Source organism: Manis pentadactyla, chromosome 13 (assembly GCF_030020395.1).
Source record: "Manis pentadactyla isolate mManPen7 chromosome 13, mManPen7.hap1, whole genome shotgun sequence".
Lineage (NCBI taxonomy): Eukaryota > Metazoa > Chordata > Mammalia > Pholidota > Manidae > Manis > Manis pentadactyla.
In genome coordinates this window covers 57,949,910-58,021,998 of record NC_080031.1, presented here as the reverse complement: position 1 = coordinate 58,021,998, position 72,089 = coordinate 57,949,910, and the positions used below count along the sequence as shown (strand labels likewise).

The following is a 72,089-nucleotide window of genomic DNA, read 5'->3' as shown; positions in this document are numbered from 1 at the left end:
ATCGCAATCACTATTTGCCTTTGAATGGGCCACTCCAGAAAACCCCTCCAGACAATGAAGTTGGATTGTCCTTCCCCAGGGATTCAGGACAGTCCTCATTTATTCAGATAAGCCTTATCCCTAGACCCAGCCCATGTGCATGTGAAGATGGGGGTACACTCATATAATATGTACATGTTTTTCAAAGAATTTGGTTTCTTCCTGTCTTTAACTGACCAGAAGACAAGCCTCTATAGCCAGGTACCCAGGTTCTCACCTGGGAGCCCAGCTATACCTGTGAACCATACAAGATTTAAGACTTCTTTTCAAAAGACAGCCACCCAGATAAGATAAGTCACTCATGACTGAGCTCACAAATTGATAGTTAACTTTCTATGCTTTGGGCATTTTCCTTCCCTTGGGCTTTTCTGTCTCATGTCTGCAGAGAAATAGCCTGGTCCCTATGCTTCTTAACTAAATGTATTTCTTCCAGACTACAGTCCATCAAGACTAAAGTCCTTTTGTCATGAGGGTTCAAACCCTTACTGCCTGAGGAAAACCCTCCTATCTTCATGAGACCTCTTGATGGACATCTGTATGGTAGCCCAGAACATCCTCCATCCCAAAAGATAGCAAGAAACTGAGACCAAATGACTGAAACACCCCAGTACAGCTGGAAGTAGCCAGAGCAGCCATCAACCTCATCCCCCCAAATTGGGTCCCCACTGCTTGAGGGGAGAATGTTATGCAGGAAGCTAGACATAAGCAGGAGGAGGCATTGGATGACCACAGGCATCTTCAACTGTTAGGACATTAGCCGGAGGTGGGTCAGATGACCACAGGAGTCTCCAACCAGTAAGACATAACTAGTGAGCTATCAATTGGCATCTGTTAGAGTGGATTGTCCTGACTAAAACCCCTTGCAAACCACATAAAAAGAAGCCCTCCCCGAACACTGGGGGCCTGTCAGACATTAGGTTGGGGGCTGCACTGCTACAGAGTGTAGTAAACCTGCTTTCTCTCTCCCTTGACTTTAGTTTCACTCTGTCCAGCTTCCCTGCAATACCGAATCTAACTCTCCCCAACACAAGTACTTGTTTGGTATATGCCTGAGAGTGACAATACTCAATTATAGACTGTGAACATTCAGTTTTACAGAATGTCAAATTGTTTGTTGGTACTTACCTTGACTCACTAATTTTGGAAATAAAAGTAACTTATCTATACAGAGATTTGCAGAAGAGAATCAGAAACGTAAGTGATTTAAAATTAAAGGACTACCATTAAAATGTAAGGATGTGTGGGAAAAGTACATACTGTAGAAATTAATCTGAAATATTTAACATTTTCAAAATTATGGAAAATAGTTTAAAAGGCCACCACTTGCTTCATTATTTAACTTAGAATATGAAACTGGTATGAAGGCAAATGGAGTGTCCAGTGTGCCTCTCTGGGTCACACCCTGCCACTATTTCACCAAAAGGAACTACTATCTTTAATTCAGTGTTTATCACTCCCAGGTGTTCAGTTATTTTATCTTATTGTTATATTTCTCAAAGAAAATATGTTAACATGATTTTAAATATCTTAAGTATTATATATAGTGCAATACTGCAATTAATATGTAGGATCATACTGTTGCTCTGAAACTTGTTTTTAATGCCTTAAGTGAATTTCATAAATTGCTAGTAAATTATTGATCACTTATCAGAATTTTAATTTTGTGCAATATGGTTAGAAACAGCACTAAATTTTTCCGATAATATGCTCCTTTATTCCCAAATAAATTACTACAAAGATTCCTGAGTCAGCAGAAACCATAGGTCCTCAGCTAATCATTGAACTCATTGTCAGAATGAAAAATTCTCAACCTTGAAAAGATGTGGGTCATTTGGAAATTATACTCTCAGTATTGATCAACAAGGAAGCCCAGATGACTGGATAGCAAAATGAAAGAACACAAAGGGTCTTCTTCATCCTTGGAATTTCCACGTATACATGTGCTAAACACATGGAAATGCACATTTAGTCGTTCCAAAGAAAACAAGACAGGTCACCAGTGCAAGCGTCACACAGATGACCGTGGTTTCAGGGGAGGTTGTGGACACAGGCTGGTCCTGTGGACAAGCCGGACTGACTCACGATGTCCCTCGAGGAGAATCACCATGTGGACACAGGTCCAAGTCCAGGGGGACACAGGAAGCCTCATTAAAACATGACACTTAGGGATGTTGATGGACGATGATAATCACACATAATGAGGCCCAAACACTTCAGCCAAAACTTGCTCTAAACCACATTATTCTGTTCAGGACATCATTACAGCACTTCTGTCCCCTCTCCTCTCATGGTTTCTCTCTCTACTGCATTTTTTGCATGTATTTACAAAGATGATATTCTTTATTTCATTTTTTTATACAAAGTACTCCTTTGATTCCCATCATCTCCAGATGCAACCCCACATTCTTCTTCCCTTTACAGACACAGAAAAGCCCCTCTTCCCTTACAGACACAAAATAGCCCCTACTCCTCACTATTCCCTGTTATGAGCCGATCGCAGCAGGATGACGGCAGCATCACAAACTGCCCTGCGGTAACCTCTCTACCTCCTTTTCGCTAAACCCCATGTTACTATCATCTCATATTTTTTCATACGTTTATATCATGTACTGTTTCTCATTTCCTCCTTTGGAAAAACACAGCTCACTTGGTCACCAGGATTGACGTGTCTCTTCATTTCCCTCCAACTTCCTGGCCACTCCTCCTCAGGCCGCCACGCTGGGTCCTGCCCTGCTGCTGCCCTCTGCACCCTGCTCGCCTTGTCTGCTCTGCCCCCAGTCACTCCTTGGTGCTTTATTCCAGCAACTTGGTTTCCAGCAGCAAGTGCGAACTATGTGCAAACACTTCCTCCATCTCCAGCATCATATGTCAGCCGCCTGTGTGACCTCCCACTTGGGTCTGTAGTAGAAACTTCACAGAACACGTGCGCACTGCTCTCCTGGTCTCCCCCGGAACCTGCTCTTCTCAGTGTGTCGTGTGCGAAAGCGGCAATTCCTTCCTTGAACTCACTCGGGCCAAACCCCGGAGCCAGCCTGATTCCTCTCGTTCACCCACACCCACATCTAAGCCACTAGGAAAACCTGACGCCTGCATTTAAAAAATAATCCAGAGTCGTAACAATTGTTTCACCACCAGTCTTGCTGTCCTGCTAAAACCCATCATCACTCATGTGCATTATTCCAACTGCCTCTTAAATGAGTCCCTTGCATACATCTTTGCAACCTACACTCTAAAACCAGCACAGCAGCCAGAGTAATTCTGTGACAATAGCGAGTACAACAAGTTACAATAGGAAAGAATAACATAATGTCCAGCAATATGTCTCAGAACAAAACCCAAAAACCTTTTAAAGGCTTACTAAACTGGCCGTGAGCTGGCCTGATGACATCCTACCACCCTCTATCTCTCCCTTTGCCCAGACCGGCTAATGCACCCCTTCTCACTGTCTGGAATGCTCCTGTCCCCCTTTCCCTGATGGCCATTCCCTCATCTCCTTCAGACTCTGCTCAGATCTCACCTTTGAACAGGGACCATCCTGACCACTCCTTTCCAAGCCCTCCAGCCTCCAGCAATAATCCGTTTTTTCCTACAGTTATTTTCCAACATGCTAAATATTACACTCATTTTACCGAAAAATATGAGCTCAGTGAAAGCGTCATTTGTGTCTCTGTACACCCATGCATGACCAAAAGCTGAGGGTGACAGTTTAGAGATGATTCTTACCCATGAGGATTATCAGTGATTTTTAAAACCTCGGACATTGAAAACTAGACCCTGGGTAAATAGTTGTCAAATGACTAAGTGCACCAAGAGATAGTCCCGTCAGCCCTGCCATATTGGGCTGGGAGCCTGTGTGTATTCAGGAAGGGGGTGCTGGTGGGATATGAGCAGGAAGAACCTCTCCCTTCCCCAGATGTCATAGCGTGGGACCCAAGTCTGCCAACCCAAGTCCTGAAGAGGAGCCTAGACTCAGCACGTACCTCACTGGCCTGGGCACTACAGGAATATCAGCTTCACTTTTTCTTCAGACTGACTGCTTTATTACAAAATGTAGTATTTGCACAACTGCCCAAAATTGCATTAAAAAAATAATACTGATAGAATAAATTGCTGAAATTATGCAGTTGGATTGCTTATAGACCTCTGTATTAAGCAGTCAACTAAAAATTCAGTTTTGGTTAATGAACCCCAGATGCGAGCATTTATATTTCTATTTGGAAGTCAATAGAGAGTTGGATGCTCCAACATAATTTATGTATCAAGAGAAGCTTCAGAGGAAAGAAATTACTCTCTAGACGTCTGTACTTTGACTGAAGCCCTAAAAAACACTTTTGTTTTCTAGCAACTGAAAACAATTAGCACTCTAAGTTTACTTTCTCCTCTACTGCGGTAGAACTCTGTGTAATCACTTCTCACCAGATGTAGGAAGAGATGTTTGTGACCTCAGGTGGTGACTTTAATTCAAAACACTTGTAAACTTATCAAGAGAACCCTCTGAAGCTAAGAGAGTAATTTGTTCTTCCTCTGGACAAATCAGAAAGTTCACTGCGTGCAAACCGGGATGCAGTCCGTGGGGAGGGAGTAACCCGCTCCTCGGCTCCTCTTATAACCTGGATCCAGGCTCCCGGATCCGGCCGCGGCCACCAGAGGTGTCCCCTGACCTGGCTTGCGGAGCTCAGATCGGTAAGTGCCCCCACACTCGCCCAGTCTGCAGCACCAGGTTGAAGGGGGCGATCTGGGCATCTTTGCAGGAATGTACTTCCCATCCTCCTTTCTTTCTAATTCTCCTGTGCTCCCTGCTTTGCCTCTGCTCCGTGTCAGCCTCCTGCCCACCTGTTCCCACACCCATGCTCCTCTGTCCCTGTTTCCTGGCTGCTGTTTTCTATTCCATTTCTCTCATCTCTCTGTTCTGTTGTTCCTTTGATTTTGCTATCTCCTGCCCTTATATACCTTCATCTCTTATTCTCACTCCTCTGAGTAAAATTATTCAATTTGAATTTAAATTAAGGGGAATTTCCAGTAAAATTTTGCTTCTATGACTCTTATCTATACAAGTTTGTGTAAGTTTATATTGTGATCATCAGTTGTGTGCTACAAACAATATTATTGAGGAGTCATTTCAGATGCAATTATTTAATTCAGTGTCATATACAAATAAAAATAACATATTTTACCAAAAATTACATATATATAAAATAGCATGATCAATAATGACTTGCAGTGTAATGTATGCTACATTTTGTCATCCTTTTAGTGGATATATGGAATGGAAGTATGTTAAACAAATAAAGGGAATGGTGTAAAATATTTATTTCATCTTCCAATAGTTTTGATTATGCAGGACATGAAAATAGTTTATGTAACAGGTCAATAATTACACCATGCCAGAATTAACATTCTTTAAAACTAAGTAACACTAAAGTACTTATGTCAACCTAATAACCTGTGAGGGTTCATATCTTTCAGTGCATTACACACACTGGTACCTGGAATGGTCTCAGGACAGCACCTTAGGGATGGGGAAACTGATCTGGAACTGGATGGACAAGAGGGGCCAGGAGAAAACACCCCCAGCTCCAAGCCACATTGTGAGGTGGGGGAAGAGTGCCCGCTGCCCCCCAGGGGGCTGTGCACACAGAGTCCCAGAGGGTAGAGGGATGGGGAGAACTGGGGTCCTGGTCGTTCCAGAAGGTTCTGGGGCAGCAGGAAAGCTTGAGGACCCCGGGGCTCGGTTGGTGACTGATACCAGCCCAGGAGCTCTAGCTGTGCCAGTGGGCGATTGTTTCCCCATGTGTTTTATATACTTTGTTTCCCCTCGTGTCAGCCTTCCCTTGTCCTTTCCAGCGCCTTCTGCTCAGCGCCTCCTTCTACCCACACCTGTGAAATCCTCACTTGTGTCCTATTTCACATATTGCGTGTCCATCATTGTCGGTGTCCTGCTGCGCACCCCACTCCCCTTAGTGCTGGGAGGTCGTTCCCTCCGTCAGTGTCCCCTCCCCTGCCCCCCCTGCTCCCAGGCTCGGCCTCTCATGTGATGCGCTGCGTCTCAGGGAGATTTTCAGTTCCTGTTTCCCTCTTCCCCTTTCCATCTCTGATGCGTGTGCTTTGTCCCCTCTATCGTCTTAACTTTTATTGCCTTATATTTCTTATTCAATTACTCAGTTTTTCAGTTTGCCACGTCCCAGTATTTACATCCTTGTGCCCCTCTTTAGAAAGTTACTTTTTTTAGTCAACTGTTAAGTTTTTCAGTCTAAAATATTTTGAATTTTTCTCTATTTAAACAATATTCAAGTACATTCTTCTTTTGTCCTCTCGGTGTCCTCTTTTTCTATCCCACCCAGCCTCCTTTCATCCTCTCTTTCTCTATTTTCACGACCCCCTTTGTTGGTTGAAATTTTGATTTTTAATTCATTTCTCAGTTTGTTTCCAATATGGTAATGAATTCATCATGTTTTCGTCCTACTTTCTTCTTTTTTTCCTGATTTTGTTGTTATTTCTCTTTCTACTGCTTTCTCATCTATTCCTCTTATTTGTGTCTTTTGATATTTATATTATACAAATTTATATCCTTTTTGATCTTCAAGATTTCTTATTGACCTTGTTGAGGAGGAAAAACTTTTCTACCACCCTCTTAAATTATATATGGAGGCATGCAGATTAACAGGAGCTCACGCAGGAAGTTACCCCTAAATGGCTAAAATTAGGAGTTTCGGAAAAGAAGGGGTAGAAGAGGCTTCCATGGGAAAAACAAATGGTTTTCTAAGGGACCAAACATGAGATAAGACACTTTGTGATAATTATTATTTATGCAGGTGTAAGTGGTATTTTCTGTCTTTTTCATGGCTATAAAGCTCCCCCAGAGAATGACATTTCTGACAGTTTATTCCCAGAAGTTCCTGCTTTTAGTGTTATAATGAAAGCTCCTAGAAGGCTCCTTTCTGTATCTGTTGAATCTCAAATGTCTTTAGTTTAAAATAATCCTCATATTAATTCTGGGGGTCCTAGTAGGTCATCACAATCCTAGCTAAATGTTCTCATAGAAACTTCTTCCTCAGTTTGGAAAATTATTCTTTTTTTTTTTTTTTGCTTTCCTAAACTCCCCCATTTCATGCCTTTAATTTATTCTGACAGACATATATGCTAATTTTTTTCTTTTTTTTTTTTAGGCTTCCTTTTTCCCATAGTCCTTTCTTTGCTTCTGTGCCTCTTGCATTCGCACGAATTTCTTCTCTTCTTGCCTGCCCCAATTTGTACTTGGTCTCTTTGCTCCCTCACTCTCTTTGGCTGATTTCCCTACTGGAACGGCACTGCCTTCATCCTCCTTGTCTACTTCTAGTGTCACTTTGCTATCATATTTTTTGTTCCTCTCTTTAGCTTTCCACTTTGATTAAACATTGCTTAATTCTCCGGATTTTCTGTTCCTCATTTATCTTCTTTCACCTCTTCCCCCTATTTTTCTTGTTTATTTTCGATGGTTTCTCCATATGCCGCCTGGTCCTTCTTGTTCATGTGTCTTGGCTCCTCGCCATTCTCTGATCTAACAAAGAAAATTTTAGAAACAACTTTTCAAGTTCAAAGTAACAAAAGGGTTTATATTTGTTGGAAATTGCATTATATTTTAAATACTGGTGAGAAGTAATATTCTGTATTGGATGCTCTGACTTATAAATGTTCCACATACTACTGTCTATTCTTTATTAATATCTTTTCATTGATTTATATAATATTACCCAAGAAATTGTTGCACAAATTTTAGGGTTATCCCATAGTATTTTTGTTGTTATAATTCCTATATTTCATAAAATTATATTGTCTAACTGAGGAAATACATTATAAATTAATGACCTGTGTTACCTGTTACAATACTTTCTCTAGAGCTTTCAGTATAGACTATCTTAGTGAAAATGGCAATCACATTATTTATTCTAGAATGCTTGCCTTTCTTTTCATTCTTTAACACATGTTAGGAACCTAAATGGGACATATGAGTGGGTATGTTATATTTCTGAGTTAAAAGACAATCATATGGAGTTTTTAAATTTATGTTTGTTCTATGTTCTATGTTTATGCTCATAATGTTACGTTTATATGTTTATATTAGCTGCCGCCTCACAGAAAGTTAGTAATCTCCCTTATATTTATAATATACTTTAAGGGGTTTTATTTTTTTGTCATAAATGGGTGCTAAGTGTATATGAATGTACTTTTCAGATCACTGAGATGGTCACGCACCTTCCTTCTTCCTGGTGTTAGTATGGAGAGTTATATTAATAGATTTCCTAAAGCTAAGACATCTTTGCATTTCCAAGGAAATGCAAACTGTGCATGATATATTATTCTCATTTATTCCTTGGTGCATGTAGTTTGAAATTATTTACATGCACATTTATCTATTTTATCAAGATGAAATTTAGAAAACAAAATTATCCATTTAAAAGTGGGCCATTCAGTGGAAATTACATTATTTGCAATTTTGTACAACCACAACCTTCTATTGAGGTTCAAAACATCCCATCAAACCCCCAAAATAAACCCAGATTCCCCAGTCACTCTTCTGACCACCCTCTCTCCAGTCCCTGACAACGATATATCTGTTTTCTGTCTATGGACTTATACAGTTGGGAATATTTGATATAATGGAATTATGTAATACGTGACTTTTGGTGCTGGCTTCTTTAACTTCTGTACAGGAATTTCTCATGCAAGTGTGGTCATGTTGGTAGCTGGCTTGAGGATGGTTGGTGTCTCATGTGGGTCTCAGTGTTACTTTGAGTGAAATGGCCTTATGTAAAGCTTTAGAAATTCGCTGAAGACTTCCTCTGTGTGTCTGCTCCTGCTCTTATAAGCTGAGATGGTTGTATCCAGGTTTGCAGCAAGGCAGTGCTTATGCGCCCATGCAGGCACTTAACAAGATCCTGCTTGTGTCATGTTTGCTCCACACCAACTGGCCAAAACAAGTCAAAGCCAACCTACATTCAAGGGATGGGAAAAAAAAGCCACCTCTTGAGTTGAGCCATAATGTCTCATTACAACTTATCCAGGGAAGGGAAGACTTTAACAGCTACTTTCCAGTCTACCACCTTCTGGTGTTATAGGCTGAGCTTGTTCTCCTTGGTCCCTGTCCCTCCACAACAAAGAACTGTAATCTCTTAGGCAGAAACACAACAGTGAAGCAGAGTGAAAGTTTGAATACACTCTAAGGGAGGAGCTGGCCAGAGTCAAGGGAGACAAAGGCCCCAAACTTTTAGGGGAGGATCTATTTATCAGGACTTATCTGGCAGGTACTTCTTTTGATTGACAGGGTGAGGCCATTTGATTGACAGCTGTAGTTATATACCCATTTTTTCTTGGTGCACATGTCTTCTCCCCCTCCCCCCCAAATGCATGGGGGGGGTAGGGGGAGCAAAACCACAATTTTATTTTAATGAGATTATGAGAAGGTGTGGCTTGGGTGGTTCTAGTTTTGTTTGATTGCTCTTCCTTGGGACCTGGTTGAGACCAGTTTGGCCTGGTTTCTATAGGCAAGAAGTTATCTCCCTACAAAGCCTTTGTCCTCTTCATGTTGGACCCCTACCTGGGCAGTTTGGGAAATTTTTTCCTTGAACCTAATATTCCCCTTCCCTGGCTGTTCATGTCTATCTTTCTACCTAACGTTCCTAACACTGAGATCAAGAGCAAATGAAATGTGAGAAATTGGAGACAAACAATAGAGATAGTTACTTAGAGGAATATTGCTGAAAAGAGGAGAAAGGACTCAAGAAATGTGCAAAAAATACAGGACATTTGCATGTTGATGTGGGAAATTTTAAATGCATGAGTACATTCAAATTTTTGAAATGAAGTTCAGACGTATATGTAGAACTTGAATAAAATCTCCATAAAGCTGAAATATTATTGTTCATGAATAAATATTCTCCTTCAGGATGCTCAATTTATTTCTCAGAATTACAGTAATGTTTTTATAAATAAGGCCTGTTTTATCTCAACCCTAATACTCCTCTAAAGCTACTTCAATAATGCTTGACATATGCCTGTAGAGCTTATTCATTTCCTGCCTATTGTTACAGACCATTTGCACATCCTACTGCAGGGAGTGACCACGTCTCCATGCAGCCCTGTTATTTCCATCAAGATTACAAACCATTTATATTCTTTTTAAAGCTGTGAAAGAGTCCTTCCGAAGTACAGGCCAATGACCATATTTCCAAATACCACTGTTTGGGGAATATTCTTTCTCTCTCAATTTGGGATTGGCATTATTGGGAATACATTGCTACTAGCATTACAAATCAACACCCTCTTATTTCAACCCCATGCAAAGAAGCCTATAGACTGGATATTCACCCACTTAAGCTTAGCTAATGCCATGACAATTCTTTTCAGTGGGATTCCAGAAGTAATACATTACTTTGAAATAAGACATTTTATGGACGACACTGGTTGTAAGACAATGCTGTACATGTTCAGAGTCACCCGGGGTCTCTCCCTCTGTATGACGTCCTTCCTGAGTGTGTTTTGGGCAATAATGATCACTCCCAGCCACTGTAGTTGGGCGTGGCTCAAACCCCAAGTCTCTACATACATTTTTCCTTCTTTCTTTTTTTTCTGGATCATCAACATGCTGATCTACATCCAGGTCATCATAAATGTTGGAGCCCCTTATAACACCACAGAAGTCAGACAAAAATATTCTCTGACATACTGTAGCATGAGAGAATCTGATAGGCTTCAGGTAGCTGTCCTTGAAGGGAGCATGGTCATATGAGACATCCTGTGCATGTTCCTCATGATCTTGACCAGTATGTACATGGTGAGGCTCCTCTTCACACACCGCAGGACCGTCCAGCACGTCCATAGGACCCGCCTCTGCCCACAAGCCTCTCCTGAAACCAAGGCCACCCACACGATCCTGCCCCTGGTGAGCTGCTTTGTCTTCTTTTACTGGACCAACAGCTGCCTTACCATGTACATCAGTTATAGACATGATGTACAAGGGTTGGAGAACATCACCATTTTTGTCTCTGCTTGTTATCCAACAATCTGTCCTTTTGTGCTGATCAAAAATAACTGTCGATCATTTCTGAGGTGTGTCTTTGCAAAGATGAGAAAGTTTTGTCCACAAACTATTTCTGTCAGAGACTTGAACATCCTCCCACAACTTCTCTGAGACAAAGGGCATGTGATTAGCATTTCCCACCCCACAATTTTAGTAAGGCAAGTTTCTGAAAAATAAAAGCCTTAATAACTTTTTCTCTGGGCATTCCTTCAAACCACCCAGCTTAGTAAACAAATGTACATAAGCAATAAAGCTGGCAGAAAACAAAAATAACATGTCCAACACAGTTATACCTGGAATAGACTCTATTTTACCTTTCCTACAATGATTCTCAAGAACTCCTGAGACAGGGCCAAGAGGGAAGCACAGGAAAGCTTGAACATACCTCCTCCCATGTTCACATGGAATCTACAACTACACAGGTAATTAATCCTGAGGAAGAACTGAGGCCTGAGTGAACACATTCTACACAATGAGGGATAAAATGGCCACATAAAAATATTAGGAGAGATGGAAACATGGTAGTGAAGGTACCCCCCAATCCCTCATGCAGCCCTGTAGTAGGGAAAGATACCACTGAGTTACCTGGACACAGACTCACCTGCCCTGGGGCACAGAAAAACAGCCACATTTTAAAGGCAACCACAGTATAAGTGAAGGAAACTACTGATGTTCAGAAGTAAAGCACGGTGCCAAACTGGGGTAACTGCTAGAACTCTTTATGGTACCAGAGATGCTGGTGAGCACCATTGTTTATGTTACCTGCACTCATTGCTAGGCTGGATGGGAGGAGGGTGAGTGCCATTGTTCCCCTGCACCCCCACGTTTATAGTGTGGAGGGAAGCAGGGGCTGCGTGAACAGACCATTTCTGATTTAAGCAAGGCAGTCTCCCAGACCCTGCCTGCACCCAAACACACCTGCCAGTGATCCAGCAGTTCCACCAAGGCAATACTAGTGAAATAGCCATGGATTCATTTTACCCATCCTCCTCTCATCACCAGTCATCTTGTTAGTGCAGCAATGACGGTGCCCACTCAGGAGACCCTCAGACACTGTCCCATCCATCCCCAGCAACCTCATTAGCATGGCTCTGACCAGGCACACTCAGAAGACCTCCACACTTGCTCTTCCCATCCCAGTCCCCACACTGGCAAGGCCCCAGGTGGTGCTATCAGGAAGCCCCACAGACTACACCCCTATAACTACAGTCACTCCACCAATGTGGCACAAGCTGGCACCCACCCATGAGATCCCAGGTGGCACCCTTCACCCCTGGTAACCCTGTCATCAAGGCCCTAGCCCATTTTCAACCCAGGAATCCCTCAGCCCACTCCTTGGGAACCCTAGCACTGGAAAACCCATGCCCATGCCCAAATGGCCTCCAGCCAACTGCCAAACAGGCACATGCAGTCTACCCATGGAATGTACCTTCAAGAAAGGGTGAGGTAGCTCTTTTCCCAAACCTATAGAAATAAACACAAAGATATGCTTCAAATGAAAGAGCAAGAAAAAGATCAGGAAACGAGCTAAATGAAACAGTTAAGCAACCTACCTGAAATAAAGTTTAAAGTAATGATTATAAAGATGCTCACACTTGAGAGAAGAGTGAATAAACTCAGGGAGAACCAAAAAATATATATAAAACATAAAAAAGAACCAATAACAGATGAAGAATACAATAACTGAAATGAAAAATACACTAGAGGGAATCAATGAAAGATTAGAGGCAGCAGAAGAAAGGATTAGTGACTAGGAAGACAGTGTAATGGAGAGCACTCAAGCTGAACAGCAGAAAGAAAAAATAATAAAAGAAATCAGGAGAGCTTAAGGAACTTTGAGAACAACAAACACCCTGACAGTCACATGATAGGGGTCCCAAAAGGAGAAGAGAGAGAGAAAGGGGTAGGAAACATATTTGAATAATAGCTGAAAATCTCCTTAACCTTGGAAGGAAAGAGACATTTCAGCCCAAGAAGTGAAGAGTGTCCCAAATAACATGAACCCAAGGAGGTCCACACCAAGACTCATAATAATTAAAATTTCTGACATCAAAGACAAAGGGAATCTTAAAGGAAGCAAGACAAGCAATAAATTACATACAAGGGAAACCACATAAGGCTAGCTGGAGATTAAACTCCATGCTGCTAAAAACCAATGGGTCAAGAAAGAAATCAAAAAGGAAATTTAAAAATATTTGAAGAATAATGAAAATAGAAACACAACAATTCAAAATCTTTGGGATGCTGTTCTAACATGGAAGATTATAGTGTTACAGGCCTACTTGAAGAAACAAACATCTGATAAACAACATAATTGTACATCTAAGGAAACTATAAAAAGAAGACAAAGCACAAAGATAGTAAAGGGAAGGAAATAATAAAGACCAGAGTGGACATATGAAATAGAAAATAAAACAAAACAGAAAAGAACAATGGAACTAAGAGCTGTAATTAGAAAAGATAACCAAAATTGATAAATCGTTAGCTAGATTCATCAAAAAAAGGACTTGAATAAATAATATCAGAAATGAAAGAGATGTTACAACTGACACCAAAAATATAAGAACATTTATAAAAGAGTGCTATGAAAAATTATAAGCCAAAATTTTGAACACCAAGAAGAAATGGATAAATTCCTAGAAACATGCACCTCCCATGACTGAACAAGGAAGAAAAAGAAAATCGGAAGAAACTGATTACTTTACTGGAATTAAAGTGATAATCAAAAAATTCCCAACAATCTAAAGTCCAGCACAATATGAGTTCACAGGAAAATTCTACCAAACATTTAAGTAAGACTTAATACCTACACTTCTAAAACTATTCCAAAATATCAAAGAAAAAGGAAACCTTCCACTCATTCCATGAAGCCAGCATCACCTTGACACCAAAATTAGACACTACAAAAAAAGGAAATTATAGACCAATACCTCTCATGAACATAAATGCAACATTCCTCACCAAAATATTGGCAAGGCAAACTAAAAAATACATCAAAAACATCATTCACCAGGACCAAGTGAGTTTTATCTCAGGAATGTAATACACCACATTAACAAAAGGAAGAATAAAAATCATATGATCATCTCAATAGATGCTGAAAAGCATTTGACAAAACTAAGCATCCATCGATGATAAACACTCTCAACAAAGTGGGTTTAGAGGGAAAATGCCTCAACATAATAAAGGCCATATACAACAAACCTACAGCTAACATCTTACTCCATGAAAAAAGCTGAAAGATCAGGCACAAGATCAGGAACAAGACATGGAACCCCAGTCTCACCACTTTTATGAAAAAATAACACTGGAGGTCCTAGCCACAGCAATCAGACATGAAAAAGAGAAAAAAAGCATACAATTTGATAAGGAAAAAGTAAAATTGTCACTATTTACAGATGACATGATACTATACAGAGAAATCCTTAACAACTCCACCAAAATACTATTAGAACTGATAAATGCATTCAGTAAAGTTGCAGGACACAAAATCAGTATACAGGAATCTGTTGCATTCCTACATACTAAAATGAACTAGCAGAAAGAGAAATCTGGAAAATGATTCCATTTACAACTGCATCAAAAAGAATACAATACCTAAGAATAAAACCAACCAAGGAAGTGAAAGACTTGTACTTTGGAAAGTATAAGACACTGATGAAGGAAATTGATGAAGACACAAATTAATGGAAATCTATTTCGCACTCATGAACAGGATGAATTAACATTGTCAAAATGACCATCCTTCCCAAAGCAATTTACAGATTCAATGTAATCCCTACCAAAATACCAACAGCATTTTTTAATGAACTAGAACAAATAATCCTAATATTTATATGGAACCACCAAAGACCCTGAATAACCAAAGCAAACCTGAGAAATAAGAACAGAGCTGAAGTCATCATGCTCCCTGACTTCAAACATTACACAAAGCTACCGTAACCCAAACAGTATGTTACTGACACAAGAACAGATACACAGAACAGTGGAACAGAATAGAGGGCACGGAAACAAACCCATGCCTGTATGGTCAACTACCATGATAAAGGAGGCAAGAATAAACAATGGAGAAAAAACAGTCTCTTCAATAAAAGGTGTTTGGAAAATAGGACAGCTACATGCAGAAGAATAAAACCGGACCATTGTCTTACAACATACACAAAAATAAACTAAAAATGGATAAAATCTTAAATATAAGACATGAAAACATAAAACTCTTAGAAAAGAAAATAAACAATAAACTCTTGAACTACAATATTAGAATTTTTTTTTCTGTATATGTATCCCCAAGCAAGGGAAACAAAAGCAAAAATAAGCATGTGGGACTACAACAAACTAAAAAGCTTCTGTACTACAAAAGAAACCATCAAAATAATGAAAAGGCAATATACAGTATGGAAAAATATACTTGCAAATGATATATCTGATAAGGGGTTAATATCCAAAATATATAAAGAACTCATACAACTCAACACCGAAAAAAACACAAATAATCCAATTTGAAAATGGGCAGAGGACCTGATAGACATTTTTCCAAAGAAGGCATATAGAAAAAGATTCTTGATACCACAATCATCAGGGAAATGCCAGTCAAAACTACAATGAGATATTACCTCACACCAGCTTAATGTCTACTATCAAAAAATAACAAGTGTTGGTGAGGATGTGGAGAAAAGGGAACCCCTCTAAACTGTTGGTGGGATTGCACCTTGATGTAGCCACTTTAGAAATCAGTATGGAGGTTCCTCAAAAAACTAAACATTAAATGTCATATGACTCAGCAATTCCACTTCTTACAATTTACCCAAAGAAAATGAAATCATTAATTTGAAAAGATATTACATGTTCCAACGTTAACTGCAGCACTATTTACAATAGCCAAGATATGGAAGCAACCAAAGTGCCCATCAATAGATTAATGGATAAGAAAGATATAGTACATACACACAATGGAACATTTTTCAGCCATAAAAATAAAGAAATCTTGCCATTAGTAGGAACATCGATGGGCATATAGAGTATTATGCTAAGTGAAGTAAGTCAGAGAAAGAGGAATACCATATAGTTTCACTTTCACATGAAATGTAAAAAATAAATAAATGAATAAATAAACAAACAAAAACTGTAACCACACAGAACAGACTGTTGGTTACCACTGCAAGTGGAGGCAGGTGAAACAGGTGAAGGGTATAAAGGGGTACAAACTTCTAAGTATAAGATAATTTCATCACAGGGATGGAAGTAAAGCAGAGTGAATGCAGCTCATAATATTGTAAAATTTTTGTTTGATGATAGATGGTAACTACACTTACAATGGTGAGCATTTAATAATGTATACAACTGAAGAACCACCAAATTGTCATCAGAAACCAATATAATATTATATATAAACTACATTTAGATAAAAATTGTTTTAAAAGGATACATACTGTGCAGATGCTTTTGTGAAACTTGCTTGGATCCTGATGAACTCTTTTTTATTGATGCATAGGAGTATATTGGTTTCAAGTACACAGTGTAGTGATCCACACTTACATACATTATTAAATGCTCACCCCAACTAGTGCAGTTACTATCTGTCAACATAGAAAGATGTTATAGAACTATTGACTATATTCTCTATGCTGTTCTTTCATCCCCATGACTAATTTATATTATGATTGAGATTTTGTGCCTCTTTATCCCCTTCACCTATTTTATGCAACCACCCCAACCCCTCCCCCATAGTAATCACCAGTCACTTCTCATTGTCTGTAAGTCTGTTGCTGTTTTGTTCAGTTTCTTTTGTTTAGTTTCTAGATTCCACATGTAAGTAAAACCATATGGTATTCCTTTTTCTCTGACTGACTTACTTTACTTAGTATAATACCTTCTAAGTCCTTCCATGTTGTCTCAAATGTCAGGGTTTCTTTCTTTTTATGACTGACTAATATTCCATTGTATAAATGTTCCACATCTTCTCTATCCATTCATCTACTGATAGACACTTTGAAGACAACCTCTTAAACAAAATGGTGTTGGAAAAATGGACCTGATGAACTCTTAAAAAAATAAACAAATATTTTGAGACAATCATAGTTAACATATAAATTAGATAATAGTAAGGAATTAATGTTAATTTTGTGGGTTTGATTATGGTAGTGTGGTTATATATTTTTCAATTTCTCATGTTAAGAGATATCCTGAAATGTTTACAGACAGAATTTGCTTCAAAACATTTTGGCAAAATAAGATAGTGGAGAAAGAAACAAATAAAACCAAAGAGCTGGAAATAAATAATAATTAATACATATATATATTGGAATATTACTAAGCCATAAAAGATAATGAAATCTTGCCATTTGGGATAAAATGGGATAGACCTAGAAGATATTATGCTAAGTGAAATAAGTCAGAAAAAGAAAGACAAATGCTTTATGATAACATTTATATGTGGAATCTGAAAACCAACACAAATAAACAAATTAAACAGAAATAGACTCACAGAGAACAGAATGCTGTTTGCTCTAGGGGATGAGTGAAATAGATGAAGGGCGATAAAATTAATGAGAATGTTTGATGTCTTGCTCTGAGTGATGGCTACATGAATGTATACACATGTCAAGATTCTTTGACCTGTACAATAAGATTTGTGCATTTTATTGTATATACCTCAATATAAAAAATAAAAATAACATATCTAATTTTTAAAAATGTCTCTGATAATATTAAGCTATAATTTTCCAAAGTAAGATTTGGAAAAGTGGGAAAAAAATAAAGAAAATCAAGGAATCACAAGATATTGCCCCAACATCAGGTTTAGAATAAATAAACCATTAGGTGTACATTAGTTATATCTTTCAATGTGATTCAAAGAAGTTGGATGGTTTCAATATGCATAAAATAAAATAAAATAAAATAAAATGATTATTAAGTGGGTGTGTTAAAAAAAACTCACTTCTCTTCCTGTGTATTCTTCTTTTATTTATACATTACTACCACATTTGCAGAATTTTTGACAATGAGTGTGTGGGTTTTTCCTACATCAAGCAATTCTCTGTCACCATAGCTGTGTGTCCTATTTTTTGACACTAGCTGCAGACAATATAGTATCTCATAAGTTAAGGGCTCAGTCCCACAAGACTGACCTCCCCAACTCTAGGTGCCAATCACAGTTACTTCTGATGAACTGGCTAAAAATGGGGGTTCCAGGTGATCAGAAAAAGATGGTGGAGTAGGAGCACAAGGTAGAAACCTCCTGCAACATACACACTAAGGCAGCAACTACAATGAAACTAACCCTGAAAATGACATGAAGACTGGAGCAGACCATCTATACCTGGTGAAAAAGAGAAGACCACATTGAGAAGATTAAAGGGGCAGAGCCACTATTGATCGGAACCCAAGCCCTTCCCCCATCCCAGCTCACAAGATGGAGATGAAAGAAGTGGGGAGGGATAAATGCTCAGAAATCCTGTGTACTGGCCCTGGATATCTGAGAAGGAGTGCACATTGCACTGGGCTTTGGTGATTAATGAGCTGGACACTAGGGGGAGTCAGAGGCTCTCGGAGGCTGAGATCCCCATCACTTGTGGAGGACAAGCACTCTCCAAGGGTCCTGCTGAGACCCAGCATAGAAGTGACAGTTTGAAAGATTTACCAGTAGCAGGAAGTATTCCAAGGGGTGGGGGTTAGAGGGAGATCTCTCTGGAGGGGAAAGTGCAAGAGGACAATGTTTCCCCAGCCCTCCCTCAGCTCCAAAATTCAGGCATTCATTAGAACAAGATCCAAAAGCTCCTTCTCCCTTGCTGGTGACTCATCCCCACAGAGGCACTTCCCTGCACAACAGCCCTGCCTACCCTACCAGCCCAACAGCAGTCAGACTTTGCTGCCTGGAAGGTGGGGGAGACACATTCCTAGCTTTCCTATCCTGCCTTAAGGATGGGAAATTGGTGGGGCCCTTGAGGGAGAAAGCTATAAACTCTCAGCATCCTACTGGTGGCTCACCCCACAGTGAGTCTGCACAGTGAACCCTGCCTGGCCTGCGAGGCCAGCAGCAGCCATCACTGCTACACACAGGTAGGGGGCAGCCCCACCCACAATGAAACACAGCAGCAATGCCTCACAGCACACAAAGGGCATGCAGAGGTGAGCTGCCAGCCTCTTCCAGCAGAGATCAGCCACTGCCCTCAGGCAGAAAGAACTGCAACCCAACCCAGAGTACACCACAGGAATTGTCTCCACCACAAAGGAGAACCAGGTACTGGTGAACAAAGAGTCCTGAGCTTCTGGGCACCACAGGATGTTTTCTTCATAAAGCCATTACTTACTATTCCAGGAGGCCTAGCTGATCTATCTAATACAAAGGAAGAAATACAGAAACCCAGACAAAATGAGGAGGCAGAGGAATATGTTCCAAACAAAAGAACAAGATAAGACACCAGAAAAGGGGCTAAATAAAACAGAGGTTATCAATCTTCCTGATAAAAACTTCAAAGTAACATTCATAAAGGTGTTCCCTGCCTGGGTAAAAGAATGATGTCAGGGAGAACTTCAACAAAGAAATAGAAGATTTGAAAAAGAGCCAATTAGAGCTGAAGAATATAGTAACTGAAATGAAAAATACAATGAAGGGAATGAATAATAGATTGCTGCAGGTAGAAGAAACAAACAATGAGATGGAAATTACAGAACAGGAAAATAACAAACCTGAGGAACACAGAGAAAAAAAAATCTCTAGAAATGAAAGGATGCTGAGAGCAGTGTAACAAGTCCAAACAAAATAATATTCTCATAATGGGGGTACCAGAAAGAGAGAGATACAAAGGAGTAGAAAATCTCTTTGAAGAAATAATAGCTGAAAACTTCCCCAATCTGAAGAAGGAAATAGACACTCAGGTCCTGGAAGCACAATGAACCCTTAACCAAAGAAACCCCAGGAAAACAACACCAAGACGTAATCAAAATGACAAAGATTAAAGATAAAGAGAGGGCATTGAAAACAGCTAGAATGAGGCAAAAATTTACTTATAAGGACAAAGCCATGAGGACATCAACAGATTTCTCAGCAGAAATTTTACAGGCCAAAGGGGAGTGGAATGAAATATTTAATGTATTGAAACAGAGGACCTTCAACCAAGAATGCCCTACCTAAGCAATGTTACCACTCAGAATTGAAGGATAAATTAAGTTTCCCAGATAAATGAGAGTTGAAAGAATTCACCACCACTAAGCTAGCCTTTCAGGATATGTTAAAGGGACTTCTGTAGATAGAAATATTCTTAAGCCTAAACATTTTTCATCAATGAAAATAAACCTACAGTTAAGGTGGTTGACCAATTGCTTACTAAACGAGTATGAAGTTAAAAAAAAGTAGTGAAGTCAAGTATACACAAAATCAGTAAAGTGCTATACAAAAGATATAGATTATAACATCTTATACATAAAGTATGGAGGAGGAAGAAGATTTTTAAAAAGTACTTTTAGATTATGTGTGAATTAGAGCAATCATCAACTTAACATAGACTGTTATTTATTTAGGAAACTATTCATGAACCTTATGGTAACCACAAACCTAAAGGCTACATAACAGATACACAAAAAAATAAAAAAGAGAAATCCAATCACAAAAACTAAAGAAAACCATCAAATAACAAGATAAGAGTAAAGAGTGGAAGAAAGGGACAGAGAGTAACTACAAAACAACCAGAAAACAATTAGTAAAATGGTAATAAGTACATCCCTATCAATAATTACCTTAAATGACCAAAATGCACCAAACAAAAGACATAGGGTGGCAGGATGGATAATGAAACAAGACCCATCTATTGCTGTTTCAAAGACATTCATTTCAGACATAAAGATATACGTAGACTGAAAGTTAAAGAATAAATCAAGTAATACATGGAGACAAATGAAAACAAAAATACAACAGTTCAAAATATGTGGAATGCGGAGAGGGGCGGAAGATGGCGGCGTGAGTAGAGCAGCGGAAATCTCCTCCCAAAACAACATATATCTATGAAAATATAACAAAGACAACCCTTCCTAGAATAAAGACCAGAGGACACAGGACAATATCCAGACCACATCCGCACCTGAGAGAACCCAGCGCCTCGCGAAGGGGGTAAGATACAAGCCCCGGCCCCGCGGGAGCCGAGCGCCCCTCCCCCCAGCTCCCGGCGGGAGAAGAGCAGGCAGAGCGGGAGGGAGACGGAGCCCAGGGCTGCAGAACACCCAGCCCCAGCCATCCGGGCCAGAGTACAGGGCCCTGGATACTAGGAAAACAGGGCAGCAAGAACAGTGAGCAGGCACTGGAGGCTGGGCGACAGAGGGCATAAGAAAAGTGCGTGACCATTTTTTTTTGCTTTTTTGCTGTTTTGTTTTGGCGAGCGCTTTTTGGAAGTCTTAAAGGGATAGGGACCCCAATACTAGGGAAACAGGGCAGAAACACCGGTGAGCAGAGGCCTGAGGCTGGCACCGGAGAATAAAGAAAAACGAACGACCACCTTTTTTTTTTTTTTTTAATTAAAAACTTTTTTTTTTTTTTACTTAAAAAAATTTTTTTTTCTTTTTTTTTTTTTGGTGGGCGTTGTTTTGTTTTGGCGGGTGTTTTTGGAAGTCTTAAAGGGGCAGGGCGGGTCACTTAATCCAGAGGTAGGGAATCCGGGATCTCTGGGCACCCTAACCCCTGGGCTGCAGGGAGCAGGGAGGCCCCTTACGGAGATAAATAGCCTCCCAGCAGCTCCTGCTCCAATGCGACTCCACCATTTTGGAGTAGCTGCCCGAGCTAGGCCACGCCCACAGAAACAGCGGAGATTAACTCCATAGCAGCCGGGCAGGAAGCAGAAACCCTGTCTGCGTGCAGCTGCACAGCACAAGCCACTAGAGGTCGCTGTTCTCCCAGGAGAGGAGGGCCACAAACCAACAAGAAAGGAAGTCCTTCCAGCCGTCACTCGTCCCAGTTCTGCAGACTATTCCTATCACCATGAAGAGGCAAAGCTACAGGCAGACAAAGATCACAGAGACAACACCAGAGAAGGAGACAGACCTAACCAGTCTCCCTGAAAAAGAATTCAAAATAAGAATCATAAACATGCTGACAGAGATGCAGAGAAATACGCAAGAGAAATGGGATGAAGTCCGGAAGGAGATCACAGATGCCAGAAAGGAGATCGCAGAAATGAAACAAACTCTGGAAGGGTTTATAAGCAGAATGGATAGAATGCAAGAGGCCATTGATGGAATTGAAATCAGAGAACAGGAACGCATAGAAGCTGACATAGAGAGAGACAAAAGGATCTCCAGGAATGAAACAATATTAAGAGAACTGTGTGACCAATCCAAAAGGAACAATATCCGTATTATAGGGGTCCCAGAAGAAGAAGAGAGAGGAAAAGAGATGGAAAGTATCTTAGAAGAAATAATTGCTGAAAACTTCCCCACACTGGGGGAGGAAGTAATCGAACAGACCACGGAAATACACAGAACCCCCAACAGAAAGGATCCAAGAAGGGCAACACCAAGACACATAATAATTAAAATGGCAAAGATCAAGGACAAGGAAAGAGTGTTAAAGGCAGAAAGAGAGAAAAAGGTCACCTATAAAGGGAAACCCATCAGGCTAACGTCAGATTTCTCAACAGAAACCCTACAGGCCAGAAGAGAATGGCATGATATATTTAATACAATGAAACAGAAGGGCCTTGAACCAAGGATACTGTATCCAGCACGACTATCATTCAAATATGACGGTGGGATTAAACAATTCCCAGACAAACAAAAGCTGAGGGAATTTGCTTTCCACAAACCACCTCTACAGAACATCTTACAGGGACTGCTCTAGATGGGAGCACTCCTAGAAAGAGCACAGCACAAAACACCCAACATATGAAGAATCGAGGAGGAGGAATAAGAAGGGAGAGAAGAAAAGAATCTCCAGACAGTGTATATAACAGCTCAATAAGCGAGCTAAGTTAGGCAGTAAGATACTAAAGAGGCTAACCTTGAACCTTTGGTAACCACGAATTTAAAGCCTGCAATGGCAATAAGTACATATCTTTCAATAGTCACCCTAAATGTTAATGGGTTGAATGCACCAATCAAAAGACACAGAGTAACAGATTGGATAAAAAAGCAAGACCCATCTATATGCTGCTTACAAGAAACTCACCTCAAACCCAAAGACATGTACAGACTAAAAGTCAAGGGATGGAAAAACATATTTCAAGCAAACAACAGTGAGAAGAAAGCAGGGGTTGCAGTACTAATATGAGACAAAATAGACTTCAAAACAAAGAAAGTAACAAGAGATAAAGAAGGACACTACATAATGATAAAGGGCTCAGTCAAACAAGAGGATATAACCATTCTAAATATATATGTACCCAACACAGGAGCACCAGCATATGTGAAACAAATACTAACAGAACTAAAGGGGCATATAGACTGCAATGCATTCATTCTAGGAGACTTCAACACACCACTCACCCCAAAGGATAGATCCACTGGGCAGAAAATAAGTAAGGACACGGAAGCACTGAACAACACAGTAGAGCAGATGGACCTAATAGACATCTATAGAACTCTACATCCAAAAGCAGCGGGATATACATTCTTCTCAAGTGCACATGGAACATTCTCCAGAATAGACCACATACTAGGCCACAAAAAGAGCCTCAGAAAATTCCAAAAGATTGAAATCCTACCAACCAACTTTTCAGACCACAAAGGCATAAAACTAGAAATAAACTGTACAAAGAAAGCAAAGAGGCTCACAAACACATGGAGGCTTAACAACACGCTCCTAAATAATCAATGGATCAATGACCAAATCAAAATGGAGATCCAGCAATATATGGAAACAAATGACAACAACAACACTAAGCCCCAACTTCTGTGGGACACAGCAAAAGCAATCTTAAGAGGAAAGTATATAGCAATCCAAGCATATTTAAAAAAGGAAGAGCAATCCCAAATGAATGGTCTAATGTCACAATTATCGAAATTGGAAAAAGAAGAACAGATGAGGCCTAAGGTCAGCAGAAGGAGGGACATAATAAAGATCAGAGAAGAAATAAATAAAATTGAGAAGAATAAAACAATAGCAAAAATCAATGAAACCAAGAGCTGGTTCTTCGAGAAAATAAACAAAATAGATAAGCCTCTAGCCAGACTTATTAAGAAGAAAAGAGAGTCAACACAAATCAACAGTATCAGAAACGAGAAAGGAAAAATCACGACGGACCCCACGGAAATGCAAAGAATTATTGGAGAATACTATGAAAACATATATGCTAACAAGCTGGGAAACCTAGGAGAAATGGACAACTTCCTAGAAAAATATAACCTTCCAAGATTGACTCAGGAAGAAACATAAAATCTAAACAGACCAATTACCAGCAACGAAATTGAAGCGGTAATCAAAAAACTACCAAAGAACAAAACCCCCGGGCCAGATGGATTTACCTCGGAATTTTATCAGACATACAGGGAAGACATAATACCCATTCTCCTTAAAGTTTTCCAAAAAATAGAGGAGGAGGGGATACTCCCAAACTCATTCTATGAAGCTAACATCACCCTAATACCAAAACCAGGCAAAGACCCCACCAAAAAAGAAAACTACAGACCAATATCCCTGATGAAAGTAGATGCAAAAATACTCAACAAATTATTAGCAAACCGAATTCAAAAATACATCAAAAGGATCAAACACCATGACCAAGTGGGATTCATCCCAGGGATGCAAGGATGGTACAACATTCGAAAGTCCATCAACATCATCCACCACATCAACAAAAAGAAAGACAAAAACCACATGATCATCTCCATAGATGCTGAAAAAGCATTTGACAAAGTTCAACATCCATTCATGTTAAAAACTCTCAGCAAAATGGGAATAGAGGGCAAGTACCTCAACATAATAAAGGCCATCTATGATAAACCCACAGCCAACATTATATTGAACAGCGAGAATCTGAAAGCATTTCCGCTGAGATTGGGAACTAGACAGGGATGCCCATTCTCTCCACTGTTATTTAACATAGTACTGGAGGTCCTAGCCACGGCAATCAGACAAAATAAAGAAATACAAGGAATCCAGATTGGTAAAGAAGAAGTTAAACTGTCACTATTTGCAGATGACATGATACTGTACATAAAAAACCCTAAAGACTCCACCCCAAAAATACTAGAACTGAAATCGGAATACAGCAAAGTTGCAGGATACAAAATCAACACACAGAAATCTGTGGCTTTCCTATATACTAACAATGAACCAACAGAAAGAGAAATCAGGAAAACAACTCCATTCACAATTGCATCAAAAAAAATAAAATACCTAGGAATAAACCTAACCAAAGAAGTGAAAGACTTATACTCTGAAAACTACAAGTCACTCTTAAGAGAAATTAAAGGGGACACTAACAGATGGAAACTCATCCCATGCTCGTGGCTAGGAAGAATTAATATCGTTAAAATGGCCATCCTGCCCAAAGCAATATACAGATTTGATGCAATCCCTATGAAACTACCAGCAACATTCTTCAATGAACTGGAACAAATAATTCAAAAATTCATATGGAAACACCAAAGACCTCGATTAGCCAAAGCAATCTTGAGAAAGAAGAATAAAGTAGGGGGGATCTCACTCCCCAACTTCAAGCTCTACTATAAAGCCATAGTAATCAAGACAATTTGGTACTGGCAAAAGAGCAGAGCCACAGACCAATGGAACAGACTAGAGAATCCAGACATTAACCCAGACATATATGGTCAATTAATATTTGATAAAGGAGCCATGGACATACAATGGCGAAAGGACAGTCTCTTCAACAGGTGGTGCTGGCAAAACTGGACAGCTACATGTAGGAGAATGAAACTGGACCATTGTCTAACCCCATATACAAAAGTAAACTCAAAATGGATCAAAGACCTGAATGTAAGCCATGAAACCATTAAACTCTTGGAAGAAAACATAGGCAAAAACCTCTTAGACATAAACATGAGTGACCTCTTCTTGAACATATCTCCCCGGGCAAGGAAAACAACAGCAAAAATGAGTAAGTGGGACTATATTAAGCTGAAAAGCTTCTGTACAGCAAAAGACACCATCAATAGAACAAGAAGGATCCCTACAGTATGGGAGAATATATTTGAAAATGACACATCCGATAAAGGCTTGACGTTCAGAATATATAAGGAGTTCACACGCCTCAACAAACAAAAAACAAATAACCCAATTAAAAATGGGCAGAGGAACTGAACAGACAGTTCTCCAAAAAAGAAATACAGATGGCCAACAGGCACATGAAAAGATGTTCCACATCGCTAATTATCAGAGAAATGCAAATTAAAACTACAATGAGGTATCACCTCACACCAGTAAGGATGGCTGCCATCCAAAAGACAAACAACAACAAATGTTGGCGAGGCTGTGGAGAAAGGGGAACCCTCCTACACTGCTGGTGGGAATGTAAGTTAGTTCAACCATTGTGGAAAGCAGTATGGAGATACATCAAAATGCTCAAAACAGACTTACCATTTGACCCAGGAATTGCACTCCTAGGAATTTACCCTAAGAACGCAGCAATCAAGTTTGAGAAAGACAGATGCACCCCTATGTTTATTGCAGCACTATTTACAATAGCCAAGAATTGGAAGCAACCTAAATGTCCATCAATAGATGAATGGATAAAGAAGATGTGGTACATATACACAATGGAATAGTACTCAGCCATAAGAAAAGGGAAAATCCAATCATTTGCAGCAACATGGATGGAGCTGGAGGGTATTATGCTCAGTGAAACAAGCCAAGCGGAGAAAGAGAAATACCAAATGATTTCACTTATCTGTGGAATATAAGAACAAAGGAAAAACTGAAGGAACAAAACAGCAGCAGAATCACAGAACTCAAGAATGGACTAACAGGTACCAAAGGGAAAGGGACTGGGGAGGATGGGTGGGTAGGGAGGGATAAGGGGGGGAGAAGTAGGGGGGTATTAAGATTAACATGCATGGGGGAGTAGGAGAAAAGGGAGGGCTGTACAACACAGAGAAGGCAAGTAGTGATTCTACAACATTTTGCTATGCTGATGGACAGTGACTGTAAAGGGGTTTATAGGGGAGACCTGGTATAGGGGAGAGCCTAGTAAACATAATATTCGTCATGTAAGTGTAGATTAGTGATACCAAAAACAAAGCAAAAAAAAAAAAGGGCAGTTCCTGTGTGGTAACCTCCAACGAGTTCTACACAAGGGTATAAAGGGCATATAAAAGTGTAGGCAAAGGGTCTGTTTGTGTTTATATAGAGGATCAAAGCCTAATTGGGCTACCCCGAAAATGAACTAAGATACGATATGAAAAAGAACTGCCAACATCAGCACTCTCGGGAAGACTCATGCCAGAAGATGATCATCAAAAAACCCCAACAAAGATCCACGCACTGCTACAGCTGTAGATGCACTCATCCCACCAGTTCCTGGACTTGCCATGGGAATGAGGAAGGAGATATCTAAGCTGGCCTGTGCATACAGTAAAACAACAAACTTGACTGGATGTATACTGTTGGAACTCAACCAAGAATTAGGAGAAGTGCAAATTGTAGCGCTCCAAAGTCTTACAACTACAGACTATTTACTGTTAAAAGAACATATGGGATGTGAACAGTCCCCAGGAATGGGTTGTTTTAATTTGTCTGATTTCTCTCAGACTGTTCAAGTTCAGTTGGACAATATCCACCATGTCATAGATAAGTTTTCACAAATGCCTAAGGTGCCTAACTGGTTTTCTCGGTTTCACTGGAGATGGCTGGTAATTACAGATATGCTTTGGTTATGTAACTATACTCCTATTATGTTAATGTGTGTGCGCAATTTAAGTAGTAGCTTAAAACCTATATATGCTGAAGTTACTCTACAAGAAGATATGTCAAAGAAATAATCAATCTTCCCATGTTTTCTTCCGCCTGCTACTTCTATAGCTTTTCTTCTTCCTTCCTAATTACAACCCTTAAATAGAATTCGTGCCTCATATCAAATTTACCGAGTATCATAATTCTTCCAAGTGGTAAAGATATCTCAAGACAAATGCTGGGCATAGAAGCCACAGGGCATAAATATGCAAAGAAGTAAAAAGCTAACCTTTTCAAACAATAAGGCTTCCTTCTCACTTACCAACTTCATATTTCCCTGTATGGCCCCGGAAGATGACTGGTTAGCCAGAGACGGGTAAGATTCCTCAAGGGAGGAACAACCTAAGACAGGCACAGTCGCAGGGGGGCCATCAGGTGAGAAATTGGGGATCAACAGAGGTGAGGCTTAGAACCTCACCCCCCCGTTCTGAGAGAAATCTTCTGCATACGTGGATGTTTTATTGCCCTGGTCTTGCTTGGATTAACACATAGTCTACAGGCACACACCTGATCATCTACATTTGCTCTCTTACAACACTAAACTATGTTTTCTACCTTTATCTTGTATCTACCTACCACTTCAGCATTTTATTAAAAATAATAATAATAAAGAGAGAAATGTGGTATCCACATATAAATCAAGTATAAAAACCAAATGATTATTCATATTTGAACTGACTGTGTAGAGTTCATAATGCATGAGCAAAACCGAAAGTTTCTGTGATGACTGCCCTTGTACTGTTCACTATGTAACTTATTCATTATGTAAGAATTTGTTCTACATGTAAGAACTTGTTTGTTATGCCTCAGAAGATTGGAGACTGACGAAAATTAGGCTTGGGGTGGATTAATGATTGTGCACTGAGCATTGACTCCCCTATACAGAATTTTATTGTCGTTAACAACCATTTGATCAATAAATATGAGAGATGCCCTCACAAAAAAGAAAAAAAAAAAAAAAAGGACAGACTTCCAATGGTAAAATAAATAAGTAACCGGGATGTAATGTATAGCATAAGGAATATAGTCAAGATATTGTAACAGCTTGGTAGGGTGATAGCTGGAACCTAGAATTATGTATATAAATGTTCTACCACTGTGTTGTACACTTAAAACTAATGTAATGTAATACTGTGCGTCAACTACCCTTCAATAAAAAATAATTATTTAAAAAAATATATATATGTGGAATGCCACAAAAGTGGCTCTAAAAGGGAAGTACATAGTAATGCAGGCCTATGGCAAGAAAGTAGAAAAATAGCAAATAGTCTAAACTCACAGTTAAAGAAACTACAAAAAACAAAACAAAACAAATGAAACCAAAGTTAGGAGGAGATACATAATATACATCAGAGCAGAAATAAATAAAATAGAGAAGAATAACAGAAATAGAAAAAAAATCAATGAAACCAAAAGATGGTTCTTTGAGAAAATAAATAAAATAGACAAACCCCTAGCCAGACGTACCAAGAAAAAAATATCGAATGGACATAAATAAACAAAATCCGTAATTAAAAAGAACTTATAAGTGACACCAAATACAAAGAATTATAAGGGAATTCTATGAAATACTATATACCAATAAATTGGACAACCTAGAAGAAATGGAAAAATTCCTAGAAAATTATGGCCTTCCAAGACTGACCCAGGAAGAAACAGAAAATCTGAACAGACCAAGTATCAGTAACGAAATTGAATTGGTAATAAAAAAAACTCCCAACAAACAAAAGTCCAGGACCAGATGGCTTCACAGCTGAATTTTACCAATCATTTAAAGAAAAGATAATACTCCTCCTTCTTAAAGTTCCAGAAAGTAGAAAATGTAGTACTTCCAAACTCATTCTATGAGGACAGCATCATTCTACTACCACAAATGGAGACATTACAAAAAGAAAATTATAGACAAATATTCCTGATGAATATAGATGCAAAAATCCTCAACAAATATTATCAAACCAAATTCAGAAATACATCAAAAGGATCATCCATCATGAACAAGTCAGATGTATTCAAGGGATGCAAGGATGCTGTAATATCCATAAATTAATCAATGTGATACACATTAACAAAAGGAAAGATAACATCCATATGATAATCTCAGTAGATGCTGAGAAAGCATTTGACAAAATTCAACATCCATTCATGATAAAAACAATTCTCAACAAAAGTGGTAGAGAGGAAACACACCTGAAAATAATAAAGGCCATATATGCCAAAACCACAGCTAACATCATACCATGGCAAAAAGCTGAAAGCTTTTCCTCTAATATCAGGGATAAGACAAGGATGTCCACGCTCACTACTTTCATTCAACATAGTATTGGAAGTCCTAGCCATGGCAATCAGATAACATAAAGACATAAAAGGCATCCAAATAGGTAAGGAAAAAGTAAAAATGTCACTTTTTGCAGATGATATGATATACACCCTAAAGACTCCAGCAAAAAGCTATTAGAATTAATAACTGGAATCAGCAAAGTTGCAGGATACAAAATTAAATGCACAAAAACCTACTGTGTTCCTATATACTAAAAACGAACTAGCAGAAAAAGAAATCGGGAAAACAACTCCATTTACAATTGCATCCAAAAGAATAAAATACCTAGGAATAAACCAAACAAGTAGGTGAAAGACCTGTACTCTGAAAGCTATAAAACCCTCATGAGAGAAATTAAACAAGACACAAATAAATGGAAATCTATCCCATGCTCATGGAGAGGGAGAATTAATATTGTCAAAGTGGCCATCTTGTCCAAAGCAATTCAGAGTCTATGCAATCCCTATGAAAACACCAATGGCGTTTTTCAATGAACCAGAGAAAATAAACCTAAAATTCATATGGAAACACAAAAAGCCAAAGCAATATTGAGAAAGAACAAAGCTGGAGGGATTACACTCCCTGACATCAAACTCTACTACAAAGCTACCACAATCAGGGAGGGAAAAATGATGGTGGTGTGAGAAGTGAGGCAGAAATCTCCTCCCCAAACCACATATAATATGAAAATACAGCAAATACAACTATTCCTAAATGAGTGGCCAGAAATAAGATTGCACCAGCCAGACTACATATGGGAAAAGAGAATGGAAAATCTACATCATGGAAAAAGGTAAAGTAACAAAGCCACAACTTGGTGGGACCCGAGCGCTCCACCCACCCCAGCTCATCCGTGGGAGGAAAAGAAACAGAGTGGGAAGGGAGCAGGAGCCCAGGATTGCTAAATGCCCAGTCATAGAAATCTACTCCAGGAGCACAAACCCACATTGCATGGTGCTCTGGAGATTAGAGGGGTTGGAAAGCAAAGTCAGAGACAGATTCCGCTGCTTGTAGGGAAAAGGTTCCCACAACCGGCTGCTCTGGGACAAAAGAAACATGGGCACATTGAAAGACTTCCCAACAGCGAGAGGGCTGCTAAAGGGGCAAGGATCACACAGAGCTTGCTGCTCAGGAGAAACAACAGGTGGACAAAATCATCCCGGCACATTCAGCCCTCAGGTTGGGAACTTTCAGGAGCTTCAGGCACTCCATCCCCCTGGCTGGCAACACAGCCCCGAGGCCCCCCACCATAAAAAGCAGCCTGCTACTCCTTCCTCCACTCTGGCACCTGCGTGCAAACCTGCAACCTCCATCATTGCTCCAGGCCAGCCAGAGGGCAGCCCTGCCTATGGTAACTACACAGGCTTAAACAGAGGCTGCTCCTTGGGCATGCAGCTAACTGGCCCTGACAGCAGAGGCAGGCACTGCAGCCAGGAAGCAGGAAAGGGTTCTGTCCTCACGGCAGGAACCAATACCTCACCTGTAACCCCCACCATCACTCCAGGCCAGCCGAGGACAGCCCTGCCTATGACAACTTAGGGCCTTAATGCAATAGCTGCTCCCTGCATGTAGCTCACTGGCACTGAGAGCAGAGGCAAGCTCTGCAGTCGGGAAAAAGGAAAGAGCTCACTCTTTATGGTAGGCACCAGCACCGCTGGCCTGTGACCACTACCATTGCTCCAAGTGCTGAGCAGCTCTGAAGAGCAGAGCTTCTGGACACTAGAGGACACTGCCTACACAAACCTAGTATTTCTTATTAGCCAATAGGATTATGAAAAGGCAGAAGAACTTTATTCAATCCCAAATCCCTCAAACACCAGAAAGAGAGCTCAGTGAAACTGAAATCACTAATTTTCCCGAAAAAGAATTCAAAATAAAAATCATAAGCATGTTAATGGAGCTACAGAAAAATATTCCAGAGCTAAGGGATGAATTCAGGAGGAAAATAGACACTTTGAAAAATACAGTATCTGACATGAAACATACAATGGAAGGATTTAAAAGCAGATTAGATGAGGTAAAGGAGACAGTAAATGGAATAGAAATTAGAGAATAAGAATCCAAAGAAGCTGAGGCAGAGAGAGAAAAAAGGCTCTCTAGGAATGAAAGAATATTGAGAGAACTGTGTGACCAATCCAAATGGAACAATATTTGCATTATAGGGGTACGAAAAGAAGAGAGAGAAAAAGGGACAGAAAGTGTCTTTGAGGAGGTAATTGCTGAAAACTTCCCCAATCTGGGGAAGGAGATAGTCTCTTAGGCCATGGAGGTGCACAGATCTCCCAACACAAGGGACCCTAGGAAGACAACATCAAGATATACGATAACTAAAGAGGCAAAGATCAAGGATAACAACAGAGTATTAAAATCAGCCAGGAGAGAAAAAGATCACCTACAAAGGAAAACCCATCAGGCTACCATCAGACTTCTCAGCAGAAACCTTACAGGCCAGAAAGGAGTAGCATATATATTTAATGCAATGAAACATAAGGGCCTCCAACCAAGAATAATCTACCCTGAAAGATTACCATTTAAATTTGAAGTAGGGATTAAACAATTTCCAGATAAACAAAAGTTGAGGGAATTTACCTCCCACAAACCATCTCTACAGTGTATTTTGGAGGAATTGCTGTAGCTGGAAGTACTCCTAAGACTAAATAGCTGTCACTAGACAAAATAAAACCACAGTATAGGAAGTGCTTAGTAATTACTAAGGAAATGCAAAATTAAATCAACTACCCCCAAAGTCAGTCAAGGGATACAGAAACAATACAGAATATGATACCTAATATATAAAAAATGGAGGAGGAAAAAAAAAAGAACCTTTAGATTGTGTTTGAAATACCGTACTAAGTGAGTTATGTTGGACTGTTAGATAGTAAAGAAGCTACCTTTGAACCTTTGGTAACCATGAATCTAAAGCCTGCAAAGGCAATCAGTACATATCTATCGATAATCACCCTAAATGTAAATGGACTGAATGCACGGAACAAAAGACATAGAGTTACTGAATGGATTAAAAAAAAAGACCTACCTATATGCTGCTTACAAGAGACTCACTTCAAACACAAAGACATACTCAGACTAAAAGTGAAGGGATGGAAAAAGATATTTCATACAAACAACAGGGAGAAAAAAGGAGGAGTTGCAGTACTTGCATCGGACAAAATAGGTTTCAAAACAAAGAAAGTAAGAAGAGACAAAGAAGGACATTACACAATGATAAAGGGCTCAGTCCAACAAGAGAATATAATCATTATGAATACCAATGCACCCAACACAGGAGCACCTACATATGTGAAACAAATACTAACAGAATTAAAGGAGGAAATAGAATGCAATGCATTCACTTTATGAGACTTCAACACACCACTCACTCAAAAGAACAGATCCACCAGACAGAAAATAAGTAAGGAGACAGAGGCACTCAAAAACACATTAGAACAGATGGACCTAGCAGACATCTACAGAACATTGAACCCAAAAGCAGCAGGATACACATTCTTTTCAAGTGCATATGGAACATTTTCAAGAATAGGTCATATACTAGGCCACAAAAAGAGCCTCAGTAAATTCAGAAGGATTGAAATTGTACCAGCCGGTTCCTCAGACCACAAAGGTATGAAACTAGAAATAAATTATGCAAAGAAAATAGAAAAGCCCACAAACACATGGAGGCTTAACTACATGCTCCTAAATAATCAATGGATCAATGACCAAATAAAAACAGAGATCAAGTAATATATAGAGACAAATGAAAACAATAACTCAACACTGCAAAATCTGTGGGATACAGTGAAGGCTGTGCTAAAGGGAAGTATATTGCAAAATAGGTTTACCTCAGGAAAGAAGAACAATCCGATATGATCAGTCTAAACTTAAAATAAATGAAACTAGAAGAAGAACAAATGAGGCCCAAAGTCAGCAGAAGGAGGGGCAGAATAAAGATCAGAGAAGAAATAAAGTTGAGAAGAATAAAACAGTAGAAAGAGTCAATCAAACCAGGAGCTGGTTCTTTGAAAAAAATAAACAAAATAACAAACCCCTAGCCAGACTTATCAAGAAAAAAAGAGAGTCTACACACATAAACAGAATCAGAAATGAGAAAGGAAAAATCACTATGGACACCATAGAAATACAGAGAATTATTAGCAAATACTATGAAAAATTATATGCTAACAAACTGAATAACCTAGAAGAAATGGACAACTTTCTAGAAAAATACAACCTTCTAAGACTAACCCAGGAACAAAGAGAAAATCTGAACAGACCAATTACCAGCAATGAAATTGAATTGGCAGTCAAAAAACTTCCTGGACCAGATGGCTTCACTACTGAATTTTATCAAACATTTAGTGAAGACCTAATACCCATCCTCCTTAAAGTTTTCCAAAAAGTAGAAGAGGAGGGAATACTTTCAAACTCATTCTATGAGGCTAGCATCACTCTAAAACCAAAACCAGGCAAGGACACCACAAAAAAAGAAAATTACACACCAATATCCCTGATGACATAGATGCAAAAATAATAAAAATATTAGCAAACCAAAAATACATCAAGAAGATCATACATCATGATCAAGTGAGAGTTATTCCAAAGATGCAAAGATGGTACAATATTCAAAAATCCATCAACATGATATACCACATCAACAAAAAGGACAAAACTCACATGATCATCTCCATAGATGCTGAAAAAGCATTCAACAAAATTCAACACCTATTCATGATAAAAACTTGCAACAAAATGGGTACAGAGGGCAAGTACCTCAACATAATAAAGGCCATATATAACAAAACCACAACCAACATCATACTTAACAGCAAGAAGCTGAAAGCTTTTCCTTTAAGATCAGGAACAAGACAAGGATGCCCACTCTCCCCACTTTTATTCGGCATAGTACTGGAGGTCCTAGCCACAGCAATCAGACAACACAAAGAAATAAAAGGCATCCAGACTGGTAAGAAAGAAGTTAAAATGTCACTGTTTGAGGATGACATGATATCGTACATAAAAAACCCTAAAGAATCCACTCCAAAACTACTAGATCTAGGATCTGAACTCAGCAACATTGCAGGATACAGAATTAATGCACAGAAATCCATCACATTCTTATACACTAATGATGAACTAGCAGAGGGAGAAATCAGAAAAACAATTCCATTCACAATTGAATCAAAAAGAATAAAATACCTAGGAATAACTTAACCAAGGAAGTGAAAGACCTATACTTTCAAAACTACAAGACACTCATGAGATAAATTAAAGAAGATATCAATAAATGGAAACACATCCTGTGCTCATGGATAGGAAGAATTAATATTGTTAAAATGGCCATGCTGCCTAAAGCAATCTACAGATTCAACGCAATTCATATAAAAATACCAACAGCTTTCTTCAAGGAACTAGAGCAAATCGTTCTAAAGTTCATATGGAACCACAAAAGACCCCGAATAGCCAAAACAATCCTGATAGGGAAGAATAAAGCTGGTGGGATTAAGCTCCCCAACTTCAAGCTCTACTACAAAGCCACAGTAATCAAGACAATTTGGTACTGGCACAAGAACAGAACAATACACCAATGGATCAGACTAGAGAGCCTTGATATAAATGTGGTCAATTAATATACGATAAAGGATCTATGGACATACAATGGAGATATGACAGCCTCTTCAACAACTGGTGTTGGCAAAACTGGGCAGCTACATGCAAGACAATGAAACTGGATTATTGTTTAACCCCATACACAAAAGTAAACTCGAAATGGATCAAAGGCCTGAATGTAAGTCATGAAACCATAAAACTCTTTTTTTTAAATTTTTTATTAAGGTATTATTGATATACACTCTTACAAAGGTTTCACGTGAAAAAACAATGTGGTTACTACATTCACCCATATTATCAAGTTCCCACACATACCCCAATGCAGTCACTGTCCATCAGTGCAGCAAGATGCCACAGAGTCACTATGTGCCTTCTCCGTGCTACACTGTTCTCCCCATGATCCCCCAGAAACCATAAAACTCTTAGAAGACAACATAGGCAAAAATCTCCTGAGTATAAGCATGAGCAACTTGTTCCTGAATGCATCTCCTCGAGCAAGGGAAACAAAAGCAAAAATGAACTCATGTGACTACATCAAACTAAAAAGTTTCTGTACAGCAAAGGACACCATCAACAGAACAAAAAGGCATCCTACAGTATGGGAGAATATATTCATAAATGACATATCTGACAAGGGGTTAACATCCAAAATATATAAAGAACTCACATGCCTCAACACTCAAAAAGCAAATAACCCGATTAAGAAATCGGAAGAGGATATGAAGAGACAGTTCTCCAAAGAATAAATTCAGATGGCCAACAGACACATGAAAAGATGCTCCACATCACTAATCATCAGGGAAATGCAAATTAAAACCACAATGAGATATCACCTCACACCAGTTAGGATAGCCAGCCAGCATCGAAAAGACTAAGAACAACAAATGCTCGTGAGGATGCGGAGAAAGGGGAACTCTCCTACACTGCTGGTGGGAATGTAAGCTAGCTCAACCTTTGTGGAAGGCAATATGGAGGTTCCTCAAAAAACTAAAAATAGAAATACCGTTTGACGTGAGAATCCCACTCCTTGGAATTTACCCAAAGAATTTAAAAAGATTTAAAAAGACATCTGCACCCCTATGTTTATTGCAGCACTATTTACAATAGCCAAGAAATGGAAGCAACCTAAGTGTCCATCAGTAGATGAATGGATAAAGAAGAGGTGGTACATATACACAATGGAATACTATTCAGCCATAAGAAAGAAACAAATCCTACCATTTGCAACAACATGAATGGAGTTGGAGGATACTATGCTCAGTGAAATAAGCCAGGTGTAGAAAGACAAGTGCCAAATGATTTCCCTCATTTGTGGAGTATAACAATGAAGTAAAACTGAAGGAACAAAACAGCAGCAGCCTCTGAGACTCCAAGAAGGGTCTAGTGGTTACTAAAGGGGAGGGGTGTGGGAGGGTGGGTGGGGAGGGAGGGAGAAGGGGATTGAGGGGTATTATGTTTAGTACAAATGGTGTGAGGAGTCACGGGGAAAACAGTGTAGCACAGAGAAGGCACATAGTGAATCTGTGGCATCTTACTACACTGATGGACAATTAAAGACTGCAATGGGGTATGGGTGGGGACTTGATAATATGGGTAAATGTAGTAACCACATTGTTTTTTCATGTGATACCTTCATAAGAGTGTATATCAATAATACCTTAATTAAAAAAATTTTTATAAAGATCCCCAAGCATGTTCTTAGGTTTCAGAAACTCAGCTTTCTTGATTCACCGGTAAGTAAGGAGTCTAAGGAATCAATTCTGGAAGAGACTGTAAATGAAAATCCCACTACCTGACAATTCACTCAACAGCCAGTAGGGGGCATCCCTGCCCAATGAAGATCAATTCGGTTCAGAAACTTGCTCTGCAAACCAACAATCAAGACAGTTATGGATGAACTTTATTTTCCTTTGTTTTTGTTTTGTTTTTGTTTACTTGTTTTCAGATATAGAAGAGTTTATTTTGGAAAGTGGCTGATTTTTAAGTTTTTCTTTTTGTTCTCCTACATTTTACAGTTATACAATGAGTGTAATTACTTATATGATCAAAGAGATTATATGAAAATAAAATATTCATTCAGCAGCTTTCTGTCAAACGGTACAGAAAATTATATATATTTGTCACATAGCAAAATAGCAATTGTTGTATCCTCTCAGTGGAAGGAGGCTTTTGGTATGATCTTTAAACTTTTCTACAGGTTTGAGAATTTTCATAATAAAAATTTGGAAGAAAAAAAAGATATGCACATCCATTCATTCAAAGATCATTACTACCTAAATAATTGAACCAGTCTTCTAGATAACAACATCCTCGCCCTTGGGTGTTGAGGCATAAATGCTTAAAAATTCCTATTCTCAAAGTATTTGTTTAAACATTTTCCTCTGGTTACATAAACTCTTCTAAGATTTCAGTGATGGAACACTACACCTGAGAATACCGGGTACTATTATCAGTTAACAAATTACCTCAAAACTTAGCCTCATAAAACAGCCATTTTACTTTGCTCACTATTTGGAGGTCATAAGCTCAGGAATGGGCCAGTATAACTTGGGGTGTCCCGGGCAGGTGCAGCTAGATGTCAGCCAGGCTGCAGATGTCCAAAGGCTCCCGGATGGGTAGGCAACACAGCTCCCTCACAGGGCTGTGCCCTCCGCAGCAGGGCGCACGGCTGCCAGACCTTACATGGCCGCTCCACACAGCTCAGGGCTCCCAGCCTGAACAGCCCAGCAAACGAGACAGAAGCAGGGTACCTTTCATGACTTGACCTCACTCCCACTGCACAGCTTCATGAGGCTGGTCCCTCAGCATGCTGCTCCTGTCTGTCTTCCTAGGGGAGGCACTGGGGACCCTGGTGAGGCCCCATCACCCCTCACCTACTCCATTTGGGGTCCTCAGGGGCTTCTCCCTTTTGCTAAATAGAAAGTTTGAAAAATAAGCAAATATTGTCTCCAAGGAGAGGTTTTGATAAGTTTTGCCATATTGCTCACACCCAAGGAAGGCTAATCTTTCATGGGGAAAATGGCCAGAGAGAGTGAGCAAGCTGGGAGCTCGGGAGCGAGAGTGAGGGGGTCCCGAGTAGTGCCAGAGAGCGCGACAGGTTCAGAACAAGGTTCAGAACCGTGAGAATAAACCCTTTCATCTCCAACTTACTGCTCTTGCCTTCCTTCAGTCTCCTGGAATTCATAGGGAGCTTGCCCTGGGCAGGGAACCGCCTCCTCCCGAAGCGGTTCCTCCTCCTACTCTTACCTGTTATGAAGTTTTAGCTGCAGTTGTGGCTACCACCCCATCTCCCAGTCTCCCCTGACTAGGGGAGCACCACCAAGTCGTGGTGAGTGGGAGGTGGCGGAAGGTGATACGTGCAAATTCTGCGTTTCATTCAAAAAACAAAGGGCTTGCCCTCTCCTTCCCTCTTCCTCCTTTCAGAGCCAAGGCACCATCTTCAGCAGGAGCTGGGAGCCATGTGTTAAAGCTGTAGGAAGGCAGGATGCTGGACTGAGTCCCTGGTGCATGTGGACCTTCAGCAGCAGCCCTGAACCACCACCCAACCCGGACTTCAGAGCGAACGAGAAATAAACCATCTTGTTTAGGCTGTGATCACTTTGGGCCTATATGGTCCAGCTGCCAGACTGATGCTCTTGTCAGATAAAGGTCTTCTGCCTTGAATACAGGTATACAGCGCATCTCCTGGTTTAGGCAATGGTCGTGAGAATGTAAATCCCTCTTCTTCCCTTAGAAAGAGCAAAAGGAATAATCACACTGGGTGGGGATCAATCAGAAGGGTACCAGGTCCCATGACATTTCCTGCAGGGCCCCCCATAGCAATGGAACCAGCAGGCAGGGTCCAGGAAGGATGTGAGGTGTACACTCCTGAAAATATTCAACAAGGAAAAATAATCTGCTCCCTTGTCAATCAGGATTTCTGGGGCTATGTGACCTTTTAAGAATTTCAGTCATCATGTATGACCCTGGGAAAGCCCCCTTGAGCACGGTGGGACATGCTTCTCACGCAGTCCACTGGCGTTAGGCCTGCAGGAGGCTCAAAAGCTGCCCTCTCCACGTCAAGGATCCGATGCAGTCCTCGGAACCTCCCCATCATCCTACCCTCTCCTCCTCCCTGCCGCTTCTCAAGTGTTCCTGGGTCTTCCAGACCCTGGGGGTGGCGGACATCCCCAGGGCTTCCTAAACAATTGCTGCTTTCTTCCTTAGTAAGAGGGATTGTTCATTTGATTACACTGAACAGCTCCTTTTTCCCGTCTCTCTGCAGAACAGTGTATCCGTGCAATCTGGGTCTGGCCAGGAGCTGTTACACACTATTTGTGAGCTTCCAAGAAAGGAGCACCGGCAGCCAGCATCTACCCTTTGCCCTTCTCCCTGTCCTTTCTTCCTGCGTGAGTGCGATGGCCACCCGGCCAAGGAGTGACATCTAGGATGTAAGTCTCCTGATAAGGAGGGTGAGAGAAAGACATGGGCACCACCATGCCAGCCCTATACCATCCAGCTTTCACGTGAGGCACAGTGATTTGGGTTTTCTGTTCACAGCTGAATCTAATCGGACAGTCTTATCATTTCAGAATAAAGAGCCAGATTTCAAATTAGCCTGGGTAGGCTGTGGGGGAAAGGGTACCAGAGCTCAGTACTGTCCACTCCTTCTCCCTAAGTCTAGGCTGCTCCTGCCCTGTGAGGTCCAGATACGTGCAGAGGGGAACACGGGGGTGGGGAGAATCAAGGGCGAAACCAGGAAGGGAGAGCACAGAAGACAGTCCTCCAGGACTTGGACTGCTGCTTTTATCCTTACTGGTTAATATTAGCCTCACACTCACCCGAGGGTAGCACTGTTGTCTCTGCCACTGGCAGGACAATAGCTGATCAGGAGCCAGGCCAGCTCACAGTAGGACCTCAGCGACCAGACCTGGTCTCAGCATCAGGACAGATGTGCACCGCCTCCCCCCCACCCAGCAAAGGCCCTGCTGTCTGTTGCACAAGTGCTCCTGACTGTCCAGGTTAGACGAGAACAGATGGAGGTTCAAAGGCCCAATGTTGGAATCAGTAGGCAGAGGGTCCAAAATAGATGTGAGGCATATACTCCCGAAAATATTTAAGGAGGAAAATGTTTTTATGTTGGTGGGAGGCAAACTGACTGACTTCTAAGGAAATCCTGTCAGGAAGCCTGAAATCCCATGTTTGTCTAAGACACTTAAGAAAAAGGGTAAACGACTAAAATTATGGTGAAGGTGAATAATTGACATGGTGATAAAACAATATATAGGACATATATGTTTAACATATAAAGCTAAATAAATGTGTAACTTTATGGGTTTTATCTGATAAATGCTTTATCTATCTATCTATCTATGTGAAAAAGAAACCCGATGGGTAGAAATAGGGGTGAGGTGGAATATGGAAATGTGGATGTTTTTATTATATTATCTGCCTTCTGACTTCCTAAAATGAACATGAATTGATTTTGTAATGAGAAACAGAAATAATGACACCTTTCACTTTAAAAGGGCATTGTATCTAACACTAAATACTGACCCCTTGGCTCCTAGCCCACTGCCAGGCCCCTAGGTCCCCAGCCTCTAACCCCTCAGTCCTGGCCAGAGATGCCACCTGGCACATTTGTCCACACTGGGGGTGACTCACCTCACAAATGAGATTCTACCAGAATGACCCAGAAAACAGAGGAGGGTGTTATGAAGAAACAACAGGCTCAAAATGGAGTCACTTGTGCTAAGTCCACATAACCAAAGAGGGGGCTTGATACCAAACCTAGTTGCAATTTCAATCCCCCACCAGGAATGTAATCTTAACCAGTCAGTCTGGAATTTCCTGGTCAGTACTGGTGAAGTAATCCATCTAATAAGACCCTTTTGTCCCTCAAAGGGAGGTGACCTTGCCCAAAATAATCGTTTTTGTTTATGACTCCCCTGCCCTGCCTTTAAAAACCTTTCCCTTTCTGTAACCCTTGGAACTCCTTTCTACTTGCTAGATGGGCTGGGATGGATGGGCTCATGCATGAATCATTTAATAAAGCCAATTAAATCTTTAAAATGTACTCAGCTGAGGTTTTGTTATTTAGGGCAAAGGCCAAGAGACTTGTACTGGGAGGACTCGTGGTAAAAGGCAGAATCAGCGATTCTGGAGAACCAGAAGTGAGAGGATGTCAGGAAGTGGAGGAAGGGCTGTGAATCTCAGGCAGGGGCGGAAGTGTCGGGGCCAAGGCGGAGGAGTGGTGCGCGGGCCGAAGCCATGGCTGGGCCCACCAGCACACCCTGTTCCAGAGAGGCTTCCGTAAACAGCTGCAACCCCAGGCGCCATACAGACAGACCCTCCATCCTTGGGGACTTACAACCTGCCTGGGCTGTGCCAGTCCCCAGCTGTTTCAGTGAGGGAACTCAAGTTCTGCAGTATTTAATGACCGCATGCTTTTCCATAGTATTTCTGCTTGCTTGGTTATCTGCAGGATGACAGCTCTTAAGGGTGGTAGGCATGCACACATGAACCACACCGGAGGATGTCCTTCTGGGGATTCACATCAAAAGGAAGCCAAACAGGACACAGAGACCCCAGAAAGTGCCTGTCCCTTCAGGAGAAACTTGAGAAGACAGCCTGTATCTTGAGAGAGAGGCTCTTCCTTTGTGATCTCGTGGGGAGGGCTGCCCCTGCCACCCTGCACAGACTGCCTGCCGTTTGGCTGGACATCCAGACCCACCCACCACCCTGGAGCTTGAGGAAGAAGAGACCACAGTACCAAGTAGGCTGAGGAGGTGGCCTTGAAGGAAGGCAGAAAGGGAACTGTCCAGCTATTAGGTAGTGGTTAACACCATGGGCTCCCATTCAAACCCAGGCTCCCCCTACCTGGGTGTGTGACCTTGGGTAAGGTAACCTCTATGTTCCTGTTTTCTTGCCTGTAAAACAAGAGCTGTACTTACCACCCATGAGTACTCAAATGAGTTAACGTTAATGGTGGAGCATTCAGAACCATGCATTTAGTAAGCAATTGTCAAATAAATTTAATGCTAAGAGGGAGTCTGAGAACACAGTCACCTGGCTCAGCTGTGTCAAGGGGGACCCAGTGTCAGTCGGCCTATTTCCCTATGTGCAAATCAGGGTTAATGACCATCTCCCCCGCCCCAAATAAACAATCCATCTAAGAGCATGTGGGAAGATGTGCTCTACAAAAATCTAAAAGGTTAAAATTAATGTCTGACACTGGTTCCCTTTGTACACAGCATTCCTGAGCCCAGAAGGTAGGCAGGAGCTGCTCCCTCAGTGCCCAGGTGACCCCACTCCCCCCACACACAGCTCACCCATCTGGTTTAGCTCTGGAATGGTTTCTGTCAACAAGCCACCTCACTAATGAAATGATGTTGGTGGGTCACAAGCAGCATTAAAGAGAAAAAAAACTGAACAGAAACTCTCAGAATGTTACATGTGGTGGGTAAATGGTTCGAGGAAATGGTTGCCAGTTGTGTGCTTTGGGTGGCAGGGGTAAAAGGCATTCTCTCTAGGGTCGGGGTCAGGGCTCTCCGTGCCACTCCCAGAGCTTACCTGGCTATCCCGGAGCTCGGTGGCAGGTCCTGGAGGATACCCGGAAAGCGCCGCCTGCGCCACGAGAGGGGCACCCCGCACACACTGCGCCCAACGAGGCGAGGCCCGCCCGCCCTGTTCTCAGACCAGGCCTTCAGGCTCGGGGGCAAGGCCAAGCCCACGGGAGGCCGCATAGCCCACCTCTGGAGATCGGCTGTGGGGAGTATGGCCTTGGACCCTCTCCATCTCCACGCCTGGCCTTTCTTGCACCCTGGGCCCTCCTCAGCTCTCCTGTGCCTCTTTCCTGACCCATCTCCTGGTCATCTGCTTCCCTTCCTTCAAGGGATCCTCTTCTCTTGCTGTCCAGCCCCTTCTTCAAGCCTCCACCTCCTTTTCCAGAACACATACATATACAGTGTTTTTCAGACAATTCAGCCTTTACTTTATTTTTGAAAATAATTTTGTAGCTTCAACTTTCTTGCATGAACTGAGGTCAGGCCAGAAACACACACACACACACATTGCTCTCCAATGCCCACCATCTGCATCCTCATCTGAGGGAACCTGGGAATGCTTGGGGGAGAGAAGTGGGGCCAGGGCCACCCTGTCTGCTGCTCTGCCTCGCCCTGAGAGTGCCGCCTGAAGCCACACCCCTCGGGGAGGAGCCTGTGCACAAAACCTGAGGGGAAAAGAGGCTCAAGGATCTAAGCTCCCTTCCCCACGCCAGCATGAAACCCTCCTAGAGCAACGGAGAAAGGATCCATATTTTAAAAGGATGGGAAAAGGGGACAGAGCCTGTTTCTTTGAGGCAGGATGAACGAGGTGTGCCCCAGCACACCAAGGCCTCCCCCCACTGCCAGGGATAAGCTGAAGAGAAGTCTTGCTCTTCCCCTTCAACTAGTCATCTTAGAATCACAAAGGCTAGGCTGCTGGGTAAGAGGTGCGAGGTTAGGGTTAAGGAAAGGGAGGAAGAAAAACACGGCAGGAGGCAGCAGCCCTGAGGGCCTAAGGTCCCCTGCCAGACCCTGATAATGAAACCCCTCCGGTTAGTCTCATTTTGGCCAGATACCTTCTCTTCTCACAGAACCCTGCCCCACCTCCAAGTGGGGGAATGTGGGGATGCGCGGCACACACAGGCGGGGGGGCTCATGCCCTGGCTGGAAGAACCGAGACAGGGAGAGGCCTGGTCAAGAGAGCTTAAGTTGCCAACCTTTCTGCAGACACCCCGGGAGTCAGCCTGGAACATGCAGGTTTGTGGCCCCAACAAGCCCAAGTCTCTCCCTACCACACAGTAGTTTCCTGCTTAATTCCCCCCAATATACCCCTGTAAGGTTCCCCTAATTTGACTCCCTTGAAAACGGGAGAATAACCCTCACTTGATCATCTGTGCACTCGAATGCCACTCCAAAAAAGAAAAGAAAAGAAAAAGTTAAATGGACTCAGGAAAGAAACACAGAGGAGGATGCAGCCCAGGGGCTGCGTCCGGTCTCGGTCCAACACACGGCAGAACGCGGCCAGCAGGCACAGGCGGCGCGGCTAATTCCAGCTGGGATCGTAGCCGTCCCAGGTCTGCGGCGGGGCCAGGTGCACGCGGCGGCCACGGAACAGGAAGCTGACGATGCCACGGTAGCCGGCCCTGGGGACTCCGGACTTGAGGTCGTCCATGACTCCCAGCGCTTTGGCGAAGGCCTTGAAGCTGTCCCTGCCCGTGTACTGCACCCGCACCTCCCCCAGCTCATTCCGCTCACTGGTCCTCACTTTCTCCACCTGCAGCAGAGGGGCGGTGTAGACGCGGGCCAGGAAATCCCGGTCGTAGGCCTCCCGCCGCAGGTACGACAGGTCTAGATGCGTGAAGGGCACAAAGTGCTGGTTAAGCTTGATGAACTTGAGGTGCTGGTCGAAAAACTGGCCGTGGCTCACGCCCTTGCGGCCGAAGGTCATGGTTCGGGAGACCTCGGGGCGCACGCAGGCGCGGCCCTGCCGCTGCTCCGGCCGCCGCATCCAGTCGTCCCAGAACGCCTTGGGCCACTTGGGCTCCAGTTCAGCCCAGAGCTCGGCCAGCAGCAGCCAGCCGAGGCCCGGGAAGAAGTCCGTGCGGTAGAGCAGCTCGGGTTTGCTCGCGTCCACCATCTGCTCCTTTCCGTTGTCGTTCCAGGCCGACACGCACCAGAGGGACGGGTCGGCGCGCAGCAGCGGGTAGGTGGCCTGAAAGTACTCGAAGAAGTCGGGCGCCACCTCCAGGTCGTCCTCCACCACCACGGCGGCGGGGAACCTGAACTTGTGGAAGACCTGGCCCAGCGCCCAGCGGTAGTGGCGCGCGATCTTGTAGTAGCCCTGGAACTTGCGGTGATCGGGCTGCACGGCGATGGCGCTCAGGTCCGGCTGCCGGATGTGCGTAACGGCGCTGCCGTAGGAGGCGATGACCTGCGCCGTCTCCTCGTGCCCGCAGTCCTGGCTTACGATGATGGGGAAGAGCTCGGCCGAGGGCCGGTAATGCAGCAGCTTGTCCAGGCAGCGCCGCACGGTGCTGCGGTCGCAGGCGATGACCAGGATGGGGATCACCGCGGGCGGCGAGGGCGCGGACACGCGCGGCGGGACGGGTGTGACCGCAGAGGGCACCCGCCGCCGCTGGCTCCAGCGCGCATGGTGCTCTCTGATCTGCTGCAACAGCCCCCGCTGCCGCTCCAGCTCCACCTCGGCGTCCTGGGCCAGGCGGATCACCTCGCGGGTGAGGCCGGCGGGGTCGTCAGAGAGAGCGCCGTCGGAAGGCAGCCTGCCGGGCGCCGGGCGCGTCCAGAAGAAGAGCAGCAGCAGGGCGTTCCAGGCCACGAAGAGGATGGCGCCCCACAGCACAAGCCCTGCAGACTGCTTCTTCAGCATCCTGGCCCCCACGGGGGAGGCGGGCAGGGGTGGGGCCGAGGCTGCCCTCGCTTGCCTGGCTCACTCCCCACCGCGCAAAGAATGCCTCCTCTGGGCTTCGGGTTAGGAAGCAGCCATGCACCTAGGGAGAGGAGAGAGAAAACCAACCCTCATCACAAAGGCATTGCCCTGCGGTGGAACAGTTGGGAGGAGGGTGGAGCTGCGGTCCCAGGAACAGGCCAAAATGTGAGGTAGGTGGGAGGCCAGGACCTTGTTGACTCCAGGGCCCTCTCAGAAAAGCGCTGTGCAGTACGCTAACGTGGAAGGTCTATCTGCATGGGAGAACAGGATTGGGGTAACATGCTCCCCCGCTCCAAAATGAGCTCATTAGTCCTCAGAAAAGCAGTATATTTGAGGGATAAGTAGACAGTGATGTTGGTGGACGGCAGGGAGCAAAGGAACCCCTACTCCCTTTCTTACCTCAGATTTCATTCCCATCTTCGATCCAGAGCTTAGGGGAAGAGTGGAGCTGAGACCAACTACCTCCCATTGCTCAAATCAAACGGCCCCAAAATTGCAGATTTAAAAACTCAAATATTACACCTCAGAGCTAAAGCCAGCACCTTAACTAATAGGTAAGTACAGAGGTATTCCCGTGAAGATCAGGGCAAAGTCAAGCCACCCATAAACTGCATGACTAGTTAACATTCTGTTGGAGGGATGGGCCCATGCAATTGGACTACAGAACACAATTAAAGGCAGAAGTGGAATAGAAGCAAAAATGTCTCTATTAGCTGACTCTGTGAGAACATGTCTGGAAAACTGTAAGAGAATTAATGATAAAACAAACCCAAATAAAGTACTGAGCAAGGTAGCAGCATATAGAAATTAACATGTAAAAATCAATAGGCTTCATTACAATTAGCACACATACCATAACAGGGAAGGCAGTATAGCACAGAGAAGACAAGTAGTGACCCTATAGCATCTTACTATGCTGATGGACAGTAACTGTAATGGGGTATGTGGTGGGGACTTGATAATGGGGGGAATCTAGTAACAACAATGTTGCTCATGTGATTTATATTAATGATACCAAAATAAAAAAATAATAAAAAAATCAATAGGCTTCATACTGACAAATAACAACTCAATAGAATAAATAATGGATGACAAAACATTACTTTCAGTAGCTATAAAAATGAATATTTAGGAAAAACAACATGAAATACGTAAAACCTACATGAACCTGTAATTCCTAAAAAACATAAAAGACAACTTAAATATCCCATGTTCTTGGGAAGGGCACTCATTACCAATAATCTCAGTAAAATACTTTTTCATTGGACTAGAGAAACTGAGGCTAAAGTCCAGCTGAAAAGATAAACATACAAGAGTATATAGGAAAATAGTGAAAACAAGCTGTGAAAAGTGACTGGCTATACCAGGTATTAAAATACTACCTAACACAATGCCTTTATAATTAACACTGTGTGGTGCTAGTATGTAAACAAACAGATCACCCAAAGAAGAATTAATTCCAGAAACAGACCCAAATACACTTAGAAATTTCATGTCCAGTAAAGGTGATATTTAGAACTACTGGGGCAAAAATGGTCTTACTGTGTTATAACACCTATATAGCCATTTGGAAAAATAAAATAAAATTTTATTTTAGATCCATATACAAGAGTAATTTCCAAGTGGATTAGAGATCAAGATATAAAAATAAAACTTTTAGTGCTAGAAGAAAACATGGGTCAATTCTTCCTTCACCTGGGTACAAGGAAAGGCTTTCTAAATATGACTTAAAATCCAGATGCAATAATAAAACACATTTGCATGGCTAAAAACACCATAAGCTGAGTCAAAAGACAACAAACCAGGGAAGAATTTTTGCAACATACAATACAAATAAAAAGCCAATATCCTGATAGATAAAGAATTTTTTAAAAATTGAGGGGAGAAAATGCCAAAACTGCTTGTCTAAAAGACAAGGGCAACTCACAAAAAAGATATGAAAATGGTCTTTTTACACATATAAAAAGATGTTCAATTCCACTTATAAGAAAAATAAAAATTAAAACTATACTAAGATAACATTTCTCAGCCATCAGATTGGCAAAAATTCAAACATTTCTATTCTTGTAACAGTGTCAGCTGAAGAAAAGTTTTTGATGTTTGTTTTCAGGATTTTTCATTTTATGGATCATGCTTTTGGCACGGTATCTAAGAAATCTTTGCTGAAGTCACAAAGATCTTCCCCTATATTTTCATTTTTAGATTTACATTAGTTTTAGGTCTTACATTTAGGTTGATTCATTTTGAGTTAATTTTTGTATATGGTGTGAGGTATGGAACAAAAGGCCTTTTATAGAACTTCGACAGTTCAGTTAAAATACTGAACAGTTAGCATATATCCCAGCAAGTCCACTCCTAGATATATACCCAAGAGAAATGAAAAGATACGAAAACCTGCACTGAATGTTTATAGCAGCTTTATTCATAACTGCCAAAAACTGGAAACAAACAAAAGGCATATCAACAGGGAGATATAGATACACAAATTGCTGTTTACCTGTACAATGTAATAATAATACTCAGGAATAAAGACGAAAAAATTACTGATACATACAACACACAGATGAATCTCAAAATAATTATGCAAGTCTGAAAGACCCAAAAAAGACCACATACACTATGATTCCACTTATATGAATCTCCAGAAAATACGAAGTTAACCTATAGTGGCAGAAGGCAGATCAGTGGTTGCCTGGGTTGGGAGCACTGAGGACAGCAGGAGAGGAATTACAAAGGGAGACTAGGAAACCTGGGGGGGAGGTGGATATGTTTATTATCTTGACTGGAGTGATAGTTTCATGGGTGTATAAATATGTCCAAACTTATCAAATTGTATATTTTAAATATGTGCAATTTACTCTATGTAATTAAACCTCAATAAAACTTTTTTTTAAAGACATTATTGGGACAAATGACAAAACTGGAATATAGAAGATCGATTAAATTACCAGTGTTGACTGACAGCTGTACTGTGGTAATGTAAAAGAATATCCCAATTTTTAGGTAATACGCACTTTTAAGCATTAGACGTAGAGGGCCGTGATAGATGACGTGACTGAGAACAAAAAGACCATATATTACATATTATACACATAAAAAGAGACAGCAAATGGAGCAAAATGTTAATAGGTGAATCTGAGTAAAGGGACTGAGTGTCTTGTACCATTCTTATTCTTGAAACTTTTCTGTAAGTTTGCAGTTATTTCCAAATAGTTTCTTAAAATCAAATTTAGGTACATGGCCCACAGCTCTGACTAGCTTCACCCAATATGGCTGCAGCTGCACACATCAGTAAGAGGAGCTGAGGCAATCCCTTTGTCCTTCCCTCTCCACGACTCAATGCCCTGCATCACACACCTGCTGTCTGCCAGCCCCTGGGAAACGGGGGTGGGGGGTGGGGGGGACACACATCCATCCAGAAGAGGCACAGTCCCACCAAGACAAGTCCCTCAGTCTCTCAGACCCCATTACTTGAAAGGATCTACACACCCTCCAGTTCCCAGACAACTGCCAATCCTGACGAGACTCTCCCTGGCCTTCCTGCCTCTGGTCTCCACCCTTCACACCCCAAAGCTCCAGGGATGTACCTTCTTGGGCCAGCTGCTCTGCTAGTTACCCTCTGCCTCATAGCCCAGTTCTCTAATATCAACTAAATCTCATCTCTACACTCCTGGGCTCTCAAGCCAGAAGCTCAACATCAAAGGATCAAAGGGCTGATGCTGGAGAGTCTCTAAAGGGACTGGCATTCTGTCTCCCTCAGGGGGAGACTCCCCTCCCAGCACCACCACCTGTCTTCCTCCTAGAAGCCGTCTGCCCCCGTAACTCCACAGAACCAGACTTCTCAGAAACTTCAAGTCTGTTTGTTTTACTGTCATTAAATTCCATTTTATCAGTGCTCACAGTGCCAATCAGTTTCCTAGAAGAGAGACACACAGATTTCCAGTTTCTTCCTCACTGCCCCTCAGGATGTGATCAACAATGTTGCAACTTTTCCTTCAATCTCCTGCCCTTGATTCCCTATCCCCCAACTTCCTGCCTCCCAAATGACTGGGCAGGAAAAGTATTTAGGTTAAAGGGATGAGGAGAGGAAGAGAGAGGAAACTTCACCCACAGAGGTGGATAGACGGCTAGAGGATCATGCGTGTCCCTGACCTCTCAGTAAGCCATCTCAGACAGGCAAGCTCCCAGCCGGGTGTCAAAGCCTCAAGGACATCCTTCAGTCACTCCTCTCCAGACATTAGGATTAGGAGACCTCCCCACCAACCCTCTAAGCTCTGAACATCAAAGCAGTTTTCTCAGCCTCTCAGGAAAGGATTCTTAGAGAAAGTATATGTCTTGAGGGGCTGCATGACCCACAGGAAACAGCAGCCCCAGTTCAGCCCAGGCCTCCACATTAGCCCTCAGGCTAAGTTCTTCAGCCCATGAACCTTTCCTCTAAGTTCTCAAACAACTTGCTCCTCTTACCACAGAACAGGACACACTTATTCCCAGAGCCCACAGCTTCTCTACACAGACTCATCCAGAGCCTGGTGCCAAGTCCTGTGGCTTTTCCACGTATTCTCCAGCGCAGGACCTTCCACTCTGGAAGTCAGTGGTGTGTGCATACACAAGCTTGTGCACCCCACCCTCACATGCTGTGCCCTAAGAGAAAGCCCAGAAGGCCAAGCTTTGACCAGGAGGGTCCACACAGTCGGGCAGGAAGTGGTGCTCTGAGCCCTTTCATCAGGAGGGTTCACAGCAACAAGGTTGAGTCAACAGCCCAGGGCAAAGCCTAGCATCAACCCATGTTATATTTTAACATCTTTGAAAGTCAATTTCTCACCTCTAATATGGAAACCATTATAGAATACCTCACAGGGTTGCTGTGAGAATTGGGTAAGACAAGTACAGTGCCCAGCGTGTGTGACCACATAATGTCAGCCAGTCTCTCACGTGTCCCCTCTCTCTCTGGCTCTCTCTGCCTCACTGTACTAGATTATTCTGGGCTCCAAACATCCAAGTCTGCCCCAGGGACTTTGCATGTGCCTGTGTGCCTGGTCTGCTCTTCCCTCTCTTCACCAGGTGGGCTCTGACTCACGTCTCGGCCTGGACACCTTCCCTGATGCCTCTGGACCATATGAGGTCCACCTCCCCTTCACAACTATCAGCACCAGGGCAACCTCTTGCTCACTGTCTGCCAAGTCCCCCCAGCTCCAAGCTACTCGTAGACAGGGAATGGCTCCCCCAGGACTGCCAAGCTGATAGGGTCCCTGACATTAAGCAGATTTGCCTGTAACTTAAAAAGTGGCTTCTGTGTGGATGTCACTCACCTACAATCCCTGAACTGCAATTCCCAAGTCCAAAAAGCTGAGAAAAATGGAAGTTTTCTGTACTTACTTGGCAGTAAAACCTGATCTAACCTCATTTGGCAAAATCTGATCTGATCTAATGTGAAACTATTTAGTCTTTATTTATCCTGCTTAGTGTGACTCTTCATACATTTTGCTACAGAAATAAACACACTGGGGACAGTATGCTGCTCCAGGCCTCACCCTACATGATAAATGCACCACATCATCTTTTTAAAATCCAAAAAATTCTGAATTCTGAAACACATTCAACCCCAAGAATTTTAGAATTATGAAAATGGAAGAGACAGTTATACTCATTCACTGCCAATTTCCCATTTCAAACTCTCAAACCCTTTAACCTGAACTCTCTTTCCCTATTATGAAATATTGCTTTAAGCCTGACCTCTTGAGTACCTTCTTAGCAGGTCTACCTATCAGTAATCTCACTTCCCTCTAAGCAACTTTCCCAACAGCAACAGAGAATCCTTCCTAAAGTGCACACCTGCTCACAACAATACCTGCCTTAAAAACCATCATAGGCTGCCGCTGCCCACAGGACAAAACTCACACTTATCATTATGAGACATGGGCAAACCTCTTTTCTAGCCTCACCTCCAGGCACTAACCCCATGAACTCTACACTCATCTCAGCAGGCTACTGACTTCGACCAGTGGGTACATTTGCATACTGACTTCTACCAGTAGGTACAGCATATGCTGCTGAGTCTGGTCCCGCTGGTCCCTCATCCTAAAAACTGCCCACAGAACCTGACCCCAAAGAGCTCCCACATCCTTTAGAGCCCAGTTCAGGAGAGTCTTTCTGTCACACCCCAGGCAGCGCCAGGCCCTTGCACGAGTGCACTCCTACCATGCTCTCTCCACACTGCAACTGAAAAAGTGGCTGTGTTTCTGGGTTCTCACCTTACTCCTCAGGAAAGAGGTTCTGTGACCTCTAAGCCTATCACAGTGCTTAGCACATGTGTGAAGTGCAAGTGGCTAGATGGAGGGCGGCTTGCATTATTGCCTAATCTGGGAGAAGGAAGACCAAGCCAGCAGCATGAGAGTGAAGGGTTACAATTTCCAAACATGACCACCACACATTGCATCCCACATGCTCTTCTTTCAGTTGACACTACTACTCCTCCCTCCAGAGGTGGGGCAGGTGGGGCCCATGTTCCCACTTTTTGATCTATGACTACAACAGAGGAAGCAACAATATGACTCTTTCATGAAAGGCAATACAGTTTCCACATGAGATGCCTGCTCTTGGAAACCAGCCATCAAGGTAAGAGGAAGCCCAGGCCACATGGATAGGACACCTACAGGTATTCCAGGTGACAACCCCCGCTAAGTTCCCAGCTGAGAGACAGCATCAACCATGAGCCATGGGATTGATGAACTGAAAGGGGGTCAGAGAGGACAAACTAAATTCAAGGGCTCAGAGAATAAGCCCTAGGAGGGAAGGGATGCAGGTTATTCATCCTGGAGAAGAATGAAGGGAAGTCTGATGTTAGTGTAGCAGAAAAGCACGAAGGCCTGGGAAACCAGGTAACCCTGAGCAAGTCACTTCAACCACTTGCGTCTTGCGTACCTCATCTGAGCAGGGGAAGGGTGGATCTGGGATATTTCCAAGGCCCTGGTCTCTGATGATAAAAAGTTAGTGACAATGACAGCAATCTCCCAAACACGAAATGGGTTTATCCTGTTATATATGCCCCTGCGATGAGACATACCACAGAGCTTTCTAACCCTGAAAAAAAAGGATGCTGAAGCAGGCATCCAGGGGAGCTCAGTGGCCTCCCATAATCGGCAGGGGAGGGGTGATTCAGGATGGGGAAGCAGACCGCAGGGTATGTGAGCATCTAAGAGAAAAGGCTACATGGTCTGAAAATATTATAAATAACAGAAAATAAAGCTGGACATCAGAGTCAGTGATGTTCTAAAGCAAAGACTAATTAAACAGGCCACAGGGGCAAGGGTTAAGATGGAGCCTCATGCCCAGGCTTCCGTTTAGTGGAGACAGACCAGTGGGCCACAGCCCCTCTCCTCCGGAGTTTGTAAGAGGGCCCCTGCATGTCGCAGGAGCCTCCTACTTCACACACGTTAGCAAACAGGTAGGAAAAAGTTTCTTGCCAATTTCCGTATTTCTACCTTCAGTCAATTCGTCCGTAGGACTGGAGGAAAAAAAAAACCCTGGTGACTGTAGAAAGGACGCTGGGGAGGGTTTGGGGGAAAGGCCACCTCCCAGTGCTGCTCCCCAAACCCTCTCCGGCCCCGCACCCACGGCCGCCCTGCGGCCGAGTTTCACAACCGCCCTCCTCCAACAGCTGGAGGCCCGGGATTCCTAGGGCGGAACGATGAGCTGGACTTCCCGGGTCGGGAGGGGCGCGCGGCCGGGACCCGGGCTCTCTGGGATCCACGGGCGCCGGGGCTGTTGGGCGACACCGAGGGCTCTGAAGGGGCAGCTTCCCAGGCCGGGGCCCGACGCCCCCGGAGCGCCCCCTCCGCTCCCGCGGGGCCTCCCCAGCCGGACCTCCATCGCCTCCCGGGGACAACTCCATAAGTGACGGGCGCCGGCGGCCCCGGGCCCGACTCACCAGGTCCTGCCAACTTCCCGGCCCTGGACTTGGCCCGCCCCGGGCGCGGGGAGCGAGGCTGGTGCCCGGGCGCGTTCCAGGCGCTCGCACAGCAGCCGGCGCCTTCCTCCTGGCCGGCCCTTTCTACGGCGCGCCGGGGCCAGCCCGCCGGGCGGGCAACGTGGCCCATCCCCGGGGAGGGCGGGCCGGGCCGAGGGGCGGGGCGGCCGCCCCCTCGCCCGACGCAGCTTCCCGGGCCGGCCTCCTCCGCCCGGCTCTTCGTTACCCGCCGCCTGGTCAATCCAAGTTCTCCGAACTTCGGGAGGCACTGTGCAGGCAGCTGTTACCATCGGCCCTACCTTGCCCTAACCTCAATTCCATGGATCGACGTCCGACCCCATCAACGCCCTCAACCCCCTCCAGTTAGACTGCTAGCGGCATCTCCTCCTCCCAGCCCCGGGGCTCAGAGGCTCTGGAGTTGAGGGCACAGCCCTGCCTGAGAAGGCTAGGCAGCCCGGTAGCATGCTCACCAAACCCAAGACCAAGGGTGTGGGGGCCAGTTCTCTAACCCCCTGCCGCTGCCTTCCAAGTGGGAGAAGTCGGGGGCAATAGAGGGGCCACAGGGTGCAGGGAGATGTGAGCACAGGAAGCAGGTGCCAGAAGGGAAGCCAGGGAGGAAACACCTGCTGCCCAAAGCCCAGGAGGACCGGCAGTTGTTTCTTCTCTTTTTTTCCGTTGGGGTGGGGAATGAGAGCTGTTAGTTCTGAGTAAAACAGACAAACTTGTCCCCAGGGTAGAATCCTCAGATGCAAGGAGGAAAGGGTCAATCACAAGACTGGGTGGTAGCCACCTGAAAGGGGATGTGGGAGTGCCTTAGAAAAGCCTAGATGTCCGTAGCTGACCTTGGGAAATCATGGTGGGGAGCTAAGAACTACTTGATGCTCCTGCAGACGACTTCCCTGAGAACTGAGTTCAAGGCCAGCCCTACACCCACTCCACAGGCACCAGATCCTCCCCCATCCACTTCCCTTCTCTGTGTTCCAGGGCACACAGCAGGCCGGAACTTTGTGGTGTGTGGTTACTGACTTTGCTCACTAACTTGTTTTTACATGAAACCAGGAATCATGCTGGGTTTCAAAAAACAAAAGTGTAGAGGCTCCAGCAAGGAGGTTAGGAGGTAAACCAAACTGCACAGAGGCCTCCTCATGCTGGACCTTCCCAGCAGCTCTGCAGCGTATGAATTGTCATCCTGCTCTACAGATGAGGAGTATGAGGTTCAGGATAAGTGCCAACTGGCTGAAGGTTACAAGACCAAGTGAGGTACATAGCCAGATTTAACACCCACCTATTCTTGCTTCCAAAGCTGGCACTCATTGCCTCCCCTCATGCATCTGAGTGCAAATGCTCTGAGATGGCTGCGTCCAGCATGACAGGCACAGTGGGGCTGCAGGGAAATCCCAGTTGAAGCAGTTAGAGCCTGGCCCTGAAGGAGCGGAGTGAGAGAAGAGCTAACATACCTCAGTGAAGCTGGACCGACTGTGTGTCCGTGTCCAAGATCTCCAACAGAGCTGATTTTGGACACACTGGTTTGTGGACCCCAGATACCAATAGCTAAAATCACCCTCCAGGACAAAGGACACAGCAGGATGCTGAAAGGTAGAGAGATCAACCGCCTGTGAGATGTCAGATTCCCACTTCTAAAGATAATCCTCCATTTAGGGAAGTTCAGTGGGAAACAGGACAGAAGGATTGTTTGTGCACCATAACCCGATGACTACAGACAGTCCTTTGTTTAAATTCCAAGGCTCAAGAGAAGATCGAAGAGTAGAAATTCCCCAACTGCAAGAGGACTGTCCCAAGAAAGGGCCTGGTTAGAGAATTGGGATGGGCTGAATTCCTGTACGGAAACAAGGAAAACATTCGGTCTGAAAGGCAAGTAGCCAGGGTGATGAGCGCCAAACTGACCTGAGCAAAGAGGCTTTTGATGGAGGTTTTATGGGGAAGGATTACCGGAGAAGAAGAGCAGAAACAAGGAACCAGGTGCCTTCATTCTGGAATTGTATTATGCGAAAATTACAGGAAATGGGAAGATCTGGTCACAGGATAAAGGAGAATCAGAAGAGGCAAAACTACATCCTGCCCCCCCATCCACCCCCCCGACCTCCCAAACAGGACTAGAGAGAGATGGAAAAAGAAGTGAAAACAGTTCTGGGAAACTGCCCTCCTGTGAACCATGCCTAAAATACCCTGAAATTTTTTACAATTTGGAAAGAATTCATGCTCTGAACTTAAGACAGATCTTGGCTTGAAACCATCAGTAGAAGTAAAGTTTTAAATCAATGTGTCTATTTCCCCCCTCCCTTCCTCCCAACACCCCTACTCCCCATGAAGACTAAGACACTCAGCTCATTAAGATCAAAGAAGAGAGAAATGAACACAGTGATCAGTGGGCACTGTCAGTGAAGTGGAACTTTTGGTCAGTCACATGTAATTCCTTTTGGAAGAAAAGGGTATAAATAAATTCTGGTAAAACACACATACAGCATTTGGTTAAGTCTATCACTGCTCCTGGCTAAGTGACCTGAGCATCCTGGTGCCCGGGAGGCGGCTGAGGGCTGTCCTGAGGACTGTTTTGCAGAAGGGTCAGGCAAAGAGCAGGACTAGTGCCTTCTGTGGAAAGAAGAGGAGACAGGAATTCTAGCTCACTCTGAGGAAGACATCTTACCAGAGAGGCCGTCTGAGTTCCCCTCAGGTCACTGGTTTCCCCTCCTTGAAGGTCTGCAGCAGAATCCCAGTGGCCCTTGTCAGGTCAGACTGCAGAAGGAGCCAGCACCCACTGGTAATCAGTGTCTGGCACTCCACATTCGGGAGAGCCCTTCCTGCCCGGGGCTTCTGCAAACGCCTCTTACATCAGACCACTGAGGGATAGTTCCTGCTCCCTCTTCCTCAGCAATGTGGTGACAGAAGGCTGACACAACACAACAGCCAGAACACCTCACATAATGTAAATATTATGCAAATACAGCAAAACCCTGTGGCACTTCAAGTGCTTGGAAGCACTCAACAGGCCTCCCAGGTAGGATGAGCAGAGACATTCTGGGACCACACAGCCCTAAGCAGAGACCTGGCACCTGGAATTTGCTGGGCAAAGCTGGAGGGAGGTGATATGCCCACCCTGAAATTTAGACCTTCTAAAGTAGAAGCCTGGCCTCAAAGGGGCCATCCTAGGCATCAGATGAGAGAAGGAAGAGCTCAGGGCCAGTGACGCCGCCTAGGCCTGCCCGCCCAGCCATCTATGGGGACTCAGGCAAGGAAGGAGGGGGAAAACAGAAACTAAGTCATAAATACATGATTTTCAGCTGGCACATGACCTTAATTAGTAGCTAGCCCTCAATGAATATTTAGTATTACACAGACAAGCTTCCTGTCCCCTCGCCCAAGCCACCATGCCCCACTATCAAAATTCCCAACACCTCTCCTTCCTGTAGTTTATTGTCACTGAGAAAGGCAGGTATCTTGGCATAGGTAAATGGGAGTTCAAGGAAGGTATGGGCAGGAAGTGAGAGGGTAACTATGAACAGGTCTGTTTCAAGTGGGACCAGAGCATGTGAAAATATAAAGGGCTAAGAGATGGCAGTCTGAAAAAAACTTTCTTAAAGAGCAGGAGGGAATACCAGGACATGGCCAGTAAGTAAGGCCTTGCATTCACTCCAAGAAATGGAGCGCCATCTCCTTTGCAGACACTCGGCCCTTGAAATTTACACTTTCTTTCATCCCTTTTTAATCTGCTACCCCAAAGAGGCACACTTGCCACACTTACTGGAGAGCCCTGAGGTCCAGAATTCCTCAATCTAAATTTTCCTTGGACCTGTGTACTTTTTCACCACTTGACGATCCCAGGTAGTGTTTACCAATAATGGGATGAAGGCAGGCTTTTAACTAAGGACATCCAAGGCTTTTGCCATAGCCCCAGATACTATTCAGAATCTATCATTTCATTTGCTCCTTGTAACAACCTTGTGAGGAACCTAGAAAGTTATTTATCCCTATTTTTCAGGTGAAGAGAACACAGCAAAGCTTAACCCACACATCTAGTGTTGGATACTGACTAAGAAAAGTCAGGGTTAGAACACAAATATCCTACCAATTACCAAACCTGTGTTGTATTCATCTGCTGTCTCCATGAGGTTTCACAGCCTAAGTTCCCTTCTACAGGTAGGGGGAGGAGAGAACACTTGAGGTTATCTGGACCATCTCCTACCCATACCCCAAGGCAGTTCTATTCAGTTAGCTCCCCAAAACATAGCAGCCTGCTCTGCCTAGGTAATCCATTCCAGAGTCCTGTTTAGCCCATACTGACTTGGAATTCTATTATCTCCATGTTGGAAAGGGCCTTACAGGTAATGTAATCCAACCTCCCTACAGAGGTTTAAATTCTTTGCATGAATCTCCTTGGCCTAACTTCACAATTGCCATTGCTCACAATCCCTTACAAAGTACCCCTCCCACCTGGGTAAGGAGAGGCTGGGAACAAGTCTACAGCCCCACAGAGAGGAGAGGTGAAGCTTCCTGTGTACCCATCACGGTAAGAGTTCTCATCACAGCATTTCCTGAATGGCAGCATTCCCAGACTTGCCCCACTCAACACTTTCTGCACAGGAGCAGCAAGACACCAAAGTGGGAAAAGAGTCAGGAACCTTACCTTTCTTTTCTTCTCTCAATTGCTCCCCTGGAGATCATGAAACCCCCATCCAGCACACCATTTCCAAAACTGAGAATCCCAAATCAGATACACCAAAGTGCAGCTTCTCTCCTCTTTCCAGGTCCAGAGTCCATGGCTGAGTGGATTCCGAGTGGGAGGAGTCTGGGGGGGAAGGGTTATGTCCAGGCCCCTCCCCCCCCACTGCAGGCTTCAGTGTCCCTCCCAGGTCTGTTACATCCCTTCATTCAGTTGGCTTAGTAAGCCCAGAGTCTAGTGGTGGGCAGATCCCAGGTACTATTCCATCTCTTGCTCAGGGAAGGGAAGTCATCCACTTCGAGGACTGGCCCATCTGTCTTCTGCTGGGGTTTGTGAGACGAAACAGGTCTTAAAACAGGCATGGCCCCAACAGCTGATTTCTGTGTTAACCTGTGGAATATTTAAACGTTATGACACTCTCTAATCTATTATGAACCCAATGGATTCAGAGGAAACCTTCCTACCTAAATTAGATACCTTTGTTTTGTATCAAAAACCCTTCTGTGAACACTCCACAAGGTTATACAAGGTACCCACTGCAATCACATACTGCACCTCAAAACACAGGCACCGTATCAACACGTACATATATACATGTTTCAGGGAAAAGGAACCTATTCTCACTAGAGAAGTAACCAAACGCACTGACTGTGGGCAGACTGCTTTCCAAGAAATACAGAAAAGAATTAACCCTCCTGTCCTCTTGTCTTATTACGGCCACACACTAATCGCCCTACATCTCCCAAGCTTCTCAGGATGTTCAGTGTTTTAATTGCCCAGCTCTACCAAACTGAACTAAATCCATTCCAGACCCAGGTGCGGGCACCTTGCACATGCATTGCTCCTTTCCCTTCACCCTCACCTCCCTCTCTGCTTCCAACACTGTGCCAGGGATGTAATTCCCAGTCGCTGTCAAACTCCTTCCCGGGGCCACTCCCGAGAGCGCTCTCCTGGAATTAGAGGCCTGAGTCCCACCAGCAATAGCTCAGCAGGGTTCCAATTTCTCAGATGGGGAGCCTATCCCTGTCGCCCCCTCCCTTCTAAGTTTACACACACACACCCTTCCTTCCTGTAGGGGCGTGGCGCCCACATGATCCCCCACCTCGTCAAGAATTTAACTCCTCCCACCCTTCTCTTCAGAATCCCGTGCTCAGTGTTCACAGGGCTAGTGACATCGCCACCCTCCCGAGTCTCCGAACCCAGCCCCTCCACCGCCCGGCGACCCGAGCCCTATCGGGACACGGTCGTTACCTGGATCCCGCCCGGTCTCGGCAGGGAGCCGCGGCCCGCCCCGGGTCGCAGTCCCGGCCCCAGGCCCGGTCCCCGCCGCCAGCCCAGGCCCCACCCCCCCCAACCCCTGGCGACCAGGCCCTCCCCTCGCGCTCCTTTCCCCCTCCCACCATCCACCGCAGCCACTTCCGCCCGCCCTCCGGAAGTGACCCGAGGAACAGCCACCTCCTCTCATCCCGCCTATTCTAGCCGCTCCCCGCCCATCACCACTGCCACTCCGGGAGCACGGGACGTGGGCCTGGGGGGCTTGGGGTTGTTCTACAGTCACTGTTCACAGGACTGAAGTCGGGTACGGGTAGGACCGGGTCTGGGTGAGAACCCAGTTGGGAGCGAGAGCAGTTTCCGTGCAAGAAGGGGCGGGCAGAGAATGCTGCCCGGAGGCGAAGCGCGCGTCACGTCTGGCGCATGCGTCACGGCGCCTCGGTCCGTCGCGAGCGTTGACGCTCGGTCGGCCTGGTGGGCGGGACTTGGGCGAGAGGAGGTGGGGCGAGAAGCCGCGAGGTAGGGGCGGAGCCTCGCGGGGCAGCCCCACCTCTTCCCCTCCGTTAGAGCGCTCGGCACCTACCCGCGTGATAGGGGCAGGGCACCCTTCCCCTCGCAGCTGGTGAGAAAGTACGGGGAGCATCAGGGTCCGCGTCTGCCGTTCCTGTGCTGACAGCGCTGCAGGAGTACCAGAGGGAAGTCTTAACGTTGGTCGTCGCGTGCTTTTACCCGCTGCTTCTCTTGCACAGGCAGGACCTTCCTCGGGTCTGAAAAGAGCAAGAAAAGGGTGAGAGTTCTCGGCGCCCCCAGGCCCGCCTTTCGCTGTGCGCCCACAGGTCGGGACCAGGGCTGCCACCGGAGCCTCGGGGACCTGCCCGAGGTTATGCGGCCAGCGTGCTAGAGGCGGGACGCGAGCCTCTCAGTACCGCCGCTGCCGCGTGCCGTGTGCCGTGTGCCACCGGAGACCTGTGCCATCTGAAGAAACCTTTCCCCTCCTTCAGACATTGGATTTCCGAGTTCCAAAATTTATCTGGTTGCTTTTTCCTAGTATGTTGGTCTGACGTGCTCTTGACCTCTAGCTGAATCCAAGTGGAGCATCTACTACTAATTTTTGGAGTTAACATGTCATCCCCGACATGACATATTCTAGAATATTTGCAGCCTTTTTTTTTTTTTTAATCCTTTTTGAAAACTTGAACCTAGCTCTGGAATGTCTCCTATCCCCGTGATTTCTCCAGATTATTAGCTGTGTCTAACTTGCATGTTTTCAGTTCTGGGAATGTAACAGTTGCTGGGTCAAAAGTCTTAAAATGACTTTTTTATTTGGAAAGATGTCATCACCATATTAGAAACATTCTTAAAACAAAGTTTTTATTGCAATTACACTCGAACAGAAAAAGAGGTCCACAAATAAGTTCCTGATTTTGCCTCAATCCCAGACCCATTCCACCCAAGTGTTTTTCTCAGTTCATGTCAGCTCCACCTCATTTTACTCAGGCTCAAACCCCAGGAGACATCCTCGGACTCCTCTCACATCCCCTATCCACTCTATGTAGAAATCATACACCTTTAAGCCATCTAGAATCCAACACCTTAGCATTCCCACAGCCACCTTCATCCCTCACCTGAGCAGTCAGGTCTCTAGCTATACTTCCCCTCTCCCAGGAGCCTAATCTCCACACAGCAGCCAGAGGAATCTTGGCATTTCCCTGCCTGAAACCACACAAAGTCTTCCCAGTTCACTTGGAAAAAAAAGCTGAAGTCCTTACAGTAGCCTACAGAGCTCATCACAAATTGGCTTACTCCCCACTGCTTACTCTGTTTCAGTCACACTGCCTTCATTGCTGTTCCTTGAACCCACCTCAGGGCCTTTGCACTGGCTTTTCTTTCTGCTTATAAAGCTATTCCAGATATTTGCATAACACACTCCCTCACCTCTTTCAAGTCCTCTCAAGTGTCACTTTCTAAGTGAGGCCTTCCTTGACCAAGCTATTTAACCCTGCCCCCTCACCCACAGCACTGCCAGGCTCTTACCCTGCTCCAGTTTTTCCATACCCCTCACTTACCAACTTCTAACATTTATTACGTACTGCCTCAGCCTGCTAGGATGAAAGTTCCATGAGAGGAGGCATATTTGGCCGTTTGATTATTTGCTGTATCCCAGGTGCCTAGGACAGGGCCAAGTGTGGGGCCCATAGTGGGTGCTGAACAAACATTTGTGGAATAAATGATGAATGAATGAACTTGAACAACTATTTTCATGGTAATGTATTCCCTTCCAGGCTTCTCTTGCCTGAAGATATATGAATATGGTTATAAGCCTAGTATACATATTTTTGCATTATGATTTTTTTTCACCACATGATACTGTCCATGTTTCTAAATATTCTCACAACCATTTTTACTTCTTAAATGCACTTAAGATTTTGGCATGCTTCTTATAACAAATCAAACAATACAGAGTTGTGGGAAGAAAAGGTTATCTTCCTCACCTAATCTCACCCTGCTAAAGGGAGGCACTTTTAAATTTAATGGATATCCTTCCAAATATTTCTTATACACACACATAAGCATATGTGACAGGTACATATTTCACAGTTCAAAGAGAGGTATGCCTGATTTTTTACTTTATTTTCAAAATTCAAGTTATTTTTTGTTTTAGGTCTCATTCCATCTGATGGGAGAAAAACGATCTCTTTGATTCGAGGTAAATAGCAGCACTTGATGATTAGTTTATTTATGATCATCAATTAGCGTTTAACTCCAGTGAATTCAGAATTTACAAGTGCCCTTTCTTATTTCACCTTCATATAATTACCTATTTAAAAAATTATTATGAAAGAATATTATGAATACTCATTACAGAAAACAGTAATCGTAAATGAAATCGTAAATGAAGAAATAACCACCTGTAAACCCAGCAACCAGAAATAAACCTTCCAGATTTGTTCTTTCATATATATGAATGTTGGGATCATATTATAACTACCTTCTATTTATTAATATATTGCAAAAGTTTTTCCATGTCAAAAAATATACTCCTATGCTATGGTATTTTTAATGACGGTATGGTATCCCATTATCAAATGCACCATAATTATCATCCCTGTTTCTGTACATTTGGGTTGTTTCCAACCATTCACTTTGTAAAATTATATGTAGCTAAACCTCTGCACACATCCCTAATTGTTTCCTCAGGATGAAATCTTGGAACTGGTGTCAGAAGGTGCACTCACTGTTGAAGGCTTTTGGTGCATATGGCCAGCCGACCTACAGAAAGGTGGCACTGCTTTGGCACGAGTGGACAAGAGGGTCCTTTTCTCCATATCCTGCCAGCACTGTCCTAAGTCTTCTCCCATTACCAGGCTTACTGATGTTTTCTTGGCCAGCTTCACAAATATATCACAAATATGTTTTTTTCAGATTTGTTTTAGAAACCAGATACTCTTATAATTTACTGGGCTGCTTCTTTCCCTGACAAGTATGCTTTGTACAGATTTTAGTCCAAAGTCTGGTTAGGTACAAAAGTTAATCTGTATATTTGCTGTTTGTCACATGCTCTTTTACCCTGGAATGAATTTTAAAATTCTGACCTGTAAGGAAGCATCCACACTCATTTTCTTCCTTTATCTTATTGTATCTTTTAGCGACTTTCTGCACCTTGACCGTGCACATCTTGTTACTCTTTCCCACAAACTCCCAGCCACCACCTCTCCTGGCTTTCGTCCTCTGACTGCTCCTCAACCTTCCGAACTACTCCCCTCTCCCTCTGCTCCTCTGCCCAGAACTTTTCTTTTTAGATCTTCCCACAAAGGTCACATGGTTTCTGTGGGATTAATATAGAAATCAAATGTATAATCATATATGACTTGAATATTTTTCCTCTAATTCCTGATAAGTGATCAGGAACAGAACAAACAAGATCAAAACAGTGTCCCTGACCTAACTGCCCTTGCTATTGTTTCAAAACCATGTGAGAGGTGGTGCCCCAGGAGACTGGAGACTGCCGAGGATTAAGTTTCAAGTTAGTTAATGATTGTGTATTAAGTTCCCCACACAGAATTCTATTGTTGTTAACGTTTATTTGCACAGTAAATACGAAGGGTGCCCTCTCAGCACCACCCTTGCTGTTAAGCCTCGAGTCCCCTGGCTGGTCCTTTCAGATCTTCGACATCTCATCGTGTCTGCTCCCGTATCTGCGGGTCAGAGGCAGGGAGGGACCGACAGCTCCCCTTATCAGCTCTGCGCCAGGAACACCCAAGTAAGCCGCGCGGAGCTCCTCCCTGGCCCTCCAGGCTCACGCACCCAGCCTCCTGCCGGACGTCTCACCTGTTCCCCCCGCCCCGCCCCTGATATCTGCACTCACGGTATTTCTCCCTGCTCCTCTCCCAGCTTTCCCCTCCTCAGCAGGTGGTCTGCCATCCGACCAATTGCTTGTGCCAAAAACCCCCAAATTTCCAGTCAGTCAGTATGCCCCACGAAGTTCACATCCCGATCATTTCATGACCCATCTCTGCCCGGGCTGGGCTGGTCAGGACATCTTATGGCCGGGTCATAGGAATTGGGTGGCCGAGACCCAAGCCTGGCTAACCAGCAACTCCTAGGATTTGCTGACCTCAGGCAAATCTCGGTGGCAAACCTCAGGCACCAGCGACAGGCGTTCCAGCAGTTCTGCTTAAGGGACCGCTGGGCCGACCGTGAAAGTCTCGGTCACACTGCCTCAGGACTTGTCTTTGCCCAGCCTTCTACCGCTGACACTGGCTAATGCCGAGGAGGAATCTGAAGTTAAGGTGATGTTTCCCTTTGACAGAACTCAGGATTTTCCAGAAAACCTACAGGTTTTCTGTCATCTATGAAAGTTAAGTAAACTTTACCAGAATGACTTAGTTATATTAGTTTTTCACAGATATCTTACCCTTCTAATCTGCAGATTCAAGTTTTATTCTATTCTGGTTCTGCCACTTACTGCATGACTTCTCTGTGCCTCAGTTTTCTCACAAGTACACTGGGGATGGTAGGAGTACCGGCCCTCGCTCAGTTGTGAGCGCTTGAGGAGATCTTGCATGTCAAGTGCTTAAAACAATGCCCGGCATACATAGTAACTGCTCAGTAAATGCCAGTTTCTATCATTATCATTAACTTGGGAGTGTCAGTCTAGTACATCTTTACCTTTTTTTTCTGTTCCATTTGCTCTAGCCTCTTTAGGCACACCGGTATGTTAGGGCTCACTTGACTGCCTGCCCCCTTCCTCATTTTTCTGTCATTTTTTCCCTTTCCATTTGTCATTTTTTGTGAATAGGTTTTCAGCTATGCTTATTCTAATTTTGATGTTTCCAGTATTTCCAGGAAAATATCAGATTATTACAGTTTGGTTCCCTCATGTTTTCCTTAAATTTAAACTAAAACTCTAAAATTGTACATTTGATTTTTATTCACCCTCCTGAAATGTATAGTTCAGTGGTTTTTTAGGACATTCACAGAGTTGTATGCTAATTCCAGAGCACTGTAGTTACTCCAGAAGAAACCCCAGGCCCACTAGCGGTCACTCTCCATTCCTCCCTCCCTAGCCCCTGGCAACCACTGATTGACTACATGTTCCCATCACTTGGCCTATTCTGCACATTTTGTATGAATGGAATCATATATGATCCATCTAGCTTCTTTTATTTAGCATAGTTTTCAGGGTTCATCCCTGTTAGGTTATGTATCAGCACTTCATTACTTTTTGTGGCTGAATAAGATTCTGTTTATATATATATATATATATATATATATATATATATATATATACTACATTTTGTTTAATCATTCATCAGCTGGTTGTCATTTGAGTTGTTTCACTGCACCTGTTTTTGCCAATGTGCTGTAAGGACACAGGGCTGCGGTCTCCACATAACAGGGCTACGGAATCCCCAGTTGGAGGTGTTTTCTGGAGGGCAGTGGGTATAGCCAATGACATCTTAGACTTGGGAAATCCCCATTTTAAATGATATGTTATCCTTATTAGTATGCATGTGATTAAATTACAATGTTTCTTCTCTGTTTGCTTGGAGACAGTCCTGACCATGGGCACATTCTGACTTCCTTGGCACTCTTTCCTGAAACACCCTTCTCCTGTGTCATCCTGTTAAGTCTTTTTTAATGTGTGATTAATTAGTCATCATGCCATTTTCTAAAATCTACTCCATCAGAGGATGGACTTTCTTGGAACACTGAAGACAAATATTTCCAAACCCCTTTTCATGTTCCCTGTGGATTTTTTTGGCCCCAAGCTGCACTGCAAATTCAGGACTAAAGAGAAAGTGACAAGTCCAGACATCACCACAGCTAAGATGTAGGTGAGGAACTTAAACAGATGCCGTAAGGAATCTAAGGAAAACCCAGGGACTGGGGTTTAGGGGCTTGGAACTCAAGGTGAGTGGTGAGTGGAGGACACTTGGGAATTTCAGCTCAGTCATGGGTTGAAAGTTATTTAAGGACCATAGTCCCCATCATCCACAGTTTCACTTTCTAGTTTCCATGACCCTGGCCAGCTGCAGTCTGGAAGCAGATGATCCTCCTGTTGTATGGTCAGAAGGTCAGTAGTAGCCCAGCGCTATGACACACACTACGTCATTCACCTCACTTCATCTCATCACAAAGGCATTTTATCCTCTCACATCATCACAAGAAGCAGGCCAGTGCAGTAAGATAAGACCTTTTGAGAGAGAGAGAGAGACCACATTCACCTACCTTTTATTACAGTGCATTGTAATTGTTCTATTTTATCATTAGTCATTGCTAGCCTCTTACTGTGCCTAATTTATAAATTAAGCTTCATCAAAGGTGTGTGTGTGTAAGAAAACACACAGGACATATGGGGTCAATCCCACCTGTGGTTCAGACATCCCCTGGGGGCCTTGGGTTGTATCCCGCTTGGATTGGGGGGGCTGCATATGTTAAAGTCATAGCATTTGCTGCATTTCACAATGAAGGGTGCACTCTTGGTCTTGTGTGGGTCATCCCTTATTTAATCCCTGAGTTGTTAGTTTAATTATTTTAATTTCTCCCCAACTAGATTATGAGCTTCTTAAGGGAGGAGACCCTGCTTACCTTAAAACACTCGTATAAATTTCTGTCTTTGTTCAGTTCAGTGAGCGTTTGCCTGCAGGCTCAGATCCTGGCTCCTCTGATTTCTGTGGTGGGAGATTAGGTTTCCCCTTCCCAGGCAGGGATAACAAAACCTGTCCTTTGCCCTTGCAAGGTATTCTTGAGGATCAAATGAAACCAATTGTGTGGGAACCCTCTTAAAACTGGAAAGAGTTACATAAATATCTATGGCACTTAAACGTCTACAGATGGGAATCACAAGGTGCCGGGTGCCGCCGCGCTGGGCCCTCTCCGCCTGAGAAGCTCCCCAACATCCCTTCCTCTGGGAAGCTGCCCTGTTTCTCACCTGGCCTCTCCTTCAGGGCTATCAAAGTGTGATTATGCCACAGAGAAAGCCAGTCAGCTTTTTCTTAATTTTAAAAAAATTTATTGGACTACAGTTGGCACACAATATTATATTGGTTTCAGCTGTACAACATAGTGACTTGATAATTATGAACATTACTAAATGCTCACCACAGTACGTCTGATTCCCCCTGCTCCCACACCAGGAGAGTACAATATTTGGCTATGTTCTCTATGCTGTACTTCCACTCCTATTACTAATTTATTTTTATAGTTTGAAGTTTGCACCTCTTTATCCCCTTCACCTATTTCACCATCTCCCCAACCCCTTCCTCTCTGGTATCCAACAGTCTGTTGTATTTATGGGTCTATTTCTTTTTTGTTTGTTTTGTTGTTTAGATTCCACATATAAGTGAAATCACGTGGTACTGACACCAGGCTCCCTCAGAGTAAGCTCAAGGCAATCCAGTACCCCCAACAAACATTCATTAGGTCTGATCTGGAAACTGTTTAAGGCAATTAAAAAACAAAAGGTCACAGGCTTCAGGAGTTAATGACCCACTCCTGAGTGTGCCACCTCCTGGTTGTAAATACTGTTTACCGTGTGGCGGGTTTCCTTCCATATCACCTGCTGTGTGGCAGTCACCTCTGTGATGGGTCACATACTGACTCCTCCTGGGCTGACCTTCTCAGATGACTGACCTTCGGAATGACTCAGACCGTTTGAGGTCATATCTGAGGAAATACCTGGCTTCCTTGCTTACGTTGACATGCCTTCTTGAGTGAGCAAAACACAGTTGGAGTCTCAGCAGCGAATCAGGTGTGATGTATGAAATGGGTCTGATACACTCAGCTGCAACCCAGAGTGAGGAGAATATTCCAAGAAAATGTTTTTATTTACCTTTTTCTGGGGAAGAGACCAGGGATCCTTGGTCTGAAGGACACAGAGACTCCAGCATCATTCAACCTCTTTCTGCCCACCAAAGACCTTGGAAGTGTTCCTGCCAGCTCAAAGGCCGCTCCTTCCTCGAAGCCTCAGGAGCTGTTCATGCTGGCTCTTTGTCTGATGGGTGCTCATTGTGGTACAGCTGCCCCAGTCTGGCTCCTTTTCCTTTCCATATTCCTCAGTCCCACCCAGCCCTCAGCAGCACCTTGAGAGACTTGAGTGGAGTTGTGAACAGCTGCAGGATGTAGTAGATGTGAGCAGCCAAAGTTTTAATGAACCACTATATGGAAATCCTCCTTAATTTGTGGAATCAAAACTTAGGAGGAGGGGTATGAAAGAGAGACACAAAATGTTGACAATTTAATGTGATTAGTTTTGAGAAAATGAAGGAAAAAGCATGATATAGTGGATAAAGCAGGACTTTGGGCTAAAATCTGAATTCAATTTATAGATTCCAATAAACCAAATGCCTAAAGAAGAGATAAAGCCAAGAAAATATTAGAAACTTGGTTACAAAGTCTACAAGCTTGAACCAAGAGGAGTGAGTTCAGTGTGGTATTGGAAATGTAGATTTATTCCAAGAATGATGTTGTCTTCCTATTTAAAAAGTTAGGCAGTACAACTTGAGAAGTAAGTATGGGAAAGCATGAGTTTAGGCCTACAGAGACACTCCATACACGGCTGGCATGCACACACCGGAGAGCCTGTTCCGTTCAGCCGCTGGAAAGGCAGGTGACTGTCCCTTTGCCCCTGAGCTAGAGGTGGCAGTAACAGCCTACGTCCCTGAGGTTTGGATGCCAAGGTTCCAGGAGTACCCCAGGGTCAAGTGGACACAGCAGGAGTAGGTCTGCACCACCTTGCCAATACGATGCCCTAAGAAGGTGCCCACCAGAAACCCTGCAGGGGGCTGTGGGTGTGAGCCAGCAGTGCAAACAAGAGCAGGAGGCCTAATCAAAAGTCTCCTTTCCTCCCAGCAGCTGTGCCCACATCCTGTCCAGCCTGGACCCATCCATTAGGTTCAGAGCCTTCAAAGCAAAGGGACAGGATGTGCAACAGCTGGGTTGCCAGATAAAATACAGGACACTAAGTTAAATTTGAGCTTAAGGTAAACAAGGAATTATTGTTATTGCATGGGACATAAACTAAAAATAACTGTTCATTGTTTATCCGAAATTCAGATGTAACTGGGCATCTTGGTTGTGTTTGTTGCTTTGCTAAATGTGTTACTCCTATGATATGACAGTATGCTAAGTGAACCTCAACGTTTTGAAAGATGGTTACAGATGGCACTGAGTCCTCCAGGCTCTGAGATTCCCAGGCGATGGTACCCTCTCCAAGCAATGAGTCCCTCCTTCCTCTGGGAGCTGTGGGACAAAATGAGAAAATAAATATTCTACACAGGCTGCTTTAATTAGCCAGCCAGAGCAATAGGCGATAGCTCAGGCTTTTCAACAGCCAGTCACAACTCTTCCAGGTTGTGAATCCAGGTCATGCCAGCATTTGGGGTGGGTAGAGTAAGGTGGGTGATAGGAGGTAGGTTGTGGGAGGGGAGGTTTTGGCAGTATTTTGTCTCACAAAGCTTTGTGTCTGCGTGACTGTGTGTGTAATGGCTAAAGATACTTCTTACTGCAGTCAGGGTCCAAAGTGTTTGAAAGCCACTGACAGGTTGTGGAGATTTGCAGGGCATTACAGTGAAAACTTGGATCAACAGCCAGGATGAGCTAGTCTCACACTCACTGGTGAGCGTGTGCTTTGCCTTGTTCTGGAAAAGTCACCCTCTGGACCCACCTTACCTTTTGGTGGAATCTGCAGTCCTACAGTAGATGGTCAGTATTTGATGTAAATTGGAGTCCCAGTCTTGTTTTGTTCATTCTGCTGCAATCACTTGCAAAAAGCATACTAATACAAAAAGAATCTAATGTTTTTGCATCCGATCTTAAGCAATAAATGTAAGTGAAATGTGGGACTAAAGGGACTGTCCAAGTGGCCATGGTGATTTGTAAAATGTACTTCCTCCTAAATGGGGTCAGTTTTTCTACTCCGAGATCCCTGGAGATTACTTGGCTAATGCCTCAGAGCTATTCTAGGTGGTTTTGAGAGAGTCATTTCTCTCCTGTGATGAACGTATGATGCTTTTACTTAGGAAGAGAAAAAAATTTACAGTTTAACTTTGAACTTTGAAAATTCCTAACAATTAGCTCTTGATTCAGAAACTATAAATAAAGGTGTTTTATCATCCAGTGTTACTGAAACATTGTGTCCTGTGATATTTTAGTCTTATCTTGCACATTTTTATAGGAAACAGGAAACTGTTTATGAATTTAAGTCTAAATTTATTGTCCTACATATATTGTTCCAGTCTCCATCATTTCTCCAAATTTTGCATTTGTGCATGGATGAGCTCGATTTGCCCATTTATTTTTTAAATACTGGTTGGCCATGTAATGTGGTATGAGTTAAGACTTTGGAGTCAGATACACCTGGATTTGAGAATATTCCTGATACACAGGAACACTATGATTTGAAAGGCATAGAAGGGCTGGGAACCTCAGTGTCCCTAGCTCTAAGATGGGAATAATGGAAGTCCCGAACTTGGGTTGCTGTTTTGAGGTCTGCGTGAGAGAATGAATATAAAGGTTGCTGTGGTAAAGACAATGCTACATACTCATCAAATTCCATTTCCTTTTCCTCTTCATGAGCACAAGACCACATTTTCAATCTCCTTTGTAACTGATTTGGGGCCGTGTGACTGGGCTCTGGTGTGGGCTGTTTCTAGGCCTGGCTACCCAGCCTGGCTACCATGGGGACATGTGTTCTAAGTTATGTGGCTACAACACAAAGGAGGGTGACCCAACCCACACAGGGCTCTATGTAAGCAAGAAATCAACCTTCATTTGTAAAGCCTTTATTTGTAAAGATATGGGGATATGTTACTGCAGCACTGCCTAGCCTACCCTAATACACTTGATATATATATTTGTGTGTGCGTGTGTGGACATACGTATATATATATATATATATATATAGTAAACAATTAATGAAAGCATTTAAGGTATCTATGAACCAGGATGGAACAATTCCTTGGATATATATTATTAAGAGGAAAAGAAAGGCACAGAACAGAGTACATAATGTGCCTAATTTTGTATAAGAAGGAAGGGGAAATTTTTAAAAATTGTATATATAACAAAACATACAGGAAAGGAGAAACCAGAAACTAGTTGAAATGGTTGCTTATAGGTTGGAACAGGGTGGAGAGGAGATACATAAGAGTGGGACCTCTCTGACTAAATGTAATTTGCACATGTTGATTTTTAAACCACGTGTTTTGCATACTCAGAAGCAAAAGTAAGTCATAAAAGAAAAAAGGCCTTAAAATTGGCCCTTAAAATAAACAAATTACCTAATTTCATATA

General features: G+C 43.4%; 1 protein-coding gene, 1 long non-coding RNA gene and 1 pseudogene across 5 annotated transcripts; 2 read left to right on the top strand and 1 right to left on the bottom strand.

Moving 5' to 3' along the window:
* Nucleotides 1-9,441: 9,441 nt before the first annotated feature.
* LOC118923797 (vomeronasal type-1 receptor 1-like) lies at nucleotides 9,442-14,753 on the top strand (annotated as a pseudogene).
* Nucleotides 14,754-37,785: 23,032 nt separating this feature from the next.
* MGAT1 (alpha-1,3-mannosyl-glycoprotein 2-beta-N-acetylglucosaminyltransferase) lies at nucleotides 37,786-60,412 on the bottom strand. 4 transcript variants are annotated; one of them, XM_036907979.2, is made up of 5 exons: nucleotides 60,273-60,412; nucleotides 58,986-59,411; nucleotides 43,459-46,438; nucleotides 42,766-42,815; nucleotides 37,786-39,630 (listed from the first exon to the last, which is right to left on the bottom strand). In XM_036907979.2, the coding sequence occupies exon 3, from the start codon at nucleotides 46,315-46,317 to the stop codon at nucleotides 44,974-44,976; it is 1,344 nt and encodes a 447-aa protein (XP_036763874.1). In that variant the 5' UTR covers nucleotides 46,318-46,438; nucleotides 58,986-59,411; nucleotides 60,273-60,412; the 3' UTR covers nucleotides 37,786-39,630; nucleotides 42,766-42,815; nucleotides 43,459-44,973. The 4 variants fall into 4 exon arrangements, with proteins under 4 accessions (XP_036763874.1, XP_036763875.1, XP_057347138.1 ...); XM_036907980.2 differs by lacking the exon at nucleotides 60,273-60,412 and adding an exon at nucleotides 59,884-60,022; XM_057491155.1 differs by lacking the exons at nucleotides 58,986-59,411; nucleotides 60,273-60,412 and adding an exon at nucleotides 54,305-54,491.
* LOC118923798 (uncharacterized) lies at nucleotides 60,398-62,343 on the top strand. Its single transcript, XR_005029334.2, has 2 exons — nucleotides 60,398-60,734; nucleotides 61,043-62,343. It is a non-coding gene; the product is annotated as an uncharacterized LOC118923798 (long non-coding RNA).
* Nucleotides 62,344-72,089: the final 9,746 nt, after the last annotated feature.

Bases quoted from the DNA above. Each gene is read 5' to 3' on its own strand.
- MGAT1 (XM_036907979.2), bottom strand. From the start codon at position 46,317: ATGCTGAAGAAGCAGTCTGCAGGGCTTGTGCTGTGGGGCGCCATCCTC.